This window comes from Choloepus didactylus, chromosome 2, assembly GCF_015220235.1.
Source record: "Choloepus didactylus isolate mChoDid1 chromosome 2, mChoDid1.pri, whole genome shotgun sequence".
NCBI lineage: Eukaryota > Metazoa > Chordata > Mammalia > Pilosa > Megalonychidae > Choloepus > Choloepus didactylus.
This window is the reverse complement of record NC_051308.1, coordinates 218,095,242-218,157,318: the sequence shown is the minus strand read 5'-3', so window position 1 is coordinate 218,157,318 and position 62,077 is coordinate 218,095,242. Positions and strand designations below refer to the sequence as shown.

Below are 62,077 nucleotides of genomic sequence, written 5' to 3'. Positions count from 1 at the left end.
GGAGGCTGAGGCTGGACACCCAGATTTGGGGGAGAGGCAACCAGAGTTGTTGAGGGTGTTGGGAAGGACAACATACGCAACATGATGCCCACACGCTTCCCTGGCAGGCACAACCACACTCCTCCCCAGTAGAACCGCACGCTGACACACACATCGGGAGGACATAGCTCTCACTTGAACATACACAATCTCACGCTGGCAGTAAAGCAATCCCTGCCGAGTGAGGTGGGGGGGCTTTCATATCACTGCCAAGCCTGGCACAACTCTGACCTTGAAGGGTCCCAGGTGCAGGGGGAGCCCTGTGGATGGGGGGAAAGAGAAGTGTTGTGGTTGCGGAGAGGCTCCCCCAGAGTGCATTGCTGAGCAAGTGTTCTGTGTGCCAGAGTGGGAGTGAGTGGGGCTGAGCTCCGGTACACGTGTGGGTGGTTGTGTGCGTCAATGGGGGGGCGGGGAGTCTGTATGTGTTTGTATGGTATGCCTGTGTGGAGGTTTTTTCATGTGTCTGTCTAGGCTTTGTACATCAGGAGCCTGGGCCTGGCTCTGGGGACTCTGCTCTGTGTGTGTGTCTGTCTATGTCTTTGTAACAGGGTGTGTGGCAGTTTCGTGCATTTTTTTCTGTTTGTATGTGTGGTGTAGAATGCATACATGTGTCTAGAGCTGGGGTTTGTACATCTACTCAGTGTCTGGGTGAGTGTGAGGTGTATTTACAGGGCAGCGTTTGTGTGGTGTGTATCTGCAACCAGAATGCACGATGTTTTCCTGTGTTCAGTGTGTGCTTGAGCCTGCATGTGTACATATGTGTGTGTGTATGTAGGGGGACAATGTTCAGACCTGTGTGTATCTGCACCTTTGTGTGGAATGCGACTCAGGGGGCACAGTATTTTTGCAGGCCTGTGTGTGACTGTATGTGTGTGTCAGTGTTTGGGACGTGTCTGGGCTAGTGTGTGGTGTGTGTTCCTCTGTGTGTTTGGGGTCCTGGCAGGCTTCCAAATTCCAAGAGGGTCTCCATGTGATGCTATTTGGTGTATGTCTGTATCTGGTTGTGGGCCTGGTGTCTGGATATGTGTGCCTAGGTAAGTGGTGTGGAGCTGTGAGTGATCTGTATCTCCAGATCTGGGTGTGTATCATCAGGATTCTTATCTTTGGGGTCTTTTTGATAATCCTTCCCAGGAAGCTGTCTCCCAAGGTCCGAGACCTTGGCCTTCCCCCAGCCCTCACCTTCCACCCCCTTTATCCCTAACCAGCTCTGCGCCTGCCTTCCTTGGGGTCTCCCGCGTGAGGGAATCCAGAGATGGTGGACCACCCGGCCAAAGTCACACAGCCGGGAGAGGCAGGGGCTCCTGCTCCTACCGTGTCCCTTCCCTCAACCCCCCACCCCTCACAAACGGCCCCATCGCTGAGGCCACCCGCGCGCCCCACGCGCTGCCTGGGTCTCCCATGAAATCCATGAAATGAATTTTAATTTCCGCTCGGGGCGGGCGGCCGTAATGAGCTCCAGCCGGCGACGATGGCTGGGGTGCGGGGCCGCAGGGCCACCGCGCGGCGGAAGGGAGCACGGATTTGAATTTCAAAGGCAGCCGGGGCGCAAGTGCATCGGTGTGTGCGGCGCTTGTGTGGCCGCGAATGCGCGCCTGCGTGTGTGGCCGTGTGTCTGAGTGAACGTGTTTTGAGATTGACTGTGCGGCTGTGTGTGAGCCCTTGTGGGATGCGAGCGTGTCAGTGAGCTTGAGTGTTCATAGGTCTGTCACCGTGTGAACGTCCGCGAGAGTGTGTGCGCGCGCGCGTAGACGAGCGTTTGCGTCTGTGAGTGTGTATCTGTGTGGGCGTGTATTTGCAGGACCGAGCCTGCATGAGCGTGTCTGTGTCTTCGAGTGTCCGTGTTCCAGCCCCTGAGTGTGTCTGCGAGTGTCCGTCGTGCGTTTGTGTGCTTGGGTGCCTGTGTCATTGTGTCACTGCACGTGCTTGCGTCCAGGAGTGTTGGTGTGTCTGTGCGGGTGTGTCGCTGTCGGAATGACCGTGCATAAGCGTGCGGGTTGGGGCACAGCGCATGGGGAATTGGTTGAACCGGGTCTGCACCCCCTGCTACCGCCCGCGCCGAGAGGGCGCAGAGTGACGGCCCCTCTTCTCAGGGACCCCGGGCCAAGCCCGCCGCCAGCCCTAGGCCCACACAGCCCGCAGCCGCCACCAACGACCACGCGATCGCTCGCATCGCCCTGCTGGCTCGCCGACCCGCGGGCTCTCAGTGGGTTCCTGGGAAGCAATGGCCGGAGAGGATGGGCAGTTAGCCCGCGGGGCGGTGCGGCGCGACGCGGGTTTCACGCTCAAGCTTTGCTGAGGGCGTGGGGGCCGCTCATCCGTCTTGGGTAATGGGCCTGCGCGGCTGTGGGATCTTCGCCGTCCTGTGGCTGCGCTGGACTCAAGCTTGAGCACAGGAAGGACCACCGAGTCCCGAGGAGGAGCCCACAGAACAAGCACACCTGCAGGCTCATGCACACAGGTGCCCTAACTCAGGCACAGCCTAGCACACCTCACATACACAGGTGTCTGGGATAGTTCCCTGGCTCCAGGCTCAGGGGGCAGGCCCACTGGCACACACGCAGGAGTGTGCACGCACTAACCCAGAGACACAGGTGAGTTTGTGTGCACACCTCACACTCACTTGAACAAGTCCCACCCACCCCTGGATTTTGGACCCTGGGGGATGAAGAGGTTCGAGGCTCAGGGTACCAGAGAATAGGGGAGGCCTTGAGTCACTAGATGTCCCCTCTACTCTGGCCCTAAGGACCCAGAGATGGAAGGTGGATTTGAGGAGTGAGGATTGGAGAAAGGGACTGGTTGGCAGCTCCTTCCTTCCTTCATTCAACAAGTATTTATTGGGAGCTTACTAAAAACTATGGGGCACTGAGGGAAAAAATCAATCTCAGACCTCAAGGAACTTCTAGAACCTGACCACATAACTGCTGTGCCTATGTGGAGTTCACATTAGAGTGGGGGAGGCAGACACAAATGTAAACATATGAAATGTCTGTGTTGCTAAGTGCAAAAAGAAAAACAGTGTGGGATAAGGGAGCAGTGATGGAGGGGCATAGGAGGCTGGTGTATGTCCGGTGGTCAGGAAGGGGGTCTCTGAGAAGGTGACAGCTGAGCAGAGACCTGAAGGAGGAGAGAGAGATTTGGAGGAAGAGCTGTCCAATAGGGGAAACTGCCAGTGCAAAGGCTCTGAAGGGGAGGGAGCCGTTTACTCAGATGGGGGAAAACTTGTGGGAAGTCGATGAGTTCTATTTTGGACATGTTGCACCGAGGTGCCTTCAGGACAACCAGGGACAGTGCCCAGGAAACAGGAGAGATTTGAGCAAAGATAGAGATTATGGAGAAATGAACCCTGGGAACTGATGCAGTAGAGGAGATTAAGCATGGACTGTGGGGAGGGGAATGGGGAGCAACCTGAGGCATGGGAGTCAATTCCAGAAAGACTGGCAGCTAGGGAAGGGGGAAGCATGTAACCCAAATGGCACCCCCAGAATGGTCCTGGTACCTGCTGTTCCTCTTCCCAACTGAGCCCACAGCCTCTTCTTGCTTGCCAAACTACCTGCTGCCTGGGAGAGAAAGGGAGGACAGGCTAGTTTATTGATGGGGACCCCTCTCTGGGGGGCCTCCTCCATTCTGGCCAAGCACCAACCTGTCCACCGTGAGTGTTTCTTTCCTCTAATTTGAGGCTGGATCCTCAAGTAACTCTGCAGCCCCCCTCAGCTGTTATCAGCCTTGGAGATTCGGGCTGGACTGAGAGGCTGGAGGTCTGGGTCACAGACCTCCTAGGTGACCTCTGAGTCTCAGTTTCCCTTGAGTTGGAATTGGAGGGACAGCATCTAAGGAGGACCTTCCAGCCCTAACGTGCTCAGACTTTCTGGGCCTCTTTCACCACTTTTTGGATGGGTTCAGTGGTGTGCTGATAACTGTTCAAAACTGGCTCTTGGAGGGTGGGGGTGGGGTGGCATGTATCTCAGATTTTTAGCGTTTGCCAATTTCCATGGTGTAACTCCTCCCACGATGGCCAATTTAAGCTACCAATGTGAAGTCAACTGGCTGGCAGAATTCCTAAAAATTTAACAATCGGCTCTCACAAACTGGCATGAGTCGGCTTTAGCACACTCACCAGACCCTTTCCAGAGAGATGGGAAGAGGCAGAAAGCCTGGGACGCGGGACAGAGTAGGAGTGGAAGGCTGCCTGTAGGTTGGAGAAAAGCCAAGTTTCTTAGCCTCCCCATCTTCCCTCATGGCACCCATGACATTCCGTAGGGAGAGGCTCTCTGAGCTTCTTGTCCACCCCTGTTTCTCCTCCAGCTCCAGCCATTTGACATCCTTTCTAGACCTTCTACTCACTCCTTTATTTGGAAACAGGAAGACAGGTAGCCATGGGCCATGCCATCCTGACTCACAGCCAGACCACGGCTATGGTCACTGGTGGACAGACAACCTGGGTGTCTGGCTCAGCTCTGCCACCAGCTCCCAGGGGGTCCTCCCCCTCTCTGTCCTCAGTTTTCCCAGGTGTTAGAGGACAAGTGCTGGCTTCTCCAAAGGACCCTTTCAGCTGTGAGATTCTGCAATTTCTCTCATTCCCTGTCTCAGCTCTGATGGCAGCTCCGGGTCTCCTCTTGCAGACACATTTCCCCAGCCTCGGAGCCCCCTCCCTGCTCTTGCGGCCCCCTACCGCCTCTGGCTCCCCAGGCTCCCCGATAAGGGGCCCAACTAATTACATTAGGATTTCATGCCAATTAGCAAACAATTACATGGGCAAATTGGTGCCTAATTTGGAGCAATAACAACAGCTCCACTGGCCGAGGAGGGATGGCTGCAGATAAGGCTGCTCACCCCAGCCAAGCCACATCACGGCCCCCCGCGGCTGGAAGCTGGGCTTTCTGCCCTGACCTGGGCCAAAGTCTGCAGTGCTCCTTTAAGGATCTTTAAGCACCTGTTTATGCCGATTATATGGTCCACCCAGGCCTTTGCCAAGGGTGTAGGGGGAGGAGAGAGAGGGTGGAAGGGAGGGGCAGAGGGGAGCTGAGGCAGACAGGGCTGGCTTCGCTGGGGAGCTGGGGAGGATTGGGGAGGCAGGGAGGAGGGAAGAGGGCATGGAGAGAGAGTAATTAACAGGAACAAAGGCCTGGATACTGGAAAGGGTCAAGAGTTTAGGGCTGGTGGAGAAACCAGCTGGGCAGATGGTGTAGGGAACTGAGGCTACAGAGGTAAGTAGAGCTAGATTGGGAGTGCCGGTCCAGAGAAGTTAAACATTCTCCTGGAGGCCTTGGGAGCCACTGGAGGCTCAGGGCTGGGAAAGGGGATGGTGCTGAGACTCATCTTGAGCTCCTTCCCACCTACAGCCTGCATGGGGTCCCACTGATCTCCCCTCTTAGTATCTCGGAAACCCTCTGCTCTTGTTCAGGACCACTGAGACCTCAGCAGTAGCTGCCAGTCATGCCCCACCCCACCCCCCTTCCCTTTCCATATGTTCCCCAAGTGATCACTCTAAAGCACAAACCCAACCATATTCCTCTTCTGCTTAAACCCTCAATGGCTCCCCAGAGCTCTCAGGATAAAGTTCAAACTCCTTATCTTAGCATTCAATACCCTTCACCAGTTGGCCCCTACTGACCTTGCCAGCTTTCCCTGTCTTCCCGCCTCCATACCCACCCCATGAACTAGACACCATTTCCTGATCGTGCAAGGCTCTCTCGTGCCTCTGAGCCTTTGACCATGCTGTTCCTGTCTGGATTGCTCTCCCAACACTCCTTCCATGTCACTGAATGCACCCTTCCAAGCCCCTTGTTCTGCTTCCCAGTTTCCTCCAGGAAGCCCCAGTTCTTCTGGGCTCTCTTTGTAGCCTGTACTCACTCTGTAGCTAACTCTTTGTATTAGGGTCTGCCTTCCCCACCTGGACATGGAGCTGCTCATGGGCAGTACTTGGGCCTCATTTAGCTAGTAACACTTTCATCTAGCACTGGCAGTGAATGAATACAGAAGATGAAGGGAGAAATATTTTATCCTGGTAACAGTGGGGAAACTGAGGCATGGAACCACAGAAATATTCATGAATCTGGGGGATGCTTCACTTCTAAAGGAAAGTTGGGTCAGCTTTCAGCCCTCTGCTCATCAGAGCCAATCTCTGTCCCAATCCCCTCCACCTTTTGCTCCTGAGCACCCTTATGAAGCCTGGAGTACTTCACTTCAACCACTCCTGCCCAGGAGATTTCACCCCTGCTTTCAACAAACAGGGTAAAGAAACCTCCTGAGGCTACAGAGTCCAAAAAGGTCAAGTTTGCTATCAAGGCAGCAACAAAACTGCAGGACAGCCGAAACTGCAGCAGGAAGGACTGTAGGCAGACTCAGGGAGGAACCTCCTGACCATCAGGATTTAACCCCCAAAGTGATCCTTAAAGGAATGACCAATGGGGAATGATAAGGGGGCTTGGCCTATCCAAGGGAGGCCGAACAGAGGTCAGGGATGGGATGTAGTCCTTCCTGGAGGCAGGGGGATGACCTGGCTGACTTTCCTGGGAACTTGGTTCCCACTAGGGGGGGTGCCACTCTGTTGCAGGGCCCATCACTCATGTTAATTACCAAGAAAAAGCCGATTTCTCCTCATTTCCAGACTCCAAACGACAGTGTCATTAGGCTGGTAATGTGCAGAGAAATTGTGCGTGTCTGTCTTGGAACATGTCTTGAGCCAGAATGGGCAAGGATGCCCCTGGCAGGGGGTTGTCTCTGAGATGCTCCCTGTGGCAGAGAGCCAATCACAGAAAGAGATGCTGTGCCACCAGGGCAGAGGTGTTCTCCCTCTCTGTTTGGCAGGCACCAATGGTGGTGATTAAACCATACTACGCAATGATGTGGGTAGTAGCCCAGAACACACGGACCCTGCCAGATATGAATGGAGCCAGGGGTTCCCCTCTCAGGTTAACCCAAGGCCATGAACCCCATTGTCTCAGATGAACGTGAACTCAGACTTGCCACAGCCCTTCCCAATCTTGCCTGAACCCGTTGCTATGAGCTCCCTGCCCACCTCTGGTCAAAGAGGTCTCTGGCAGGGAGGAGTTGGCCATTCCCATAAATCCTTTCCTTCCCTCGGCAAAGCCAACTCCTGGACTGCAAACTGGGTAAAGAAACCTCCTGAAGCTAAAGCCTCCCAGCCCTCAAACAGTAGCCCCCGGCACTGCTCACAGCCCTCTACTGCATCTTCACGCTCTTCTTTATGTTTACTCCTCACTCAAACCCACTTAACATTTGAGGAAACTGAGGCCCAGAGAGAAGTGATTAGCCCAAGTGCAAATCTCAGAGCTAAACTTGACCCCAGGTCTGCCCAATGCCTGTGCTCAGACTTAAGAGTTTCAATTCCATCCAACCAGGATTCTAGAACATGTACTATGTCCCAGCTCTTGACTCAGGAAATCAGTCACAAAGAGGCCTTACCCTCAAGAGCTCAAGTGGAGGAGAGGCAGGATGTAAAAATATAATTAGAGCTCAGTGTGATCTGTGCATGACACAAAGGAGAAACAAAAGGTTTATTCTCACCAGTAATCAAAGAAATGCAAATTAAAACAATATGATGCGGTTTTTATCTATTGAAATTAATACAGTTTTTTTTTCTTTAAGACAGCACCACTGTTGGTGAGAACTGGAATATGGAGCACTCTCTGATTCGAATGATGGAAGGTAAATGAGAACAACTTTTCTGGAAAGCCAATGGGCAGTGGTGTCAAGAGCTTTAAAAACAGACCCTTAGGTCCCATTAATCTACTTTTAGGAAGTCAATCCAAGAAATTACCAAAGATATTTTTTAAACACCTATGTACAAGGATGTTTATTGCTGTTATCTAAAACTCTGCAAAATCACAATCAACATAAATGTCTAGCAATAGAGGGTTGGTTAAATTATGATATATCCATATATAAGAATATTTTGCAACAATTAAAAGTCAGTTCTTGGAGATTTTCAATAATCTGGGAAAATACTCATCATAAAATGATTTGTGAAACAAAGAAGGAACTAAACTGTACATAAAGGATGGTCTTAATTTTGCAAAAACATTTAACGTGTTTAAAGAAAGTCTGGAAGGAAATAAAATGAGTTATTTGAGAGGGTCATAGGTGATTTTTGTTTCAATTTGTACTTTTTTGTTTTTCCTAAATCTACAAATTTTCTGGAAAAAAAAAAGAGTCCTTAGATATAAATGCAATAAGGATGGAGGGAGGTTAGTCTAGGATCTTATGGGAATTCATAGGGGGGGCTCCCAACCCAGCATGGGGGAGTCAGGGAAGACTTCCTGGTGGAGGTGATACCTGGGCTGAGTTTCTCAGAATGAGTTAGTTACCCAGTGCAGGAGGGTTGGTGTTCTAGTCACAGGGAACATATGTACAAAGGCACAGAAGCAAGAGAGATCCTGACTTGTGGAAATGCTGGGCGGCGTGGGTGGCTGGTGAAGTGGCAACAGGTAGGACATAGGCAAGGAGCATGAACCAAACCGGGGAAGCCTGAGAGCAGTTGAGCATTAATGGGTTCTAGGCAGTGGGGTGGGGTGGGGAGAGGGAAAACCATATCCAAGTCATGTTTTAAAAGAAAGATCACTGTGGCCACAGAGTGGAGAGGGGATGGGACATGGGAAATGGAGCGGGGCAAGATGTGGAGCCTAGAAACCTGGAGAGCCACTAGGACGCTGCTGCATCATGTGGGTGAGACAGGGGCTTGGCCTGGGCTGGGAGGTGACGGCAGAGGAGGAGATGGAGGGGTGGGGGTTGTGCAGCTGGAGCTGTGATTGAGAGATTTGACAAGCCTTGGTGACTAATTGGAGAGGGTAGGCAGGGGTGGGGGAGGGGGAGGTTCTGCCTCTGAGCCACTATAAGCACATGCTTTCACACACATGCACGCACACACATGCATGCACACACTCAGACAATTAGATTGCAGTTTCTGGGGTACCTTTCTCCCCCATTTGCCCCAAACGGGCAGATACGGGGCTTATTTGACATTGGTTGCAGACTCTGGAAGAAGTTGACCTTGGCCCCATCACCATACCTGGGCTGACCTGTTGGCTCATCCCGGGCACCTCGGCACCTGCTGGAAAGTGGGGACAGGCAGGGTGCAGGGAAAGCTACAGAGAGGTGAGGGCCATGGTGGGGGGGTGTACATAGGCAGGCCACTTCTGGGTCCCTCCCTCAGGACATAGACACATAAGGCCACACACAGACAATGTCACACACATGGGCATGGATCCACACAGATCCAGCACGGTCAGGTCACTGACGGAGACGAAACCAAGAGACACAGCCTGACAGAGGCCCTGCCACCCGCAGTCACACACCCACCGTCAGACAGCCTCAGATAGCCGGCCCCAGACTGGGTCTCACACACGGGCCTTTGTGCTCAGCTGGAGGCCCCAAGGTCCTCCGGCTGCTCCACCCCCAGCCCCAGGCCCCCCCTTCCTCCCAGGAGGACAGGACAGAGGGCTGGCAGAGGGACCAGCAGCCAAATGGGGCAGACGGGAGGGAGGCCGCCGAGAAGGGGTTGCCAAGGCAACAGGCTCCTGCAGAACCAACCAGAGGCTTCAATTCTCAGCTCTTATTTTTAGAAGTTGGGCCTGGGCTGGTTGGGTCGGCCAGTGGGCCAGGCGCCCCAGGGGTAGTGCCCACAGGCCCAGCCACCAGCCTCCACCCTCTTGAGGGGTGCTGGTGGGCACGGCCCTGGCCCAGGCTTCTTCCACAAACCCCAGGGCCATGTTTGGGGGAGGATCCTCTACTCTCTTCTCTCTTCTCACAGACCCAAGGTCCTTCTACCAGAAGTGCCCTCCACCCTCCCGGCCCCCCACACCCCAGGATGGGGACACAGCGTGCACAGCCTGCAGCCTTTTGATGTTTGTGGCTTAATTTATGGAGATGGGGGCAGTGGGAAGGGGCTTGCCTAGATTTGTGGGATGGTGTGTGTGAGGCTTGTGTGCAATTGTGTATGAATGAGTGGGTGTGTGTGTGCATCTCATGGGGTACTCTCACCCTCAACTCTGTGTGCATGTGGGTGCTTGGGGGGGTTCCCCCTTCTACAGGGGCCAAACAGCAGCTGCCCTCTCTCAGCCCCACTCACCACCCCACCTCTGACCTCCACCCTTGCCTGAATCTCTTAAAAGTAGGGGGAAAGGCAGAGATTTCAAGCTGGAAGGGTAGTGGAGGACCTGGCCCTTATTGTCCCTCCTTGTCCAGAACCTTCCTGTCTGAGCAGGTAGCTTCTGAGAGGGGCTGGTGGCAAGGGTGGAAGGACCAGACAGACCCAGGTGGACAGACAGACTGGGTAAGGGGGGAGACCCGGGAGGCTTAAGCTGACTTTAGGTGACTTCTCCAGCTGCTGAGGATTTCTCTGTTAATCTGGGACTGCTTGTTTGCATTTAATTTGCCTATATTTGCATAACGAGGGTCTGGCTGGCACAAGAGTTTGAAATTCCTGGCCTGGGTAATTGTATGCAAAGAGGCTGAGTTGGAATCCTGGGGCCAGGGAAACAGAGGCAAGGGGGCTGGTTGTGTTGACGTTGATGGTCCTCATCAATCTCAGGAGCTTCTACTTCTTCCCCAGAGAGGTGAACGGGAATGGGGTGGCACGGGTAACTTCATCATTGAGAGCCCCCTGCAGCCAGCAGGGAGCTGCTAGGGCCTGAATTTGGTAAGGGCAGAGCTGGCAGTGGGAGGGGGGTAGTGAAACTCAGCATCCTCTGCCCCTCCTCACCTCCCTAAGTCCCCATCAGTCTGGTAAAGAGCAGACTCTCCAGATAGAGTGCTTGGGTTCACATCCTAAATACACCTACTAGCTCCAGTACCCTCAGACCTGGGCAACCGGGGCCCCTGCCCTGGGCCCCCACCTTAGATGGCCCCACTCTGGCCCTCTTTCGCACGAGGTGAAGAATTTGAAGGTCCACGGGGTTGGGCCCACGTGGAGTTCCAGCCCCTTTTTAGAGCACAGCCCAGGAACCCAGGACCCAGGAGTCCCCTGCACAGCACCTCACCAGTTGCCAGGACCCGTGGGACCTCTTTCCCATGTCCGTCCTCCTCAGGCCCAAGGGATGGCCGTAGGGCAGCTATTTGGCAGGAATGTGGACCAGCAGGGACTTGAGTATGCGGGCAGACACATGTGACCCTTCATGGGGCAGGACAGAGTCCTGGGCAGGAAGAGAAAGTGGATGGAGGCATGCCATTTGTATTCTTGTCCCAGGCTGTTCAAATGTTTGGGGTGGCCCTGACAAGCTGTTTGACCTTGGACAAGTTACTTAACCTCTCTGTGCCCCCAAATGAAATTAATAATATATTATACCTGCCTCATAAAGCTTGTTCTGAGGATGAACTGAGTTTATTTATGTAAAGACTTAGTGCCTGGCACAGAGTAAGAGCATGTGTTAGTCCTTATTATGTCATCTATCATCCCGGGATTTGGCCTTTTTCCCTCCAGTTGCAGAAGCAGCACCTTCTCTTTCACTTCAAGAGAGTGGGGAAGAAGTGGAAGAAGTGGGGACATCTTCACTTTACTTCCCTTTCCCTTCTCCATTGGTGCCCAGACTCTCTTCCTTTCCTCCCCAGCTACAGCACCCCCAGGCCAAAACGCCAGTCGGGCAACCAGGCCATTCGACCTAATGTAGTGGTTTAATATCCTCATTGTTTGAATGAATGAAGGAGTGAATGAATGAATGAAAAACAAAAATTGAATGAATAAAAGTTAAATAGAACCTGGTTGACTGGCAGAAGGACAGACCAACAGGAAGACATTTTGGCCTTGGGCGCCTCAGATCTGTTTCCCTGTACACCATACTGTTTACTGTCTATTTTCATTGATGGTGAGAAACCGAGATGCAGTGAGGGGCCTGGCCAGGACCTCCTCAAGCTCAACCCTGGCTCTGGGGAGCAGCTCATGACTCACGTCTGTGGAAGGGGTGCCTGTGCCTGCACCTGTGGGCATTGGGGACAGTGCCTGTCTGTGTCCGGGTCCTTTTGTGTCCTGTGGCTGGCTGAACATGGGTGGGTGTTTCCGTGTGAATCTGTGCCTCTCTGTGGTTCAGAGCCTCCTCCCTGCCCAACCTTGAGAGGCCCTGGGGCAGGCCCCATCTGGGCCTGGGGTGGGGGTGTTGGTGAGCCTCATTACCTGCTTATTTACATCCCTGCTCTCCCCCTGGCAGAGGCAGGCCTCCCTTGGTCACAGCCTGTCAGCCGGAGGGTTAGCTGTTGATGGAGAGCTCTCCTGGGGCCCCCCGTAGCCTTCGCCATCTGGCCAGGCTGGTGCTCAGAGGAAGGCAGGCCTTGCCTCAGGACTTCTCTCTGGACCCTCAAGCTTGGCACTAGGCTCATGGCTGAGAGTGGAGGGTGTGAGGGCATGTGGGAGTGCAGGTGTTTGTGCACACGTGACTTTGTGTGTGCAAGTTGGGGTGGAGGGAGTCCATGAGTTGGTGGATAGGTCCAGGTGTCGTTGCAAATAGCTTTTAATGCATTTGCATTTGTGGCTGTTGTGTCTGCATGACAGTGTCTTGGTGCTTTGGGGTCTCTGTGTATGATGGTGTAATTCCCACACCATGGGCTAAGTGCATAGGTCTTGGGTCTGGGGGTTTTCTACAGGCAGCTCCAGGCTGGATGCAAGGGCTTGGACCCAGTGGGAACTGGAGTTGTGGCTTTGTGCCCTTTCTCAGTGAATTCTTGGTTTGACTTTCAATCAGGAGAAATTAACCTCCAGGTCCATTTCTTTCAAAACTATTCTCATTTCTCTCCTCCTACCAGCATAAGGCACAATGGTTCTGAGCACCACAAGAAGAGTGGAAGTCCCTGAGAGGGAAACTAAGTCAGCCTGAGAGGATCTCCGACTGTCCTCGAACCCTGTCCCCTGGAGGTGAACCTTGGTTTCAGGCATCATCAAATTCCCAGGCTCCCCAGGAAGCATCACATAGAAACTCCCTTCACCTGCCCCAGCACACTCAGGACAGTCACACAGCCACCAAAAGACACATGTAAAGCCACTCTGATGTATAGTCACACACTCACCCAGACATGGGCACAACCACAGCCTCGCACATGGGCCCAATACTCACATGTGTAGTCACAGATCTGCCAGATGCTAGCACGCATATACAGAAAAACACTCATACAGCCACACAGCCATACAGCTGTGCCAGACTAACATACCCATAAATTGGTGAAATAGTCATATGTATACACACTCTTGCAAGGACACACGTACTTAGTCCCATAGGGATGCAGACATGCTTGCATATATGCACACGCTCATTCTGTCCTTCTGTGCCCTCTCCCACCCTCATTCTAGTTCTCTCCATCCCATGCCCTGATGCAGCCCTCACCCAAATGGAAGGCCCTTTGCAAGGTGGGCCTCAAAGGAGAGCAGAGGCCCATATGCTTCTGCGACCCTGTGATTGCATAGCTGTGTGTCTCTACATGTCTAAGTTTGTCTATCTGTGTGTTGTTGTGCGCCTGCTATCTGCGTGCCTCTAGCTCTGTATATAATGGGGAGTGTCTCTCTGTGACATCGTGTGGGTAGTTTTCTGTGTTCCTGTATTTCTGGAAGGACCTCCGTGTGTCTGAGGGTACCCATCTGTGTGAATGTGAGTGTGTGTCAACAGGGAACTTGTGTATCTCTGTGATGGCATTTGTGAGCCAACTCTCTGAGTGTGTCTGTAGATGGATGCCTATGTGCACATTTGTATATCTATGCAGTCCCATGTGTGTATGGCTCTGTGGTCCAGGATCCACAGGCCGGCCCGGCTGGCTCCCCTCCCAGCAGAGGCTGTGGCCTGGGGCGGGTTTGGGCGGGACTGGACTGAATCCCTCAGCCATTGACAGTCGTATTTACAGAGCTCTGAGTAGGACATAATTGCTTCTATTAATCTTTCTCTGGTTGTTAATTGCTCACTTATCGGGTTGTGTATTATGCCAACTGTTGCTCTTAATTCGCCTCCATAGCTGCAGGTGTTTGCTGCCTTATTAACTGTTAATCGGCACGGCTAGGGATGGAGAGACTTAATTGGCCCACAGAGTGGGACACAGGCGGGCCAGCCGGGCACTGCTAGGGTCTCAGTCTGTCCCTGGAGCCCTCACCTGTGGAGGACAAGTGGTTAGCAGGGAAGGGGCTGGCCCACCGCCATCCTCTGGTAGACAACAGTCCTACATGCAGTGGTCAGAGTCACAATCCAGGGTATCTCCTCCATGCAATCCTACCTCTCAAGTCAATTGACCAATCAGAATCCAGCTCCTATACTGCCTCCCCATCACAAACAACCTTCCTCTACCCAGGATAGGAGCCAACCTCGTTTATTTTTATTTTCTGCACTGAACTGAGACCTAAGAGACCAGCACAGTGGAACCAGTTTTCCCCCTTTAACACCACCTGTCTTCCCTTTGATCTCAGCAGCCAAGGCTGTTAAGGTTACAGAAACGCTGGGATGGTAGGATAAGAAGCAGCAGCCAGAGCAGGAAGGACTGAAGTTAGAGCCAGGAAGGATACCTGGAGCAGTCAGGGTCCAAACAAAAACAAGAACTTCCAGGAGGAGATCTGCTGCCCCATCCCAGCCATCTTCAAGGGGTCTCTTGCAGCCTCTGTTTGCACAGCCCCAAGAATAGAGAACTTAGTCCCTCCACAGCACTGCTACTCAGCTGTGAGAAGGTTCCCTGTTCTGAGCTGTCTTTGCCCTTCAGTCACAGCAGAGGAGTCTCCATTGTCCATAATGGGGAAACGGAGGCCCAGAAAGGGCAAGGGAGTGGCCCCAGGGCTCCCCAGTCCTCTCTGGTAAAGGCTCAGACATCTGGATCTCCAAGCAAAGTTTCTGCCCTCAGCCTCCTGCCAAATCTCTGCTCTGTTCCAGATATCTCAGCCCTGGTGGCTATTTCCTCAGTCATGACCTCCTCAGCTTTGGTCCTTAGCCTCCCAACTTCAGTTGCAGCTGCTGCAGCCACCCCAGACTCCATCGCCTTGGGGACAGGAATGCAATGTTTCTGGAAACAAGCAGCTCCCTGAGGGAGACAAGTTTGTATGTATGTTAGGAGGAGGGATGTCTGCACCTCCAGCCTTCAAGCGGGACAACCAGGCAAACCAGTCCTCATTCTTTGCCTTGAATCCAGTCTGCCCTGACATCTGGAAGTTCTTCCTGGTATCTAGCTGCCATCTCTTGAGCTGCAAAGTAAGTTGATTCTGCTTTGATTGGGTCCTGAGAGGAGCTGGGCTCTTTAGGGGAAGAGAGGAAGCTACCATTATGCACCTATTACATGCCAGAACCAGCGATAAGTGTATATAAAAACAGCATCTCATTGAACCGTCACACAATGTGATGAGTTAGGGATTAGTATTTCTATTTACAGAGAAGGAAACTCAGGCACAGAAATGCAAACTAAACTTGCCCAAGGCCATACAACCAGGAAAGGGCAGAATTGGGATTCCAACCAGGCCTAGCATTGCCTGAGAAGGGTGGTTGTCTGTGGGCACGGATACCTGGACGGATTTCATGCTAATGGTTCAATAAAAGGAGGTGGGATCATGGCACCAGTGGTCACTATTACTGCTCACTTACCCACCCCAAATCAGGGAACTACGAGAAGCAAAACACTCACGCATGCGCAGCCCACCTTCCCATCCGGCTGGATGAAGGAAGCAAAACGAACCAACCAGAGATAGTTGCCCCAAGAAGTTCGGGCCCCGCCCCTATGTTAATGACATGTAGATATATGTAAATATGTGCACGCAACCGTTCAAACCTTTGGGAGCAACGGGGTGACACGAGAGCGGTTGCTGTGGAAACCCAAACGCGAGCCCCCCTCCCCGCTCCTCACAAACAGGTGCATGGACACGAGCAAAAAGACCCAGGGTTCATCACTCCAGTGCCGGGAGAATCACGGAGTCGCTGAGGGTGTGAACCGGAAGGACCCTCAGAGACCGCGTCCTGCTGTCCAGAGAAACGGAGGTCCGGAAACAGTCAAAGAGACAGCAGTGTCGCGATCTCTGCCCGCCTAGGGGCCTTCCACTAAAACCGAGGGGAGTAGGTGGCTGGCCCTTCGGGACCCTGCGACTTCCATTCGGGCCTAGCAACGCGAGCCCCTCCCGACGTTGCTTAGCAACATCCCTCGAGCCTAGCTGTCGCGGCCACGCCCCCTAGCAACAGCCTGCTTAACTCACGCTCCCGGTCTCAGCTAAAGGGAGAAAGGCAGGGACTCGTGGACTAGGGCCAAAAGGGGGTGGGGTGCGGATCATGTTGCCCAGCCCGCAGCCTCGAGGCAGGGTGCAGGATTTCGGAGTCCACTTATTGCCCTCTCCGCGGGGCGGGGTGTTAGCTGCGTTATCACCCCATTTACAGAGGGGAAAACTGAAGCTCCAAAAGCCCAGAGTACAGAGCTTGTTCTTCCCTAAATTCCCAGGAAATAAGCCATCCCCGACGTAGCGATCTCTCCCGTCTCCGTCGGAGGAAGCCCTGGGCTTAGGCGGACGGGCGTGTACAGCCCTTTCCCCCGCCCTAGCTGCGTTTGGAAAACGACCCAAATTGCCGACTCAGAATTGAAGCCGCAGGTTTGCATAGTAATTTGCGTCATTTGCATATGGCACGGAGGCTGTAGCACTCCCACGCCCCTCAGAGCCGGAAAAGTTCCCGCAGGGTCCCCGCACCCCTCCCCCGGTTCACCTGTCCAGTCCCTCTCCTTACCTCCCATCCGCATCCCACCCGCACCCCCCACCGCCAAGCCCCTGCCACTAAATTCCCGCACCTCGCCCCGCCCCCAGGTCGGTCTCTTGTCCCGCCAGCCCCGGCCTCCATCCCAAGGCCGAGGGCCCCCCCTGCTGTCGGCCGCAAGTAGGGCAGCCGCAGAGCTCCTGGGGCAGAGAGGGACCCCTCCCCGCCCCGCCCCCTGCCCATCGCCCCACCCTCCTCAGTCCCGCTGTGTCCACACAGACATGGGATCAGACACATTCACAGGCTAATGCGCACACAGAGACCCTCGCAGATGCACACAGGCACAGAGACACAGGAGGTATGGGCTACCCCCAACTATTCAAAGGGAAAAAATCTTGGTAATAGAAAAATTTTTAAACCACTGCAATTTGCTCTCCTTTTTCTCTCGCAATCTCTAAGTGGCTGTACTCCTTCAGCAGCCTCTGTACATTTCTATCTCCCCACTCCAGTCCTGCCTTCTCTGCCATCACCCCTTCTTCCTCCTACTTCAAAATCCTTGCAACAGCTGAACTCTGGGGCCCAGGACCTCAGACAATCGGCTCACAAGGCTGCCCCACTCCACCCCAGCACTTAAGCCGTGGCACATCTGTGCCCAGAAACTCACAGACACGCCAATCGGGTCTGGGGTCTCTCCTGACCAGTTAGCAGATGCAGCCCCAACTTTGCCAAACTCTTTATTGAACCAAAAATCAATACCAAACAGACTACAGAACAGGAAACAAACAGGGCAGGTGGGCTGAGCTGACCCCTCCCTTCTTCCACCCCTGCCTCTCTCTCTGGAAGTGCTCAAGGTTCAGCACCACAGGGGAGATAAAAACCCCTCATCTGTTAAGTGACCAGGGTCAAGCCCCTCTGGAGAGGGGGCACTCAGAGCCAGCCCCATCTGGCAGACCCAAAGAAGAGTCAGGGGCTCGGACCAGGGGGCTCTGGAGCTGCAGGGGGCTGGCAGAGGAGGCCAAGTATTCCAGGGGGTGCAGGGGGCTGGGAAGCAGCTGCAGAGGGCAAGTGCAAGAGCTCCTGGCCTGGGGGCCACAATGAGGCTTGGAGCTGGTGGCTCATGGTCACCAAGGATTCAAGGTGCTGGAGCAGGGCTTGGTGGGGACAGGAGGTCCTGTGGAGGTGCCGGCCAGGGCCTTGGCCAGCTGGTGCTGCCGAAGAGGGTGGCCGGGACCGGGACCAGCCCGGCTCTGAGGGCCACTGCCCTTGCCCAGGGCCCTGCCAGACCTCAGGCTCTCCCCACCCTCTCCCCCTGCCTCTGGGGGACCTCTGCCAACCACAAGTCCATCTTGGAGTCAGGCTGCTTTTGCCCTGGCTCCCCTGCAGGGAACCCCCTGGTGGAGGGGAGTCCTGCAGGGCCACATCCTGCCTCCTGGACTCCGGGTGGTAGCATCTCATCTCCACTTTCCTGTTGAAGGAGACCATCTTGCGAACCTTCCCCAACCAGGAGCTGGACCCTGCTGTGTCTGGTAGACCCGCTTTGGGAAGCAGCACAGCCAGCAACAAGCTTGAGTGAGTGACCTCCAGGCCTAGGAAGACAGGGAGGGAGAGAGAGCAGGAGACACCAAGAGCCTAGCGGGGAGAGCAGTTATATTATAGAGAAGCTATATTTTGGCTGTAGCAGGAGGGCTGGAGGTTAGATGCTAAGAAGAACTTCCCAGCATTGAGGGCTATAAGATGCTGGAAGGGAGAAGGAAGGTGAATGTGTCCCAGAAGATCTGGTCTCGGCATGGAAAAGGGTTCCTCTGCCTGAAGGTGGGGCCTGGATGGTTTGACCTCAAGACATTTACGGATCCGAACTCTACCTCATCGTCCTCAGGCCAGGCAGTTCAGAAAGGCCAAGTGCTTTGCTGAGGGGATGGGTATAGTCCACCCCTTGAGCTCCCCACCCCCTCAGCTGCTTTCTGGAGCTGTGACCTGGCTGGGGTCCATGCACAAAGGCCATGCGTGGCCTAGCATGGCTGTGGTGAAAACACCCCTCCCTCCTGTCTCGGCTGATGCTTTCAGTCCATGCTTTGAGGGTCCTGCTGTGTCTATCTCACAAGTTTCTATTCACGGTGCCTAACCGGAGAGGCAACTGAGTGTGGCAGTTGGAAGCCCAAGTTTCTGCAGATGTGAAGCCTGGCTCTGCTACTGACCTAGCTGTGTGACCTTGGACAAGTCACTGACCCTCTCCCTACCTCATCTGAGAAATGAAGAAACTAACAATGACTCCTACTCAATGGAGTCATTCTGAAGACTAAACGAATTAATAAAAGTAACGCTTTTAGAACAATGCCCGGCACATATCCAAGTATGAGCTCTTCTTGTTACCGCTATCATCACATTTGCCTGTCTCGGGAGTTTCCTTCTGAGAAGTGTCAGCCTCTGTTGACAGTGCCCAGGCTGGTCACCACGTCTGGGGAAGCAGGGACTGGGACAGCATCAGGACACTCACCTGGGCCCCCAAGAGGGCGCAGTCTGGCGGGCAGGGGCTGGAAGGCCGGCAGGGGCAGCAGGACCACCCCAACGTGTTCCACAGCGGCCAGGCTGTGACGCTGCTTATTGTTGAGGTAGGAGTAGAGCAGGCGGCAGTTCTGGGTGTCCCGAGCCCCCTGGGGGCACAGCCTGACCACACTGACGTCCTGAGGCCACAGGAAGGAGAGCAGCTCTAGGAGCAGCCATCCTTTGCTCCTGTAAGCACCCCTGGACTCATCTAAACCTCCAAGGACCCTGTGAGGACACATGGCCCCCTTGGACAGCAGAGGAAACAGGACTTGCCTAGGGTCACGCAGTGAATCAGCAGGCACACTGGGAACTAGACCCAGCTATCCCAATACCCAGGAGGAGGGTGGGGATGCAGGTGAGGTGCTAGGAGAAAAAGTGGTGCCCAAGGGGACTCAGTTACCTTGGCCTCAGCTGGGCAGATGCTGGCCAACAGTTCCCAGACAGTGTTGGGGGAGATGCAGCCGGCTGAGCGGATCACCTCAGGCAGGGTCTGGAGGCGAGGAGGATGGCCAGTCAGCTCCCCCAGCTTCCCACCCACTTAGAGGGGGACTCCATGCCAGTCCTCAGGGGGCCAAAGCTTGCAGCAAGGAGGATGGGCTGGCAGGAATCAGGACCCTCGGTGGCTACCGGGAGCCCAAACTGCCTCGGGGGGCTGACAGCCTGTCCAGGTCTAGGACTCCCACCCTCCAACACTTTATCTGATCATTCAATCTCTCAACGACCACTCCTAAAACCACCTCCCTGGGCCAGGGCCAGGGAGGTGCCGGTCTCCTCTGCTGGATACGTCTCACTTTCTGCCCTGCGTCACAGGGAGTCATCTCTGCAGGAGTGGGATTGGGGGTCTCATTTGCCCCCATGCTCAGCACAGAGCCTGGCACAGGTCGGTGCCAATGACTTGTTTAGAAGAAATGAGTGACTGAGTAAATGAATGAAGGAAGGAATGGGAGCGTGACCAGGCTGGTCAGTGTGTGAAGGAGTCCCTAGAAAGCAGGACAGGAGTACCTGGATGAGCTGACAGTTGTGCCCTGAGACCAGCTGGGCCTTGACCCGGAACCGCTTGATGGAGAACATGTCTAGAGCCCCCTCCCAGGGTGGCTGGCTGGGCAGGGCCTTTGTGGGCCCAGCCAGAGTCTGGGGCCTAGAGGGAGGAACCGAAGGACAAGGCCAGTAGAGCAGGTCACCAGGATCGCTCCCCTAGCTGCTGCTCCTTTCTTTTCAGAGCAGGTCCTGTGTCCCCACTGCTGGAGACTGGAATGAAGACCACAGTGCTGGCTGAACCCACAGGCTGGCTCAGCATGGGCGGGGCATGGGGGGTGGGGGGAGCCAGAAAGCTGGGGTGATAAGTTCCATTGCACAGGTGGAGATATGGAGGCGACCTTCGAGGGAAGTAGGACTTGCCCAAGGCCATACGCAAAGAATAGCCCATGCTGTGTCTGCTGCCCCAGCTGGTCCAACCCCCCACCCCCACCCCCAGCCAAGATGCCCACCTCCCTGCCCCCAGCCACACCTGTCCTGGGGCTCCGTGGGTGGCTTCTCCCTGTTTGGGGGCATCGTTGGAGAGAACTCAGGGGCTGGGCTTGGGGATCCCTGGAAGACATTGTCCCCTTGCTTCCTGGCATGTTTGAAGGAGCCTGGCTGCTCACTCAAGGGCTCCCAGTCTGCAAACAGCAGAGGCAGGAGCTGAAATCGGCAGGCGGCCAGGCTGAAGCCAGACCAGGGCTCTAGAACCAGGACCTGAACCAGGTTCTTTCTGAGGTGCTCTGGGGCCTAGGCACCCCACCCTGCCACCTTCTCCCCAGGCCACTAATCCCTATTGCTGCTGAATCCCACGCTCAGCTCCAACCTGCCCACCACCCCTGCACCCCACCTCTGCATCCCCTTCCCACCCGTGCAGATCTGGCAGTCAGGGTCCAGGAAGTGGTGCTCATGCTGCTCCGTGGTGTCCTCCGAGGCAGCAGGCAGGGCCAGGGGGCTGCAGTCTAGGGACACTGTGGGGCCCTGGGAGAGACAGAAGGAGGGCTGGGGAGGGAGCTGGGGGACTTGGGGGCCCTCCATGGGAAGGGAGCCTCAGGGGCATGGCTTATTTCATTTTTCCAAATAATACGTTCTTTCGTTTTCAAAATACTGTGAACTCATTAAAAAAAAACCTTAGAAAATAGAGAAAAAGAATTTTTTTTTTTAAATCACCCCTCGTCCCACCACTCAGAGATAACTGCTGATCTTCTGGGTATTTCTTTCTAATAGTTCTTCTTACAGGGCTTTTGGGTCCTTTCACTAAAATAGCTAGGATCAAATATTCATCTTCATATTTCATTTTGTTCATTACAGCAGAGGCATTTGTCATGTCATTACGTAGTCTTTGTCAACACTGCACTTTTGAGGTGGACTGGAGGTGACGCCCTGCTTCTGTTGCTAGACAGCCGGGTTGTTTCCAGTGTCTCCCTGTTCTAAACAGCATTGCGGAGATCTTTGTGCAGAAAGATTTTTCTTAAACTTTGAGTTATTTCCTTAGGACAAGTTCTCAGAATCAGGAAGAATGAACATTTTTAAGGCTCAAAGTTCATTGCCAAATCACTTTTTCTCCTCACAACAGCAATAGCTCTAAACACAAAACAACACACACACATCCACCGTGCGCATTGTAAAAAATTCAAACCATAGTGAATAAGGACAAGAGCAAGCATTGCTCTGGGAACAATATCCTAAATTTGAAATTAGATTGAAAGTCTAATCTGCTTACAAACCATCTCCACAGGGGTACCAAAATGCAGGCTTTGGGGTCAGACAGCCTGGGTTCAAATCTCAGTGTCACGATCTGCAAACTGTGTGCCCTCGGGCTAAGGGCTTCAGGTTCCTTATCCATACCACGGGCACAGTCATAGAACCTACCAGCAAGGCCGCAGTGAGGTCTGAACATGGCACTGTTTGTAAAAGGAGCATAGAGCAGGTGTTCAAAAAAAGAGCAGAGGTTATCATGTGTTCTTTTCTCCTCCCCTACTCTTCCACCTTCTGTCTCTCTCCTCTCTCCTGGGGCTCAGGACTTTTCTCCAGGTCTACCTGGCTTCTCCCCTTACACTTATATGTATAGGCATTGAGTCAAGGAATATGGTTCAAGGGACCTGCCCTCCACCCCCATCCCAGACACGCTGATGCGACAGGGGGACCCATGGAGCATCTAACCAGAACCTGAGATGAGCTGAGTGGCCTTCCTCCGGGAGTGGCTGTTCTGATTGGCTGCAGGAAGCGAAGCCAGCGGGGGGTGGGGGGTGGGAGAGGGGGTAGGGACAAGGGAGCAGGGCAGCAGGAGGAGGTGAGGATGGATCCCACCGGCCACAAGAGACCTACTCTTGGTGGCTGCCCTGGGGCGCTGGGTGGTTCCCTGCTTGGAGCATCCTCAGCCCTTCCACTGAATAGAGTAGGTCTCTGTTCACAAAAATATCTCTGCCTTGTTCAGCGTATCTATCCCGATTCCCAAACAGAGGTCCAGACAGAGTGGCTGAGATTGGGGGTGACCGGTGTTAGGGCTGATGACCACTCCCATGGGGTGCCTTGGGGGTCAGGCAAAGAGGAAGGGACCAGCGTGGAGGAGGCACTGACAGGCTGGTGGCCCTGACTCGCGCCTTGCTCATCTGGACCCTCTGCGATCACACCCTTCTCCCCTCTTTACCAGGGAAATGCTGGGCCTCAACATGGTCAGGTGACTTGCCCCAGGCCACACAGGCCTCACCAGGTGCCAGGTGCCAGGCTCCCACTCACCCCCAGGTCCTCCAAGGTCAGTATCTGGTCAGTGTCCCTCTGGATCTCAACCTCGCCCTTGTGGGTCAGTTTGGTGGACGGGAAGGGGCTGCACAGCTCCCGCTGCTGCTGCTCAATGATCTCCAGGCTCTGGCAGGGTGGAGTGGCTCAAGCTCAGCTGAGTTGGGTCCTCCCTGGCCCCCAAGAGCCCAACTGCTCACCCTCTTCCTTTGTGGCCCCTGTCCTTCCATGCCAGCCCCTTCCCTTCCCTTCCACCACACTTTTGCTTCTGCCACCCCCCTCACCTGGAATGCCTTCCTCTCTCGGCCCTACCTCTCCATATTCCACTCTTTCACTCTTCAAGTCAAGCCTTGCCTCCTCCAGGAAGCCTTCTTGGACTTCACCTTCATCTACAAGTTAATTCTGCCTCTGACCGAACCTACCTTCTGCCCTGGGAAAAGGTGTGGTGTAGTATAAAGAGGCTCTGGAGTCCCAGCCAGGCCTCTTATAGGGACCCACAAGGCAGCGTGGTAGCAGGCCAGCCCCTCCACTGTCTAAACCCCGGGAACACACAGGCTGACAGCATTATATCAATATGCAGAGTGCTCAGCCTGGGGCCTGCTCCTAGGAGACGCACATTGTGATTCATCTTGTTGATCAATGTCACCCCTGTCCAAAATGTCCCTCCTTTTCTAACAACTGCTAGAGGACACGAGTCCTATCCTCTCTGACAGGGCTGGCTCCATGGGCGTGTGATCTGTACACTCACACAAGACCCCACACTTGCTTTAATGCTCTGCTGTCGCCATCCTGCAATTCTTAATTTTTGAACAAGGGGCCTGTGGTTTCATTTTGCACTGGCCCTCACAAATGCAGCCAGTGCTGCCCCCTGGCCCCCCAGGGTGCCTGGTTGAAAAGTCAGCCTAGAGTGGACAGATTCACCTAATGAATCAGCCCAGTGTCTTCCAGAACAGGGGCCTTAGCGCCCCACCCCATACCCACTGGCCACGGTCCCTAGATCTTTCCCTCCCTCTCTCACTCAGCCACCCACAACCATTAGGCAGGCATTCCCCAAAGCCCACCTGGTACCCACACCTGGCCTGCCCCTGAGTTCCCAGGCAGGGAGAGGCCCATGGACACAAGGCGTATGGGCTGTCACTGTGACATGCGGGGAACATGGAGCCACTCACCCCTGGGAAGACTGCTAACCTTTCCTAGGGTTCTGAGCCAGGGATAGGAGGAGGGGCACCTCGGGGTGAACACACTCTGCCCCTCACAGACAGCTGGTGACAACCCTGCACTCTGGACTCCCACCATCATTCCCAGTCATCCCCCGTGCCCACCACCACACACAGCCCAGCTCCACGGAAACCAACTGGAAGACGCTGCCTCTCCTCCCAGCTCTCCACCCACAATCCCTTCCATTTCTGCCCCAACTCCTGTTTTTCTGGTGGGACGGTTCTCTCTGCCTCTCTCCCCATCTGCCTTCTCTTTCTTTCTGTTTCCTTACTTCCGTGTTTCTCTTTGTCTTGTCCTTCCTCTGTCTCTCCCTGCCCCATCCTCAGGCCCCCGCCCCCGCAGCCCATCTCCCTCTCGCCCTGTCCCCAGCTGCTCACCCTCTTCTCCTCCTGGTCCCGCCAGCGGGCCAGCTCTTGAGGCGCCAGCTGGATGGAGCTCATTCGCACCAGGCTGTGTGGGGTGACGTCTCCACGCACCACTTTGAGGAAGAGATCCTGCAGGGGCAGGGTGGCAGGGCTACACCAACCTGCTCCGAGAGCCCCCACCCCGACCTCCTGCCCAGCATCCAGTGCCCTGCAGTGCCCGAGGGAGGGGCTGGCCCGGCTCGAAGCCCCCCTCACCGGGTTCCTGGGGTTGCGCAGGTTGAACACCAGGCTGCGGTATTTGGCCTTGTAGCGGCAGGTGATGCCTTGCGTCAGGTGGAAAAGGGCGGCCTCGATGCCAGCAGCGATGCCCTCCACTTCCTCCTCAGTCGGCGCCAGGTGTGGGAGCACCTGGAGTCTGCAGGGAGCAAGGGGGGGCCACAGAGACCGGGCCTGAGGTCAGCCAGGCACTCAGTCCAAAGGGAGAGGAGGGTCGGAGCATTCTGGGCCAACTCTGCTTTCTGTTCTGAGCATTTTCCTTTTGTGAGCCCGTTTATCCTCACCCCCATTGGTGACGAAAGGCTATTATCATTCTGTTTCCAGATGGTAAGACTGAGGCTCAGAGGAGATAAGGGGCTTGCCCAAGGCTACATGGTTAGTGGCAACATCAAGATTTGAATCCAAATCTTTCTGACTCCTCCAACTATGTCCATCCCTGAGCCAAATGAACAAGGGAGGAAGCCTGGAGGGAAAAACACCAGTCAGGGAAGGGGACAGAGCCCTGGCCCGGAGGTCAGGAGACCCAGGCTGAAACTCCAAACCTGCCACTGACTTGCTGTGTGGCCTCTGCAAAATCCTGCCCTCTCCAGGCCTTGCTCTCACCATCAGAAAATGAGAGCGCTGGGCTCAGATCTCTGAGACGCTCCCAGCACAGTGTCTCATTGTGTCAAAGAGCATTTGCCGTGGGTGACATCCATGAGGACCTGAGCAGACGCTGAGAGCTGCAGGGACTTAATATGACTGCATGACCCTGGAGCAGAGACCCAGGTTCAGGTTTCAGCTCCCCACTGGCTTGTTGTGCGGGGACGTGACATTGTCATACACACAGCAGCCCTTAGGGCAGGGCACGGCGTGGCATCCTTTGACCACCGAGACCTTGGACCCCAGGAACCCTGGGAGGGGGTGGAACATGGAGGAATCTCCAGGGTCATGGATGTCAGGGAAGTGGGGAGCATGGCCTTACCGCATCTGCAGCACCTCCTGCAAGGCTTGGGCCACAGTGTCCCGCACCCCAATATTCAGGGGCAGCTTTTCCTGCTGGAGCTGAGGCTGAGCTACAGGAAGAGAGAGTTATAGATCCCAGCAGGTGCTGAGGAGCCTGGGAAGGGGGCAAACTCAATAATGAGGGGCTCAAGCAGGTAGGGGAGCGGTCTCAGGCAGCCACAGCCCCCGACCCCTTTGGGGGAAAGAGTCCCAGCAGGGGCTGGGGTCAGGGGCTGGGTGCGAGCCCTCCCCAGTAGTCCCTGCAAGACAGGAGGCAGCTGAGGGGGCACCCTCCATGGCCCCTCACCTGCGTCTTCCTCCTGCCCCCCTTGTTCACCAGGCCCCTCCTCCTCAGCATCCTCTGGGCTGCACTGTGGAAGCGGGGCCTGAGGGGAAGGGGGTGAGGAGCTGAGGCTGCGTCTCCTGGCCCCAGGGGACACTGCCTCACAGGTCACCCCTTCACCCCCACACACTTCCTGACCCTGGCCCAAGTGGAGGAAGCCGTGGGGCCAGGCAGAACCACTCACCCCTTGATGCTTGGCACCGACCTCCTGAATGTGAATCCCCTCCTGCAATAGAGAGAGGAAGCGGAGAAGAAGAAAGTAGGGTCCTCAAGGGGCAGGCTGCTCGTGCAGTGGAGGGCATCAGAGGCCGCCAGAGCCCCAGCCTGAAGGAGGCGGTGGAGGGCCTCGGGGGCGGCAGGGAGATGGTCAGCCAGGAACGAAGGATGAAGGCCGGCTGGTCCCTCTCCAAATGAGCTGGAGGCCCCGCCCCTCCTTCACGCCACTCAAGCTCCAGAACTCAGTGGCTCAGGAGAAAGAGCACACAGGCCCCAGGGCCCGGGCAGATTCGGGGCCCGACCCTGCCTCTGGCTGTTCCGTCCTGAGATCACAGCACCTCTCTGACCTCAGTGGACCAGGTGTGACAGTGCCTCCCGCAGCAGGACTGAGTGACATCGCATACATAAAGAACCCCGTTCTGTACCTGGTACCCAGCAGGGTCCCGGGCCCTGGGCCTTTTGTTTCTCCTGGGCCTCCGGACAGGTGAGGCTGAGCTGATCTCCATCAAGTTCTCCAGGGCCTCCAGCTCTGGAAGCTGTGGGCCCCCTGCCTGGCTGTGGGTGATGGCCCCCAGGAGCTGTATCACTGCCCCGGAACCAAGCTGCAGGCGGAAAAGTGCACCAGAGATTGCTCAATGTCACCCTCTACACTGGACCGTTAGCCCCATGAGGGCAGGGACCGTGTCTGCTTTGGCCCCACTGAATTCCCAATGCCCAGCAAAGGCCTGCTACATAGTAGCGTCCCACAAAAGTCTGCTGATTGCTAGTCTTCTCTGAAGGAAAAGGGCCTGATTTCATTTCCATATTACCTTCCTCTCTCACTCCCAGCCCTGTGCAGAGTTAAAAGAATCCTGTGCAGGGACCCTGCATCTGATCGGGGGGACATGCCCCGTTTTGGCTCTACCGCCTTGTCAAAGCTCCATCACACCCCTTTTCAAGGATCACTGACTCGCTCTTTGCCTCTCCTCTGAAGAAGCCACGTGGCGACCCATCCATGAACCTCCGTGAGGCTGCCAATCGCTCCTGCTATTGTCCCGAGAGAAAGCCCTCATGACCACTTCAAGGTGTAGAGTGGGTTTTGGTCTTCCAGTGAGCTTCAGAATCCATGCTGCTGCCTCTTTTGCTATGGAAGCTCAGAAAAGAGGGGACATCTGGGAAGGAAAGTAGCTTTCCAGGTGAAAGGGTAGTTGTAACAAAATTTCCCCTTCTCACTTATGCCCTTTCTTGACTTCATCAGACTCTTATCCTGTTTTAAGTGTGGTTTGATTCTTTATATTGATTGCAAACCATATGGAATTGTTTTGGAAACAAGTGGGTCGGAAAACTAATTTTTGAATTAATTATTATGAAATGGTCAGGTTCCAAGGTTTGTGGGAAACTGGAAGTCTGAGATTCAATATCATGGAGGGGGGGTGGATATTAGGACACGCTGGAGGAGGTCAGTGGGGCTGGGATTGCATGTACTGTGGAGGACCCCTCCACCCTCTCAGCTCCGGGGAAAGGGAGGAAAACGGGCAATAATAAAAAGTAAAAACCTACATAGCACACACGCTTCACCCCACAGGGCATCTCCACTTCCTCCTTGAAGAGAAAGAGCATGAAGAAATTAGAATCCAAAGGACCTGGTGACCCCACAGAAGGGAATCCACAGCAAGAAGACTCTCACACAAGGAAAAAAGATTTATGTTCAGTGTTCACTGGGTCAGCATTTCTAACAAAAAAGCTGGGTACAAGCCAATGTCTATCAAAGGGGGAATGGTCAGTAAACGATGACACATCATACTACGGATTCCGTGTGACCATTAAAAAAGGAAAGACAGGGGGCGGGGCAAGATGGCGGACTGGTGAGCTGTATGTTTTAGTTACTCCTCCAGGAAAGTAGGTAGAAAGCCAGGAACTGCGTGGACTGGACACCACAGAGCAATCTGACTTTGGGCATACTTCATACAACACTCATGAAAACGTGGAACTGCTGAGATCAGCGAAATCTGTAAGTTTTTGCGGCCAGGGGACCCGCGCCCCTCCCTGCCAGGCTCAGTCCCGTTGGAGGAGGGGCTGTCAGCTCCGGGAAGGAGAAGGGAGAACTGCAGTGACAGCCCTTATCGGAAACTCATTCTACTGATCCAAACTCCAACCATAGATAGACGGAGACCAGACACCAGAGAATCTGAGAGCTGCCAGCCCAGCAGAGAGGAGACAGGCATAGAAAAAAAACAACACGAAAAACTCCAAAATAAAAGCGGAGGATTTTTGGAGTTCTGGTGAACATAGAAAGGGGAAGGGCAGAGCTCAGGCCCGAGCTCAGGCCCTGAGGCGCATATGCAAATCCCGAAGAAAAGCTGATCTCTCTGCCCTGTGGACCTTTCCTTAGTGGCCCTGGTTGCTTTGTCTCTTAGCATTTCAATAACCCATTAGATCTCTGAGAAGGGCCCTTTTTTTTTTTTAATCCTTTTTTCTTTTTCTAAAACAATTACTCTAAGAAGCCCAATACAGAAAGCTTCAAAGACTTGCAATTTGGGCAGGTCAAGTCAAGAGCAGAACTAAGAGAGCTCTGAGACAAAACGCAATAATCCAGTGGCTGAGAAAATTCACTAAACACCACAACTTCCCAAGAAAAGGGGGGTGTCCGCTCATAGCCATCATCCTGGTGGACAGGAAACACTCCTGCCCATCGCCAGCCCCATAGCCCAGAACTGCCCCAGACAACCCAGTGTGACGGAAGTGCTTCAAATAACAGGCACACACCACAAAACTGGGCGTGGACATTAGCCTTCCCTGCAACCTCAGCTGATTGTCCCAGAGTTGGGAAGGTGGAGCAGTGTGAATTAACAAAGCCCCATTCAGTCATCATTTCAGCAGACTGGGAGCCTCCCTACACAGTCCAGCAGCCCAGAACTGCCCTGGGGGAACGGCACTCACCTGTGACATAGCACAGTCATCCCTCAACAGAGGACCCGGGGTGCACGGCCTGGAAGAGGGGCCCACTTGCAAGTCTCAGGAGCCATACGCCAATACCAAGGACTTGTGGGTCAGTGGCAGAGACAAACTGTGGCAGGACTGAACTGAAGGATTAGACTATTGCAGCAGCTTTAAAACTCTAGGATCATCAGGGAGATTTGATTGTTAGGGCCACCCCCCCCTCCCCGACTGCCCAGAAACACGCCCCATATACAGGGCAGGCAACACAAACTACACACGCAAGCTTGGTACACCAATTGGACCCCACAAGACTCACTCCCCCACTCACCAAAAAGGCTAAGCAGGGGAGAACTGGCTTGTGGAGAACAGGTGGCTCGTGGACGCCACCTGCTGGTTAGTTAGAGAAAGTGTACTCCATGAAGCTGTAGATCTGATAAATTAGAGATAAGGACTTCAATTGGTCTACAAATCCTAAAAGAACCCTATCAAGTTCAGCAAATGCCACGAGGCCAAAAACAACAGAAAATTATAAAGCATATGAAAAAACCAGACGATATGGATAACCCAAGCCCAAGCACCCAAATCAAAAGATCAGAAGGGACACAGCACCTAGAGCAGCTACTCAAAGAACTAAAGATGAACAATGAGACCATAGTACGGGAGACAAAGGAAATCAAGAAGACCCTAGAAGAGCATAAAGAAGACATTGCAAGACTAAGTAAAAAAATGGATGATCTTATGGAAATTAAAGAAACTGCTGACCAAATTAAAAAGATTCCGGACACTCATAGTACAAGACTAGAAGAAGCTGAACAATGAATCAGTGACCTGGAAGATGACAGAATGGAAAATGAAAGCATAAAAGAAAGAATGGGGAAAAAAAATTGAAAAAATCGAAATGGACATCAGGGATATGATAGATAATATGAAACGTCCAAATATAAGACTCATTGGTGTCCCAGAAGGGGAAGAAAAGGGTAAAGGTCTAGGAAGAGTATTCAAAGAAATTGTTGGGGAAAACTTCCCAAATCTTCTAAACAACATAAATACACAAATCATAAATGCTCAGCGAACTCCAAATAGAATAAATCCAAATAAACCCACTCCGAGACATATACTCATCACACTGTCAAACACAGAAGAGAAGGAGCAAGTTCTGAAAGCAGCAAGAGAAAAGCAATTCACCACATACAAAGGAAACAGCATAAGACTAAGTAGTGACTACTCAGCAGCCACCATGGAGGCGAGAAGGCAGTGGCACGATATATTTAAAATTCTGAGTGAGAAAAATTTCCAGCCAAGAATACTTTATCCAGCAAAGCTCTCCTTCAAATTTGAGGGAGAGCTTAAATTTTTCACAGACAAACAAATGCTGAGAGAATTTGCTAACAAGAGATCTGCCCTACTGGAGATACTAAAGGGAGCCCTACAGACAGAGAAACAAAGAAAGGACAGAGAGACTTGGAGAAAGGTTCAGTACTAAAGAGATTCGGTACGGGTACAATAAAGGATATTAATAGACAGAGGGGAAAAATATGACAAACATAAACCAAAGGATAAGATGGCTGATTCAAGAAATGCCTTCACGGTTATAACGTTGAATGTAAATGGATTAAACTCCCCAATTAAAAGATATAGATTCGCAGAATGGATCAAAAAAAATGAACCATCAATATGTTGCATACAAGAGACTCATCTTAGACACAGGGACACAAAGAAACTGAAAGTGAAAGGATGGAAAAAAATATTTCATGCAAGCTACAGCCAAAAGAAAGCAGGTGTAGCAATATTAATCTCAGATAAAATAGACTTTAAATGCAGGGATGTTTTGAGAGACAAAGAAGGCCACTACATACTAATAAAAGGGGCAATTCAACAATAAGAAATAACAATCATAAATGTCTATGCACCCAATCAAGGTGCCACAAAATACATGAGAGAAACACTGGCAAAACTAAAGGAAGCAATTGATGTTTCCACAATAATTGTGGGAGACTTCAACACATCACTCTCTCCTATAGATAGATCAACCAGACAGAAGACCAATAAGGAAACTGAAAACCTAAACAATCTGATAAATGAATTAGATTTAACAGACATATACAGGACATTACATCCCAAATCACCAGGATACACATACTTTTCTAGTGCTCACGGAACTTTCTCCAGAATAGATCATATGCTGGGACATAAAACAAGCCTCAATAAATTTGAAAAGATTGAAATTATTCAAAGCACATTCTCTGACCACAATGGAATACAATTAGAAGTCAATAACCATCAGAGACTTAGAAAATTCACAAATACCTGGAGGTTAAACAACACACTCCTAAACAATCAGTGGGTTAAAGAAGAAATAGCAAGAGAAATTGCTAAATATATAGAGACGAATGAAAATGAGACACAACATACCAAAACCTATGGGATGCAGCAAAAGCAGTGCTAAGGGGGAAATTTATAGCACTAAACGCATATATTAAAAAGGAAGAAAGAGCCAAAATCAAAGAACTAATGGATCAACTGAAGAAGCTAGAAAATGAACAGCAAACCAATCCTAAACCAAGTAGAAGAAAAGAAATAACAAGGATTAAAGCAGAAATAAATGACATAGAGAACAAAAAAACAATAGAGAGGATAAATATCACCAAAAGTTGGTTCTTTGAGAAGATCAACAAGATTGACAAGCCCCTAGCTAGACTGACAAAATCAAAAAGAGAGAAGACCCATATAAACAAAATAATGAATGAAAAAGGTGACATAACTGCGGATCCTGAAGAAATTAAAAAAATTATAAGAAGATATTATGAACAACTGTATGGCAACAAACTGGATAATGTAGAGGAAATGGACAATTTCCTGGAAACATATGAACAACCTAGACTGACCAGAGAAGAAATAGAAGACCTCAACCAACCCATCACAAGCAAAGAGATCCAATCAGTCATCAAAAATCTTCCCACAAATAAATGCCCAGGGCCAGATGGCTTCACAGGGGAATTCTACCAAACTTTCCAGAAAGAACTGACACCAATCTTACTCAAACTCTTTCAAAACATTGAAGAAAAGGGAACACTACCTAACTCATTTTATGAAGCTAACATCAATCTAATACCAAAACCAGGCAAAGATGCTACAAAAAAGGAAAACTACCGGCCAATCTCCCTAATGAATATAGATGCAAAAATCCTCAACAAAATACTTGCAAATCGAATCCAAAGACACATTAAAAAAATCATACACCATGACCAAGTGGGGTTCATTCCAGGCATGCAAGGATGGTTCAACATAAGAAAAACAATCAATGTATTACAACACATTAAAAACTCGAAAGGGAAAGATCAATTGATCATCTCAATAGATGCTGAAAAAGCATTTGACAAAATCCAACATCCGTTTTTGATAAAAACACTTCAAAAGGTAGGAATTGAAGGAAACTTCCTCAACATGATAAAGAGCATATATGAAAAACCCACAGCCAGCATAGTACTCAACGGTGAGAGACTGAAAGCCTTCCCTCTAAGATCAGGAACAAGACAAGGATGCCCGCTGTCACCACTGTTATTCAACATTGTGCTGGAAGTGCTAGCCAGGGCAATCCGGCAAGACAAAGAAATAAAAGGCATCCAAATTGGAAAAGAAGAAGTAAAACTGTCATTGTTTGCAGATGATATGATCTTATATCTAGAAAACCCTGAGAAATCGATGATACACCTACTAGAGCTAATAAACAAATTTAGCAAAGTAGCGGGATACAAGATTAATGCACAGAAGTCATGTTTCTATATGCTAGAAATGAACAAACTGAAGAGACACTCAAGAAAAAGATACCATTTTCAATAGCAACTAAAAAAATCAAGTACCTAGGAATAAACTTAACCAAAGATGTAAAAGATGTATACAAAGAAAACTACATAACTCTACTAAAAGAAATAGAAGGGGACCTTAAAAGATGGAAAAATATTCCATGTTCATGGATAGGAAGGCTAAATGTCATTAAGATGTCAATTCCACCCAAACTCATCTACAGATTCAATGCAATCCCAATCAAAATTCCAACAACCTACTTTGCAGACTTGGAAAAGCTAGTTATCAAATTTATTTGGAAAGGGAATATGCCTTGAATTGCTAAAGACACTCTAAAAAAGAAAAACGAAGTGGGAGGACTTACACTCCCTGACTTTGAAGTTTATTATAAAGCCACAGTTGCCAAAACAGCATGGTACTGGCACAAAGATAGACATATAGATCAATGGAATCGAATTGAGAATTCGGAGATAGACACTCAGATCTATGGCCGACTGATCTTTGATAAGGCCCCCAAAGTCACTGAACTGAGTCATAATGGTCTTTTCAACAAATGGGGCTGGGAGAGTTGGATATCCATATCCAAAAGAATGAAAGAGGACCCCTACCTCACCCCCTACACAAAAATTAACTCAAAATGGACCAAAGATCTCAATATAAAAGAAAGGACCATAAAACTCCTAGAAGATAATGTAGGAAAACATTTTCAAGACCTTGTATTAGGCGGCCACTTCCTAGACTTTACACCCAAAGCACAAGCAACAAAAGACAAAATAGATAAATGGGAACTCCTCAAGCTTAGAAGTTTCTGCACCTCAAAGGAATTTCTCAAAAAGGTAAAGAGGCAGCCAATTCAATGGGAAAAAATTTTTGGAAACCATGTATCTGACAAAAGACTGATATCTTGCATATACAAAGAAATCCTACAACTCAATGACAATAGTACAGTCGGCCCAATTATAAAATGGGCAAAAGATATGAAAAGACAGTTCTCTGAAGAGGAAATACAAATGGCCAAGAAACACATGAAAAAATGTTCAGCTTCACTAGCTATTAGAGAGATGCAAATTAAGACCACAATGAGATACCATCTAACACCGGTTAGAATGGCTGCCATTAAATAAACAGGAAACTACAAATGCTGGAGGGGATGTGGAGAAATTGGAACTCTTATTCATTGTTGGTGGGACTGTATAATGGTTCAGCCACTCTGGAAGTCAGTCTGGCAGTTCTTTAGAACACTAGATAAAGAGTTACCATTCGATCCAGCGATTGCACTTCTCGGTATATACCCGGAAGATCGGAAAGCAGTGACACGAACAGATATCTGCACGCCAATGTTCATAGCAGCATTATTCACAATTGCCAAGAGATGGAAACAACCCAAATGTCCTTCAACAGATGAGTGGATAAATAAAATGTGGTATATACACACGATGGAATACTACGCGGCACTAAGAAGGAACGATCTTGTGAAACATATGACAACATGGATGAACCTTGAAGACATAATGCTGAGCGAAATAAACCAGGCACAAAAAGAGAAATATTATATGCTACCACTATTGTGAACTTTGATAAATGTAAAACAAATGGTTTATAATGTAGAATGTAGGGGAACTAGCAATAGAGAGCAATTAAGGAAGGGGGAACAATAATCCAAGAAGAACAGATAAGCTATTTAACGTTCTGGGGATGCCCAGGAATGACTATGGTCTGTTAATTTCTGATGGATATAGTAGGAACAAGTTCACAGAAATGTTGCTATATTACGTAACTTTCTTGGGGTAAAGTAGGAACATGTTGGAAGTTAAGCAGTTATCTTAGGTTAGTTGTCTTTTTCTTACTCCCTTGTTATGGTCTCTTTGAAATGTTCTTTTATTGTATGTTTGTTTTCTTTTTAACTTTTTTTTCATACAGTTGATTTAAAAAAGAAGGGAAAGTTAAAAAAAAAAAAAGAAAAACAAGGAAAAAAAAAAAGATGTAGTGCCCCCTTGAGGAGCCTGTGGAGAATGCAGGGGTATTGGCCTACCCCACCTCGATGGTTGCTAACATGACCACAGACATAGGGGACTGGTGGTTTGATGGGTTGAGCCCTCTACCACAGGTTTTACCCTTGGGAAGACGGTTGCTGCAAAGGAGAGGCTAGGCCTCCCTATGGTTGTGCCTAAGAGCCTCTTCCCGAATGCCTCTCTGTTGCTCAGATGTGGCCCTCTCTCTCTGGCTAAGCCAACTTGAAAGGTGAAATCACTGCCCTCCCCCCTACGTGGGATCAGACACCCAGGGGAGTGAATCTCCCTGGCAACGTGGAATATGACTCCCAGGGAGGAATGTAGACCCGGCATCGTGGGACGGAGAACATCTTCTTGACCAAAAGGGGGATGTGAAAGGAAATGAAATAAGCTTCAGTGGCAGAGAGATTCCAAAAGGAGCCGAGAGGTCACTCTGGTGGGCACTCTTACGCACACTTTAGACAACCCTTTTTAGGTTCTAAAGAATTGGGGTAGCTGGTGGTGGATACCTGAAACTATCAAACTACAACCCAGAACCCATGAATCTCGAAGACAGTTGTATAAAAATGCAGCTTATGAGGGGTGACAATGGGATTGGGAAAGCCATAAGGACCACACTCCACTTTGTCTAGTTTATGGATGGATGAGTAGAAAAATAGGGGAAGGAAACAAACAGACAAAGGTACCCAGTGTTCTTTTTTACTTCAATTGCTCTTTTTCACTCTAATTATTATTCTTGTTATTTTTGTGTGTGTGCTAATGAAGGTGTCAGGGATTGATTTAGGTGATGAATGTACAACTATGTAATGGTACTGTAAACAATCGAAAGTACGATTTGTTTTGTATGACTGCGTGGTATGTGAATATATCTCAATAAAATGAAGATAAAAAAAAAAAGGAAAGACAGTAAAAACAAACAAACAAACAAAAAAACTACCATTCACAAGGTGGCAGACCAAAGATGATTCATAAGGTCACAGAATAATACCATGAGATATGTACTATTTCTATTCCCATTTTACAGATGAGGAAACTGAGGCTCAGAGAAAAGTCCCATAGCTACTAAGTGGCAGAGTTAGCATTAGAACCTAGTTCTGTGTGACTCCAAAGCCCAGGAACTTAACTGGTGGGCTATACTGGGAGATGGCCCTGAGAACACGGCCGATGTGGCAAGATTTGTGGTAAGATGTCATCGTGCATTATTAGGAGAAAAGGAGGAAAAAATAGGTTACAGAATAGTATCTGCTGCATAAGTCCATTTATGTAAATACATATTTGTAGATGCATAATGGAGGTTATCTCTGGGGAATAAAATTCCAGGGGGACGTCTGCTTTCCACTTGTAGACACTTCAATATTTATGCTCTTCAAAATGAACATGTATTTCTTTTATAACCAGAAACATATTTTTATTTTAAAACAAATCAGAACAGTGTATAGTGTGCTATCACTTGCGTTAAACAGCAAGAAAAAAATTTTTAATTTGTATTTGCTTGAATATGCAAAAATAAACTCTGGAAATATTCACAGGAACCTAACAATGAAGGCTGCATATGGACAGTGGACTGGATGGCCAGGAAGTAAACCCTTCACTTTAAAAAATTTGAACCATGGGAATGAATTACTGTTCAAAAAAGCAAATGGAGATGGAAGGAAAAAAAGAAAAGAGGGGACATCTGGGAAGGAAAGTAGCAGGAAAGTTATTAAGAATAGCCCTTCACAGTTTAAAACCTTTTGGCTGGCCCCTGTCTCAGGGTCCTTCTACCAGCGTTATGAGGTTCCAAACAATGGGCAGTGGAATTGAACCAGCAAAGACTTTAGATACTGGACTTATCAGACCAGAGTATAAAATATGTATGTATAATACATTTAAATAAATAAGAGAAGGAGTTGAACACATAAGTGAAGAGCAAAAAAACATTTTTAAAAATTAGGACCAAGCAGATTTTCTTGATAACTAAATATGATCTCTGGAGATGAAAAGTATAACAATAATTAAAATTAAAAACTCAATAGACAGGTTTAACAGCATATTAGACACAGCTGAAATGAATTTGTGAACTGGAAGCTAGATTTAAAGATATTAACCAGAATATCTGCAGCTTAGAGAATCAAAGAGACACAAAGAATAGAGTGAGAAAGACTAATTAATCTAACTAAAGTTCCAGAAGAAGAGAGGAGAGCAAATGAGGCAAAGGCAGTATTTGATGATATAATAGCTAAGAATTTTCCAGAATTGATGAAAAGCACCAATTCACAGCTTGAAAGAACCTGATGAATTCCAAAAAGGATAAACAAAAATAAATCCACATCTAGACATATCATAGTGAAATTCTCAACACCAATGATAGCAAGATCTTAAAAGCAGCGAGAGAAAATAATAATAACAGGTAACACTTTAAAAGCATTTAAAAGATGCTACCATAGTTCTGAATGTTTTACATATTAGTTCATTTAATCCTCACCCCAAACTTATGAAATAGATACTGGTACTACTATTGCCCCCATTTTACAGAAGAGGAAATGGAGGCATGTAGAGGTGCAGAGAGGTTGACTAGCTTTCCCACTGTCACACAGCTACTAGACCAATGAGCTGGGACTCAAATCCAGCAGCCTGATTCCAAGGGCCACACCTGTAACAACTACATTAAATGCTTCTCACTAAAAGACATTTTACCCACAAAAGGATGGCAATTAGACTAACAGCTACTTCCTCGATGGTAATATTGAAAGGCAAAAGACAGTAAAATATTTTCAGTGTGTGTAAAGAAAATAACTATCAATTGTAGACAAAATATTTTTTTAAGAATGACGATGAAATAAAGATATTGTAGAAAAAAACAAGAGAGTTTTTGTTTTTCTTGAGAATTTTATTTCTCTCAATAAACAGGATGAACTTGAGGCAGAAGAAAGGAAAAATGATCCCAGGTAGAAAAGCTGAGATGAACAGAGTAACATGGGGTATTAAATCTAACAAAACATGTCATTAAATCTAAACAAAAATTGATAATACTAAACTATAATAACAATGTACAATTTGTGGAATTAAAAAGACAGGACCAATTTACTGGATAACAACAGCACATAAATTGGGAAGGTGCATTGTTGGAATGAAAGCGTTTCAAGATCCTTGTATTACTTGGGAGGAGGATAAAGATAGTAACTACCTTTACACTCTGATAAGTTAGATATTCATGTTAAAATTTCTAAGATAACCACCAAAAGAATACAAATAGGGTATATGAAAATTCTAAACTACTAGAGAGATAAAAAGGGATAAGAAAAAGGAATCAGTTTAAAAGGAGCAAATAAAAGGGAGAAAGTATAGAAAAGCAGGACACATGCACAGCACAAAATAAAGATGATGAGAATAAATCCAAATAAATCAGTAATTACAACAACTGTAAGTGGACTAATGCTTCAGTTAATATGAAAATTATCAGAGCTTTAAAGAAATGAAATCCAATTATATTCATAAGACCCATTTCTAAAATATAATGACACAGAAAGGTTACCAATAAAAAGGTGGAATAATACGTGAACAGGCAAATGCCAACCAAAAAAAAGCTTGCATAGCTATATTAATATCAGATAAGACAGACTTTAAGGCAAAATACAATTAGAGGAAAGATCTCACTACATTACGGTAAACAGTTTCACTAAGAGCCATTAACAACTACAACAACTCTAAACTTATATGTACCTACTAACATAATCTCAAAATATAGAAAGCAACAATGGTCAGAATGACAAGAAAAAAGACAAATTCACCATTATAGTAAGAACGTTTTTATTGTATTTCCCTCACTCTTTGATAAATCATTTTGACAAAATAATTAGTAAGGATAAAGAAGATTTGATGAAATCTATTAGCAAGCTTAATCTTTTACAGATATAAAACACTGCTTCTAACAACTGCAGAATGCACACTCTTTTCAAGTAATGTGTAACATGTGAAAATTGAATACACCTGAGCTGGAAAGAAAATTTCAACAAATCTCAAAAGATTTGTGTCTTTTAGATCAGCACTGATCGATAGAAATAAAATGTGAACCATACGTGTACTTTTAAATTTTGTACTAGGAAAAAAGGTAAAAGAAACAACTGAAATTAATTTTATATTTATTCACCTCAACATAAACAAAACATTATCATTTCAACATGTAATCAATATAAAAAATTATTAAGATATTTTATGCTCTTTTTTTGTAGTAAGTCTTTGAAATCTGGTGTGTATTTTATGCTTATAGTACATTTAAATCTGGATTAGCCAAATTTCAGGTGTTTAATAGACACATCCGGCTAGTGGCTACCATACCGGACAGCTCAAAGACCACATTCTCAGACAACAACACAATTAAGTTAGAAAGCAGTAACAAAAAATAAGAAACACTTATGTTTGGAAATTAAGAAATCCTCCTAAATAGCACATGAGCCAAAGAAAAACTGTAACAAAATGTAATAAAAATTATAGAATACTTAGAATATTAGAATTGAATGATGATAAAAGACTATATAAAAACCTGTGGATGCAGCTAAAATGATCATTAAAGGTTCATTTATAGCTTATATTATTTTATTAGAAAGAAAAAAGCAGAAAATTAATGAACCAAGCACCATTCTTAAGACATTATAAAGTAACAGAATAAATTGAAAGAAAGATGAAGGAAGGAAATAAAGAACAAAACATAAAGACATGAAAATAAACAAGAAAGCCAAAAATTGATTCTTTGAAAAAACAAGACTGACTATTCTCTGACAAGACTGCTTAAGGAAAAGAGGGAAGGTATAACTCAACAATATTTGAAATGAATAATTATGAATGTACAGACATTTAAAGATAATTAGACACTATTGTGAAAAACTTCATGTCAATTTGACAATAAATTTGAAAACTCAGATGAAATGATACATTTCTAGAAAAAATAACTTACTAAAATTGACTCAAGAAAAAAACTGAATAAATCTATAACTGTTTAAGACAAACTGAATCAGTAGATTATAATTTTCCCCAAGGAAACATCTTCCCTAAAGAAAACACCAGCCCATACTTTTTTTACCAGTGATCCTACCAAAAGCTCACAGATCAAATAATTCCAATCTCATACAAATTATCACAGAGAATAAAAAAAGAGAAAATACTCTGCAGTTCATTCTTTGAGGGTAGCAAAATCTTGATACCATAACCTCACAATGACAGTATGATTACAAATCATTTCAGGCCAGTTCACTCATCAATATATACATAAAAAAATTCTAAACCAAACGAATTCAGGAAATATTTTTAAAATATTAAAACCTCACCAAGTTGGGTTTATTTCAGGAATGCAAGATTGACTTACCATTAAAAATATCAGCTAATAACATTCACTACTTTAATAAATTAGAGAATGATAATCATATGATTATCTCAATAAATGCAGAAAATGGGTTTGATAACATATAATGTGCATTCAGAATAATTAGCAAAACAGGAATAGAAGGACGCATCCTTAACCCGGTAAAAGAGTATCTACATAAAAACACAGCAAACATGCTTACGGTGAAATGACATTTCTTTTAAAATCCAGAACAAGACATGAGTTCATGCTATTATCACTTCTGCCCAGCATTATACCAAAGGTTTAGCTAGCACAGTAAGGGTGGGGAGGTGTAAGACTTGGAAAGGAAGGAACAAAGCCCTCATTATTGTGTATGATATGATTGTCTATAGAGAAAACAAACAAAAGCCTTTAGATAAATGATATGAATTAATAAAAAGAGTTCAGCAAGATTTCTGGATACAAAATCAATAAACAAAAATCAATTGCATTTCTATACACCAGCAATTAGAAAACGTAACTTTTAAAAGTTACGACTTTATATAATAGCTTAAAAAACATAAAATATAAAATATACAAACATAAAACAGTACAAACAGACATTATGTGCCTCTGATGGAAAGAACACACCACAACATGTGAAGTAGTTTGGGCTAAAAAATGTGAGCCCAAATCTAATCAAACCTCTGATTCAACCACCAGTTTACAGAAAATAAAGACGACAGGAATTTGTTTAACCATGCCACAGGATGCAATAAGCTACAGGACAAACAACCTAGTTTTTTTCCAAAACAGATAGCAAGCATAAACAAGCTATAAAGGGAGAATTTATAGATTCAAGGAGACTTAAAAGACATGCCAATCAATTGCAATGCATGGACTCTATCTGGATCCTGATTTTAAAAAGACAAACTATAAAAATAAATTATCAACTGTAGAAGACTATTGGAAATTTGGACATTGACTGAATACTTGATGATAGTAAAGAATTATCATCAACTTTTAGGCATGATAATGCTATTGCATTTTTTTTTTTAATTAATTCCTCTTCCATGGACTGTGGCTGGACTTACTGGCCGACTTCTAATGAACAGTGTGTGGAAAAGGGAAAATTGTACCTTTACAGTGACAAATGGCTGACAGCACCTTAACCAAGTGGTGAAGGTTAACATCACCAGTAATAATGTATCCCGTGACATCAAGTAATGAGAAAAGCATCACCTGTGTGGTTTTCTTTCCCTAAATCCATAATCCCAGTCTAATCATGAGGAAATGTCAGATGAACCTGAATTGAGGGATATTCTACAAAATACCTGATCAGTACTTTTCAACCCTGCTTTTCCGTGAAAAACAAGGACAGACTGAGAAACTGGCAGAAATTGGAGGAGCCTAAGTAGGGAAGACAACCAAATGCAAGGTGGCTATTGCATTTTAAAAAAGAGTTTTAGTTTTTAACTTTTGGAGATACAAATTAAAATATTTATGGATGAAATGATATCTGATTTTCTTCAAAATAATTTTAGAATGGGGGAGAGAGTGAATGGAAGTATGGATGATATGGTTGGGGCAAGACTAGTCCCAGGTTTCCAGTGCTAGGTCTGAGAGATGAGTATGTGGGTTTGTTCCAGGGGTTGGCGCAATTTTTTATGTAAAGAGCCAGGCAGAAAATATTTTAGGCTTGGCAGCTTTATGGGCTCTGTAGCAACCACTCAACGCTGCCATTAGAGCATAAAGTCAGCTATAGGCAATATGAAAATCGTTATGCCCGTGTTCCAATAAAACTTTATTTACAGAAACAGGTGGCCAGCCCACAGGCCATAATTTGCCAGCCCCTGCTTATGATTTGGTCTACTTTTTCATATCTTTGAAATTCTTCATAACAACAACAAAAATATATGTATATATAGTATTTAGGAATATATCTGGAAAAAGATACATATTGAAAGACATTAAAGGAGGTCCAAATAAATGGAGGAATATATTATATTCATGGATTGTAAAACTCAGTATTCTAAAGAAGTTAATTCTCCTCCAACTGATTTATAGGTTCGATATATTTCCAATCATGAAAGTAGGCTGAACACCTACTTCCCTTGCCCAGACTGTGCTCAGACAGCCCCTCCTTCTCTCCACCCCTCCCCAAAGCAGACTCAAATGCCCTCTGGGAATCCAGGATCCAGCAGGCTTCAGTCTGTATTGGGATTCTGGTTACTTGTTTTTTTTCCCCCTCTGAACTGTAAGAGGGAAAAAACTGTAACTGGGGAACTCCTGGTGGACAAACCATAATAAAGTCCCTCAAAAATCCCAGGCCTTTGGCACCTGGTTCAGGGCACTGACTGGAATTGTGCAGGCCTGGATTCACATTGGCTTCACCGCTTACTTGCTGGGTGACCCTGAGTGAGTCACTTAACTTCTCTGAATTCCAGTTTTCTTATTCAGTAAAATGAGGACACTGACGTTTAGTGTTGTTGTGAGGATTAAATGAAACAACACATGTGAAGCTCCTGGTATACAGTAAGCACTCAATAAAAAGAGCTATTCTTAGGCTGTCCATCTGCAGGGAAGACTTGCTCCTCCCCCACAACTCGGCCCCACACACCTCGTGACACTTTACAGCTGCAGACAAAGCTGTCCTCTACGTGTCTTCTGTGATCCCATCCTGCTGTCTCTGCCCCAGACGTCACTGGCCACTGCAGGGCCCAAGACAGAGATGGTGTCCCATCCTGCCATCCCTCCCCTCCAAGAGTCTCTGTTTCAAGTGAAAAGAATACAGGTCCAGCTGATTCTCCCCATTTAATAGAGGAGGAAACCAAGGTTGAGAGAAGAGACATCTCTTGTCTAGGGTCACCCGGTCATAAGAGGCAGAGCCTGATCTGGAACCTGTCGGTCTTCCACTGCCATGGGCCAGGCTACCCTGAGGGGAAGGTGCTGGGGTCTTAAAAAAGGCTCCAGGTCAGCCGGTCACTACACCCACACTTGCCCACATTTGCTCATTCCCCACTTGGCTCCGTCCCCAATCACCCGCCCTTCCCTGTCACAGCCTGGCCTCAGTTCTTCTCCCGCAGCTGGCACCTGTTACCATGGCAACAGGCTGTTTGGGAAGCTGTGGGATGATGGCTGTGCTGTAGAATCAAGGACGGGGCTGGAGGAGAGTGCGGCCGTGAGCTGCTACCAGCCAAGCCAAGCAGGAACCCGGTTCCACCATCAGGCTCAGGCAGAACCCCTCAAGTTCTGCAGACCCAGGAAACCCATTTCTGCGTATCTGGTTCAAATAAATAATCAGAAATGGGGATAAGCTGGATGCCTAAGGATGTTCACCCCTGCATTCCTGACAGCAGGACAAAATGGTGTGATACAGATTTGAGTATTTCCCTTGTACCAGTCACTGTGCTAAATGCCAGACACGTCACCTCATTTCTCCTCACCACCACCCAGAGAGATGAGTACTTTTCATACCCCCATTCTGCAGGTGAGGATATTACACTCTCAACGGTAGTGCCACTGGCCTAGGTCACTCAGAGAGTGGCAAAGCCAGGACAGACTGCCAGTCCGTCAGCCTGAGCTACAGCAGTCGGAAATGAGAAAAGGAAGTCACAGCCCATCCTCTGGTCCTTTTGGTGCTCTACGGCTGGGAAAAATACGTCTATGACAGCTGTGACGCAGGGTTCAGGGAAAGCACAGGCTCGGACGAACAATATGTACAGACTTGGAAAGATACACAAATACTATAGAGCCTAAAATATAAATAAAATGCATTCCCAGAACAATAAGGGATCATATGAGCCTATTTATATATAAAAAAGGCTTGATGTACAGATGTTCGTATGTTTACATCAGTTCATAAAAAGAGAAGTGGAAGGGCCCTAACCACTAACAGGGGTTATCTCCGGAGGAAGAGCAAGCTTAGGGCAGGGGTGGCATAGGGACTTCCTCATTCTGTGCTAACAATTTCGTGTGAAAAAATTTAAAGTGCCCAAAAAAAGCAGTTATAAAATTAGATACATATGATCCCATTTCTAGTGCATATACATAGGAAAAGGATGTATACCAAAAGGTCACCAAGAGGTAGCTCTGGATGTGGCATTATGGGGGATTTTTATCTTCTTTTTTATTTTCTGTGAAAAAAATATATTCCCTTTTATTTAAAAAAAAAATCAATGTTTTTGAGTGATGTTTACAAAGACAATGTAATAACATTTCAATGCAATTATAGTACCAAAGGGTGGTAAATTGTACAGGCTATTCCAGCTCTACTACTTATTTGCTGTTTGACCTTGAACGAGTCATTTCACTTCTCTGAGCCTCAGTGTTCACATCAGTAAAACGAGTATGTAGCAACAGTATTGATCTCATAAGGTTGTAACAAGGACTGAAGACAATGCACGTGGTACAGTACCCAGCACATATTCAGAAAGCTACATGCTATTTCCACTGTAATAATAACATGGAAGCTTCACCACCAGCCAGTGCAGCAAGCTGTCAAGACAGGCTGCCTGGTTTGTATCCTGGCTCTGTCATTTACCAGTTGTGTGATGTTGGGCCCATTACCTTACCTCTCTGGGCTTCATGTAAGGATTAAATCAAAAGTGCCCAGAAAATTATACATATTCAATAAATGTGGCAAAAATTCAACTATGTGAGAAATATACACTAAAAACAAGTAGAGCCATCTTCTTCCTTTGGTGTATAAATGTTAGCTATGATTATTAATAAAATAATAATTATTATAAGTAAAGAACAGCAGAAGGAGAAACAATGGATATAGGGAATATGGCTGGTACTAACTCCACAGCTGTGTAAACTAGGAGAAGTTTGTTAACCTCCCTGAGGCTCAGTTTTCCCTCTGGAATATGGGGCTAACGCCTATCTTATAGCGCTCACATTAATACTACAGGAAAAGCAAATTTCACATGAATTAAGCACTTTACCTTGTGCCTTATGCTGTGCTAGACAGACTATCTTACACATAATCCCATTTAATCCTTAAAACAACTCAATCAGGTTTGCATCAGCATTCCCTTTTCGTAGATGGGGAAATGTAGAGGTTTAAATAGCATCCCAAAGCCATTCAGCAAGGAAGTGGGCAGAGGTAACATTTGAATCCAGGACCCACCGACTCTAAAAGATAATGAGCCCCTCACAGGAGTTCAGAAAATGTAGTTTATTTTCTCCTTCCTGACCTTGATCGGTTTCTGTGTACTCATCTACAAAATGGGCATGAGGGACAATGCTCATTAAAAGCCCATCCATCTTAGCTCTGTTAAGTTGCACTGCCAAGAAATGGACTGGCCCATCCTATCCAAACTTCTCAGGCTCAGCTTACCAGTTTAGGGCAGTCTCCTGAGCTGGACTCCTCTGACCGGTCCTGGCTGGAGTTGCCTGAGCTTCTGTCTGTGCCTCGTGCCTGGGCATCGGGCGCTGGGCCCCTCCTCAACTTCTTTGTCCATTTAGATATTCCCCTGAAAGGGCCTGAGCGGGCCTTGCTGGCTACAGGCTCCGGGGGGCAGCTGAGGCTGGCCAAGGGCTCTAGGGAGCTGGCCTGGGTGTCCGAAGCCGCAGGGGGTCCCGGTCCCCACCTGCCCCTGGACACTGGCTGAGCCTCGACCCCCAGCTCCTCCTGGCTGTGTGAACGGGCAAGGCCACGGTCACTGCCAGCCCCTAGGGTGTTCTCAGCTTCTGGCTGCTCTGCAGAAGCCTCTCCACACACTCCCCAGCATGGCGCAGGGCTCTGTGGAGGATCCCGTGGGGCCAGACAGACAGACTCCCCTGCACTGGGCAGGAGGAGCCTGACAGGGCCTCGGGGGCTGCCTGGCCAGGCCCCATTCCCCACAGTGGGCAGGGCACTGGTCACCCAACTTCCACTTGGATCTCCAGGCCCAGAGCAAGTGGGAGAGAGAGGACTGTGGGGGCCTCCCAAGGACTCCATGTTAGCGTCTTCGGGGGGTCCTCCCACAGACTGGGGGCTGTCCCCACCAGGGCTCTGACCACCAATCCCCTCCCCACCCTCAGAAAGGGCCCCACACATCCTGCTTTTCTTTCTTGGCTCTGCAGTGGCTGAGTCTGGAGAGGACAGCAGGCCCTTTTCAGGGGGCTCCCCCTTGCTGAGGGTGGGGCTTCTTCCATCACACCCTAGAGAACTCATCCCTTCTTCTCTGGCTTCTCTGGGCCTGGGGCCGCCGGCCTCGTCCACCCCTGCCGGCCTCTCCCTGCCAACTAGAGCTCTCTCTGGGAGACTCACAGACACGCTACAAAGATTCCTGGACCAGCTTTCAGCTAAGATGTCCTGCAGAGAAATCTGGAGTCTTTTGGAGGAAACCCGGAGGTGGAGCCTGGGGTCAGGAATTGCATCCTGGCTCTGGCTCACAGCTGGCAGCTCCAGGACCCCCAAATGGGCCTCGGTGCCAGAGCCCTGAGCCCCCTGGCTGGCCCCTGCAGCACCCTCAGCCTGGGAGCTGGTGCCCTGATGGGCCTCTTCCCTGAGGACCCTCTTCTTGCTTCTAGTCCAAATTTGGGCCCCTGGGCTAGGCTCTGGCAGGTCCACCATCATGCCTGTCACCGAGCTGGCTCCTTCCATGTCCTGCTGGAAAAGTGCACAGCTGCAAAGGATACCTAGAGCACTGTCTTCTGCGCTGGAGCCCCCTGTGGCCCTTTCTTGGGACATGTCTGTTCACTGACAGGAGCTAAAAGCAGAACCCTGTGTGCAGACAGAGGCAGAAGAAACCTCACTGAGGGTCTGACCTGCCAGCCCCCTCGGGACACACCAGGCCACTGGGACGTGGGGGGCCGCCTCCCTGCCAGGCCATACCCCAGGCCCTGCTGGCTCTTGAGGCCTGGGGGCCACAGGCAGACAACACCCAGTGACGTAAGCACCCCAGCAGGACCCGGCCAACACCCAGGGGTGAGGGACCAGAGCGCTGCCTCCAAAACAGGTTGAGCTACAGCCACCTTTAAAGTCTTCCCATCGCTGAGAGTTCCCACTCTGAAAGGAGAAAACAGAATAACAGGTACCATTTATCGATGACTTACTTAGGTGCATTATTTCATTTCATGCTGCAACCCCAGGTGAGGAGACAGATTCAGAGACATTAAGAGACTTGCCCAAGGACACACAGGTAAGAAGTGGAGACGCCCAGCTTCTTCCCTCAACTTCAAGTCGAGCTCTAAACCACTCTGTACCCAGCAGGCACCGAATGGGGCTAATTCCCTTCCTCCCTCCCCTGCCCCTCTCACCGGGGTCCTGTTCCGATGGACATCCCACCCAGGTTCCGAGGCCTGGCGGGGACAACCAGCCCACCCCACCCCACCCCACCGGGCCCCTACCCGCACAGCCACTCTCACCCGGGGTCCCCTGGCTCCCCTTCCCCGGGTTCCACCCCCACGCTGGGAAGGGGCTGGGATCACGTGACGCGTGGAGCCGGCGGCGAGAGAGGGGCGGAGCCCCTGGTGATGCGTAAAGGGCGGATCCCCGCGTGCTGGCCTCCCGGCAGGGGGCGCGCGCTCCCTCCCGAGGGCTTCCCGGAGGAGGTGCCAGTCTCCCGGGCTCTGAATGGAATCCGGAGCAGGAGTAGGAGCGGTAAAGAAAGATGGTTAGTTGGCTCGGGGCGAAGGGCCTTAAATTCCTGTCGAGAGTTTAAACTTGCTCCTAGGGCGACAGAGAGTTATTGAAAGTGCTTGAGTCCCTAGGGGAATGTTAAAATCAGATGTAGACTTTTTGCCTGATTATTTATTATTATTTTAATTATTATTACCGCAAATATAATTTGTGTAGAAGGTGCGTATTCAACCCAAATAGAAGGGCTCGAAATAAAAAAGTTTAAAACTTCCTCTCACTGCCCAACCCCTCAACCCCTGGGGTTTGCATAATATTCTTAAACATCTGTTTTTTTTCTTTACATTGTACCTCTTGACTCTCCTTTGTGTGATGTGAATAACATCCCTTGTTCTCTTCCCCTTCCCACTTCTGTCTTCCTCCTACTAAACTTTTACTCTTGGATCATCAAAGTTTATAGCAACTGCATTTTATCCTGCAAGAATCAGTTTGCCTGTAGGTTGATTCTTAATATTGAAAATCAAGTGACATTTATAACATTACGATTATGTAAATACTTCCCCTATAGAACCAGGGATTTGATAGGCCTCAGTAGAGGGAGCTGGAATTCTCCCTCACCCCACCTGGCCTCCTGAGGGAGCACCTTAGAAGCTTCTCCGCCAAATGGAAGGCGGAATTCATTCAAATGGAACACCTCACTGCGGTTAGAAGGATCTCAAAGACATAATGTTAATTTTTTTTTTTTTTTTTTTAAAGCAAGATAATGTTAGTAATAAGAGAAACTGGGTGCGGGGTATGTGGGAACTCTGCACTATCTTCCACAATTTTCCTGTAAATCTAAAACTGTTCTAAAAAGTAAAGTTTTATAACAAAACAAAAAAAGCTGCAGTGTAATCCAGATAGAGTGTTGTCATGATCTGGCTGTCAGGGATGCAAAGGAGGTAAGAGTTGAGATTGGATGTCACCAGTGATGACAATCACTGCACTAAGGAAAGAATATTTTAGAAGTGAAAAGACCTCCCAGTGGGGCATGTTTGGGTCATGACGGCAGAGACCAGACCAGGCCTCCGGGAGACCAAGTGAGCTGAGCCATATTGGTCCATCTGGATGATCGAAGGCGGGCAACAACGGACACGGAGGTGTTTTTAGCATCACGTGCTGCTGGGGATAAAAGGATAGTGATGGCCAATACTCACAAAGTGCTACTGTGAGCCGAGGACCAGCCTGAATGTGTGACCTTTGTGAAGTCCTTTAATCCTCACACCGAGTCTGAGGTGAGTTCTGTTGTTATCCCTGTTTTATAGATGAGGAAGTAGGCACAGAGAGGGTAAGTGACGTGCCCAAGGTTAGTAAATGGTAGAGTCGGTTTTGGAACCCAGCCAGTGTCTCTGATCAGTCTCTGTCCCCTGATATTCTAATATGTCTCACTGTCCTAAAAAATAAATAAAGGTTTTGCCCAGGTATTGGCCCAAGGCCATTTACTGAATATTTGTGGTTTATCTCAATGATTCATGACAACCCTGTGATATAAACCTAGTTCCCGTTAAATACATGGATTTGTTTCTTGACTTTCTGTACTGTTCCATTAATCAATTAGTCTATTCCTGACCAGTAGACCATTTTCTTAATTCTATAACTTTACAATACATCTTGATATCTTGGGGGCAGGCCTCACCACCCAACTTGGTTCCTATTTTTCAAATTTTTTTTTAGCTATCCGTATACCTTTATTCTTCCATATAAACTCTAGAACCATTTTGTCAAGTTCCTGAAGAATTCTATTGGGATTTACTTTAGAATTTTGTTGAATTTACACATTAGATGTATAATTGAATATTTATAATATAGTGTCTTCACATCCATAGATGTGATATATCTCTCTCCATTCTTTCATGACTTCAATTTCAACACCACATCCATTTTCATTTTAGTTCCAGCTTTTTAAAAATTTTCATAGACATAAAAAATATTCGTTAGTGTTTTTAGTCAATACTTATTTAAGTTTATCACCAGGATCTACCTTCTTTTGTGCTTTGAGTTGCTTCTTGCATCAAACTCCTTCTGTGGAAGAGGTGAAACTAGAGAGTGACTAGATGGGAGGTTGTATCTGTGATTCAGTGTGAGGAGTTTCTTCAGCAAATATTTATTGGACAGTTCCTATAGGTCAGGACCTTTCATGTATTATCTCATTTAATCTTCGCATCAACGCTATAAGATATGATTATTATTTGCTTTTTTCGGGGGAGAAAAGCTGTGGTTCAAGTGGGCAAAGTGGCTTGCCTGGGACCATGCCCCGGGAAAGCAGTGGAGCTGGTGTTCAAATTCAAGTCCGGCTCAACCCGCAGTCCCTGCTTCAGACCATGTTCCCCTGAGGTCAGGAATCAGCCTGGGCCTGGCTCGTTTGCCATTTTATTCACAGTACCTAACCCTACGTACGATGCAGGACCTGCACTGCAGTGATATTTGGACTTAAAAGGAAGAAGACACACCACACACACACACACACACACACGCACGCACACACACATACACGTACACAAGCAGCCAGAGGTAGGAAGATAACAATGGAACATCATGGAAGCCAAAGAAAGAGTATTTTTTTTTAAATAAACTTATTCTTTGAATAATTTTAGCTTTACAAAATCTTGCAAATGTAATACAGGAAGTTCCCCACTCAGTTTCCCCCACGCTGTCATCTTGTATTATCATGGTACGTTTGTCACAACTAAGAAAATAATGTCAGTGCCTTACTATTTTTTATGCAATTTTATTGAGATATATTCACATACCATCAAATCATCTAAAGTGTGCAATCGTTTGTTCACAGTATCATATAGTTGTGCATTTATTACCACAATCAATCTTTTGAACATTTTCATTACTCCAAGAAATAAAGATAAAAATAAGAATAAAAATAAAAGGAGAAAAGAACATCCAAAACATCTCATACTGCCCCCCCCCATTATCCATTTACTTTTTGTCCCCCTTTTTTCTATTCATCTGTCCATACACTGGATAAAGGAGTATGAGCAACAAGATTTTCACAGTCACACAGTCATCCTGTATGAGCTATATAGTTATACGATTGTCTTCAAGAATCAAGGATACTGGGTCCGTGCCTTACCATTAAGTTTACTCCAGACTCTGGATTGCACCCGTTTTCCCTTCATGTCCTCCTTCTCTTCCAGGTTCTAATGCAGCGTGCTACCCCACATTGACCTGTCATGTCTGAAGTCTCCTCTGGTCTGTGACAGTTTCTGAGGAGCAACAGCTGGCTGTTTTGTAGAATGCCCCTCTACTTATGTTTGTCTGATATTTCTCTCCCCACTAAACTGGGGTTCTGGGTTTTTGAAAACAATATCCCCCAGGTGGCGTCTTCTCATCACATCATGTCAGGGGGTACATGAAAGTGATGTGACGTTGGTGACAATCTGCCAAGTTTCTCCATTGTAAAGTCATTGTATTTAGAGTTGTAAGACAGGTGATGTTTTCAAAGAATATTTAATGCCTGGCAAAAGGGTCATAATGTGATGTTAAGCACAGGAAAAAGAATGGAAGAAAAGACACCAATATTTTAACAGTGGCTCAAAGTTGCTCCTTTTTTTCTCTTTTGCTTTTCTGTGTTTTGTCACTGTTCTACAATGAATGTACACAGTGCTTGAAATTAAAAAAATTTTTTAACTGTATATGCTTTGTCCCCCATTTTGCAAAGTACACATACAGATGTGTATTCATAGGAAAAATTTTCTAAGGACATTTGCTAAATGTTGACAGCTAGGGGTGATCTCTAAGTGCCAATTTTTATTTTCTCATTTTGAGTTTCATATGTTTTTTTCATTTTTTTTAACAATAATTTTTTTTGTTGGAGCTCAGTGCATAGAATTACAGTTAGCATAATCATTGGGCATATATTGCACATTTTCATCATTAATTCCCATGCGCCCTTCCCTAAATTGTTTCTGTGTTCATTTTAATAATATAAAAATATCCATGAGATCGATGCCTATTATGAAAACTAAACCACTTACAAGGACTTCCATCTGCCAATATAGTCCTCCCACTTTCATCTGCCCAAAGTGACCCCTCACTTGAATCCTATTTTCACTGTTCTCTTTTATTACATCTTTATTTCCCAAAAATATTTTTTTCCTATATTCAGTTTTTATTAAAAGCTAACCACATTGAATGCAATACTTTGGAATTCGCTTTTATCACTGAACATTATGTTGCTAAATTTCATCCATATTATTGCATTTGACCACATTATGTTCATTAGAACTGTATAATATTCCATTGCATGTTATTCCAGAATATTTGTGTCTGTTCCCCCAACAGTGGACATTCAGATTATTTCCAGATTTTGTACTAATAGAAACATTCCCGTAGGCATCTCCTCATGTACATGGTAAGCGTTTCTCTTGAATGTGGAGCTAGGAATGCAATTTCTGAGTCACAGTTGTCTTCATTTGGGTTCCCTCAAAGCAGACCCTGAGACAGACTTAGGTGCAGGTAGTTTATTTGGGAAGTAATTCCAGGAGGCAGGAATGAGAGAGCAGGGAGAATGAATCAAGAAAGAAGGAGAAAATAAAATAGGGGTGCATTGTTGAAGTCACTTTGACTCCCAGAATGGTGGGCTGGGATGGTCAAAGAGGCATTTTATCTGCAGGCTCCTGGGTCCCTGTGCTCAAGGGCTGCTCCTGGGCTGTTAACCTCCCCATACCTCCAGGCCATGCCTACGCGTGACTGAGGCTGCTCCCCGCAGTGAAGCAGACTCCCTCCCACAGGCAGAAAGCAGACAGATGTGCATCTCGTGCTGAGCTCAGGGAGACCCGCCAGGATGAGTCTGAGTTTGGGTGGAACCGCATCAGCAGCTTCAGCCGGAGGTGGGCAGAAGGGCCGTGAGGCTGGCACCAGGGGCGACAGCCAGATAGGATGGGAAATGCTCAGCTTTACAAATCAATGCCGAACTGTGCTCGCAAGTGATCGTGCTGCTTTACACTCCCACTGGCGGCATCCGAGAAATCCAGCTGATTCACATCCTCTCTAACCTGGTATCTTCAGGCATCTTAATGACCATTTTCTGACTCTCAGTAGTTTCTCCCTTCCTTCCTTCCTTCTTTTTTTTCTTTTCTTTATTATTATTATTATTATTTTTGGCAATAAGCATGTACTTTTTTACATAAGTACAATAAGCACGTTCTTTTTTTGTACATATTTCTTTTAAATAGAAAGAAATTTCTATTCAGAAATAGTAGTGTGTGTGTGTGTGTGTGTGTGTGTGTGTGTGTGTATTTAATCAAGGAGAAAGAAATTAACAGTGTCAATTTCTGCTGAGGGTCCCAGAAGTATAAAGATATAAAGACCAGGAAGGAGCCATACATGGTGAGGCCCTGGTTTGGTGACTTTGGGGAACATGTGTCTAGCAGGGTGGGAGAAAAGGTGGGGACAGGGATTATTCAGTCCTCAGAGGGATAAGGAGGGATAAGGGGTGGGGAGAACAAGGATGCCACAGAAGGAAACCAAGCAAGAGGTTTAGTAGCAAAGGAAGGAGAGAATGGCAAGGTCAAGTGGAAGGTTTTTCCAGAAGAGAGAGAACTGAGTCTATAAGCAAATGAGAAGGAGCCTGAGCAAGGGGCTGCCTCCGTGCTAAAAACAAAGAGGGCATCACCGTTCTCTCCTCTTGCAGAAAGAGCACTGGCTTTGGAGCCAGAGTGTGGGTTCAAACCCCTGGACTGCCACAAGGAGCTGTAAGAGGGAGATGGCATGCCCAGCAAAGTGGCTGAGGACCCAGGTGCACCCAGGCTACTGGGCGCTCCCCATTTTGTGGTTCTTTCCCTCCCTTCCTCCTCCAAGAGAGTCTGCGAGCTGAGGCCCAGTCTAGATTTGGAAGCTGGGAAGTTGTACAGGGGGGGCACTTGGCTGAGTAGACTGCAGGGCCTTGGGTTTCCAAGAGTCTAAGGTAGGTGAGGTGAGAGCAGGGGCCAAGAACCCAGCTGGGAGAACCAAAGGGGTTCCCGAGAATCAGGGGTGATAGAGGTGGCAGTGGAGGAGGCTGAGATGCTACTGGCATGGCAGAGGAATTGCCCCTGATGAGGAGCTTAAAACTGGCCTGGTGGGGGGTGGGGGTGGAGGTAGATGCCCAGGGCTGAACACCAGCAGAGGGAGTGGACGTGGAGTCCTGGTAAAGGGCCTCGTCCTGCCCTGCCCAAGGGGAGCCAAAAGGGCAGCTCCACCTCTAGCCTGCCCAGTCGCTTTCCCACCAGTTCCTCCTCCTTTGTCCCCATCGTGTTGGGCTGGTGTCCAACCCCTGAGTCCTCCCAGCCAGAACCCTGGTGGTCTGCCTCGCCTCGGCTCTCTTGCCAGCCATCGGGCGCATGACCCGGCCTCTCTGCTTTGCCCTGGCAGCTCCCTGGTCCAGGAGGCCTCCCTGCGGCCCCAGGCGGCTCTCATCTGGCCTGTCCCCCAGGAGCGCGGGATCCCCTGCAGTCGGATTACACAGCTGGGCGATTCGCTGTGCTGTTCCCCTCTGGCTGCTGCCCTGGCTTCCTCATGGGTGTGACTGGGCAGAAGTTCTCAGTTTTGCCTCCCTGAGATGGAGTTTAATAGACTTCTCAAGCTGCAGGAAGGGAGTTCATTTTCCGCAGAGGCCTTTGTGCATATTCTTCAACCTCTCCTTACAAGCCATGGAAACCAAGGGAAGTAGGGGGCTGTCCCAGACCACAGCTGGCCCACCGCCCTGACCAGCCAGGAGAACCACACTTCCGGGGGGCACCTCCTCCACTGCCCACCAGCAGTAGGCACTGCTGCTTGTGCACTGTGTACCCTGAGTCCCAGCACCCTTCTAGCTGAAGGACCCCCTTGCTGCCCACAGCAACACCCATCCCAGCCTGGACGTGCCGCTGCTCACAGTCGGCCCAGCTCCCGGGTTCTCGCTTGGCTGAAGGACTCGTCCATGGTGATTGTCCTCCTGAACTGGAAAACCAGAGGTAGACCTCGGGACCCCGGGCAAGAGGCTCCAGAACACAGGGCATGCAGTTCCAGGTCCCAAGGCTCAGTCCCTGCCCACAGATGGACAGAACTACATCTCAGGGCTGCTAGGAGCTGCTGTCCCTCCGACCCCCAGCCTCCTCCAGGGACCTCCTCGGGTCACCATTGCTCCTGGGCACCCAGCGTCATGCCTGTGGCCACTGGCCACTGCTAGCCCTTGTAGCTCCAGACCTCTTTCAAGCTGGCTGGGCCCTGTGCTCTGACGGAGCCCTCCTGAGATGCCACTGAACGTGGCTACACCTCTAAGTCCTGGGCCACAGCGGAAGTGACATGAGTCCCTGTGCCTCTCAGCTCCTAGAAGCTGGAGGGAGATGGCCAAATGCCCCAGGTTCCTGGTCCCCATCTCCTGGGGATGTGGACAGAGGCAGCCCAGAGCAAACAGAAGCTGCAGCTCCTGCAGGAGGCTGTGCTTGGGCTTGTGAGGAGTGGGCCTTCTGCAAGGCTGCTGACAGACACCCCAAATCAACACAACTCACCACTGCTGCTGCTGACCCTGCTCAGCCGGCTGAGCTGTAGGTCAGGTTTCTCCACTGTAAAGTTACTCTCCTTTTCTCCCCTCTCCGCACTGTACTGTGGAAGGAAGTCACTGTGCACAGCCCTCACTCAGGCAGTGGGGAGCGATGCTCCACCAGCAGCTGCATAAATTATTTGGAATTCTGCTCAGGAGCTTCGTCTCTTTTTGGTCATTTATTTATATCATTTATTCAATCATTTATTTATATCAGTATGGATTCATGGATATTTATTTTATACTTCAGGTAATAATCCAATATTACTTTATTTTATTACTCAAATTGTTCCAGTTTTTGGCCAATGGGAACTCTTTCAGTTGGCTCCCGTGTTTCTTTGGCATACTCCCCATTACTCTGTGTGTGTGTGTGTGTGTGTGTGTGTGTGTGTGCATGAGCACTTCCTTACTTTCTGGCACTACAGGTTGTTCCAGGCTCATCTTGTACATTTCCTGCCCCGTTGGAGACCTTGGACCTCACTGATGGCAGATGTTAGATGCAGTTGCGAGTCAGGCTGACCCCTCCTTTATTCACCCCTGCTGCTGGCTATTGGTCTCTGAACCCTGAACCCTGGGGGGGCCTCAGAGCTGCTGGACATGCTGAACTCTAGACCCTGCCCTGTCCTCTCTCCCCCAGGCACTGCCCTGAAAAAACAGTGCCACCTCCCCCCGCCTCAACCCTGTTGCGTCTGTCTGCCAGTTCCGGCCCCAGAAAAGCTTTGTAAACTTTGTGGTGTAACTGCTATCCGCAGTGTGTGTGAACAAACTTACTTAAAGGACAAAACAAAACCAAAAATCTGCCTCTTTATTATCTTTGAAACCTGCTTTGTCTTCTCCATTCCTGGAGCTCGGATAAATGTGAGTGGCTCCCTTGCCCCTTTGCCTGAGACTGTTTTTATTACACACCTTCCCAACTGGCCTGGGCAGCTTCAGGGTCTCAGGAAATCAACCAGACTCTGATCCCAGTCATTGTAATCCTGGGCAGTCTCTTGATCTCTCAAAGCCTGTTTCCTCATCTGTAAAAGAGGGAGAATAATATCCTCCAAATAGCTACCATTTATTGAGCACCTATTACGTGTGCTAGTGACAATCTATGAAAAGCATCTAATATGATGCCCAACACATATCGGTGCTGGACACCTGGAAGCTATTACCACTATGAGTAGTAGGAACCGTGGCTTGTCTCCCTCCCCCAAACCACTCCCCCTCAAATCCACCTTCTACACTCATTCCAGAGGTCAGGGAGAATTGGGTCACTCTTCTGCTCGTGATCCATCCAGAATCCAGAATTCACACCCCCCTGGGATTCAAGACTTCTCACGATCTTGCCCCAACCGTGCCCCTGGCTCATCTCCCTCCTCTCCCCCAATTCCACCAGACCGGTCTCTGTTCCCAAACAAGCCTTGCCTTTCCACGCCCCCTTGCCCTTGCTTGTGCTGATGCCTCTGACAGCAGCACCTTGTATCCCCCCTCCCTCTAGGGACCCCAAGGTCTGGGCTCCTGTCTTCATGAAACATTCCCCAGTCAAACTGTGGGAGCCAGTGGTTCCTTCCTCCTTACGGCACCTCCCGAGGATGGCGACGGTTGGCTGATGTGTCCGCCCTGCCAGGCCTCCCTGCCAGGCCAGGCTGCCCACTGCTCAGGGTCATGTTGGAGCTGCGGTCAGGAGGACAGGCACGGACCTGGTGTCCCACAGACCTGGGTCTGATCTGCTCCCGGGCCCGCTCTGCAGCTTTTCAGCTGTGAGTCCTTAGCCAACTTCCCCAACCTCTTTGAGCTCCTTTTCCCTATTAATAAAGCAGTGATAATACCAGGAGTTACTTCATAGGACTGTTAGGAAGATTTAAATAGATAATCCATGTGAAGTGCTTTGCATAAAACCCTGCACACAGGAAGTACTTAATAAATGGTCCCTTTCCCTCTTCTTAGCGACATCAGGCAGCTCGGAGTTACCTGCTTGGCCAGTCTCCATCTAGTGACGGATTCAAGTCTAAAAGAGCTGCAGCCTTGGGCAGCAGATCCTCCCTGTGCCAGGAATGGGAGCCCTTGGTATTCTGGATGGGGAAGGAGTCTGCTTCTCCCTCCAGGACCCTGTCAGAGAAATGCAAATCTTGGTGCCTCCAGCCTTTCTCCCCAGTGGTTTTCAGGGCGGTGCACAGAGGCTGGAGCAGCCGGTGCCCACAAGCTCTCCGAGCAGAGCACGCTGCTTCTCACCCCATTCATAGGCCAGGTGACTGAGGCTAGCTACTTTCCCTCTCTGAAGATTATTACTCCCTAGCCTGGGAAACTGACGATGTTAATAACATGGTTAGTAATAACAAGCAGCCTACAGGAGCAGAGGCTTCGAAGCCCGTGATCAGCTCTGGGATTCAGCCTCAGTTCCCCTATCTGTGAAATAGGCACAGTCACTCTGGCCTTTTGAGGCTGTGGTGGAGACCCAGCAAGGTCGTGGGCAGCAGCCACTGACTGCAGTGATGCCTGAAGGGAACGTGGATTACCTAATGGTCCATCTCCTGGACTAAGGGTACAGCGAGCAGAGACAGAAATTTGTTTTAGCTGTTTGTAGCTATTGATCCACCAGCCTTGGAAAATTCAAAGAAATGCATTCAACAGAACTGTACCTGGCATCTTAAGCTGCTAACAGGCTGGGGCTGCCGGTGGATAAACCACTTTGCCTGTGCAATCGACTTTCCAGCCATCAGCTCAGTGCTCTTGGTGAGTTGTTCTGTCTCCCAGGACAAGGTGTTGATTTAATTAAAACAGAACCTGAGTGGCAGGCAGGAACTCCTTTTCTTTTGTGCAGCTAGTCTTCATGGTAATGTCAAAGGGCACAAATCTGGCTTCTAGGGGCACGGAGTCAGCCTCCTTCATGGGGACATGTGGGACTTGGCAGGCCTAAGACCTTAGGGCCACACTCCAGGGATTGTTTCTCCTCCTTCCCTCTTTCTGAAACAAGCCCAGTCAGACTCCAACCTCCCCCCCACCCACCGCCAGCTCCTCACTCATATCTGATCCTGAGAAGGACGCAGAATTGCATGGCAATGACGGAAACAAAAATCCACAGTCACTCCTCACATCTTCAAGGGAGATGGATCGTGCAACAGTCACAGCAAGAGATCACGAACCTTGGAGCCAGGGCATCTTGTACAAAGTCTCTTTTCCCATGCCCACAGGTAGAGGAAATGTGTGATCTTCTGCCCAGGCTGAGCTTGAAAGGAGGAAGACTGGATGATCGTCGGAAGGTGCCAGCAAGCTCTCCAGGACTGATCCCACCGCAGGCTGTGGTGTCTATCCAGCAGCATTCAGGGTGAGGGCTCTGGGTTCTCACTCTCCTAGGTTTGGGTCACAGCTCTGCTACTGGGTGGCCCCGCGCCAGTCTCCTAACCTCCCAAACCCTTGGTTCCCTTGCTGAGTATATTCGTCAGTATTCTTGCTTGCAGATATCAGAGTCCACCCTGGCTGGTTTAGGTAGAAAGGGAATTTACTTAAGGGATGTTAAAAGCTCCTAGGAGATGGAGACTGGATGAAGGGTGGGGTGGGATGGTGGGGATGGTTTGGGTGTTCTTTTTTACTTTTATTTTTTATTCTTATTCTGGTTCTTTCTGGTGTGGGGAAGATGTTTGGGAGTGGATTGGGGTGGTGCATGCATGACTACGTGATGGTGCTGTGAACAGTTGGTTGTGCCTCATGGATGATTGTGTGGCATGTCAATGTGTCTCAATAAAACTAAATTTTAAAAAATAAATAAAAATAAATTGGGGTGATGAACGCACAGCTATGTGGTGGTGCTATGAACAATTGGTTGTACATTTTGGATGATTGTGTGGTGTGTGAATATATCTCAATAAAATTGAATTAAAAAACAAAAAGCTCCCAGGAGCGTCTCCCAGAAGCACACTGCAGAGTTGGATTGATGGGGAGCTGCTGCTGCTGTCACTGCCTCGGCCACCACTCCGACCGCAGATGGATGCCCCGCACGCAGCTGTTCCCACACATATGTCACCTCTCAGTCAGTATCTCAGGTGGAGCCTGGGTCATGCACCTGCACTCTAGCTGCAAGGGGGCTGGCTTTTTCTTTGGAAAGGAGAGACTCATAAATAAGAAACAAGCAAAATGTAAAACGGGTTTTTTTTTTTTTAATTGTTAAGCAGTGATGAATGACAAATTTTCAGTGTATCTTCACTCTTGTCTGTTTCTCCCAACTTGGAGGTAAATTCCATGCCAGCAGGTACAATTTGAATGTAAACTCCAAGCAGGCAGGTATCCTGAGTGTCTTGTTCATAACATATCCCCAGCACTTAATAAGGAGCCTGCAAGTATGTACATAAAATGTAGACAACAATAGAACCACCTGTACTTTGAGGCTACTCACCAGCTTACAGTCTCCCACAGGGCTCTGCCTTCTTATACCTCCGTAACTTTGGAAACGATGATCCCTCTTTAGGGAATGCTGATGAAGTTGTCTTCATCTTTCAGGTCTCAGATTTGAACTCCCCTTCTCCCGGAGGTCTTTCTTGATGTACAGTCCACCCCTATCACCACCATTGTCACCACCGTGGCCACCTGCTCTGGGAAGGTGGTTTAGTACCATAGTTGGAAGGCAGACCCTGCAGTCCACCTGCCTAATTTTGACCACTGGCTTCGGCTCTTGATGGCTGTTGGAGTTTAGGGAAATCATGTAATCATTCTGATGCTCATCCTAATCTATAAAATGTGGGTAATAATAGTACCTAAGTCACAGGGTTGTCGTGAGATTTAAATGAGGTAATGCATGCAAATTCTTAGAATGGGGCTTGGCTGAGGGAGCTAGTGCAGTAAACTGCTGGTGCAGTGACTGTTGGTCTAGCATTTAGCAGGACGACATCGTGATTGTTCTCATAACTGTCGCCCCAACTTAACTAAGTCCTCTGGATATCAGGAAGTAAGGTGTCCTTTATCCCCTGGCACCTGGTATAGAGAGCAGGTGTTCACACCATGTTTGTTGGATAAATGATTAACTCAACTGAAGAAGTCTCAAATGCAAAGATTGAAAGATAAAGCATTTAAAGTTTGTGTATGAAAAGAAGAACTAAAATTAAAATGGCATCCTGGAGTGGGGGAAAATGGCAAATGGTTAATATCTACATTAGGTAAAGATCTCAGGCACATCAATAAAAATTATCTGAGTTGCTAAGAGATATCTGGGCAAAGGTCATGAACAGGCAATTCAAGTGAGGAAACAGAAACAGTATGAAAACATGGAAGAATATTCAACTTTCAGTAAAAGAAGTAGAAATGAGAGAAACAATATATCACCTTCCATCTACTGGTTTCAAAAATTAAAATAACATCCAATGCAAATGAAGTTGCAGTAAGACTAGTATGTTCATACATGATTGGCAGGAATATATTACTGTAAAAGTTTTAGAAAGCAGTTTAGCCATTAGGAATCAAAATTCTTAATGATTATACACTTATACCAGCAATCTCATTCTTAGAAATTAGTCACAGGGAAATAGACTTTTCAAAAGAATCATAGAAGGAAAAAAAAACTATATGTGGGAGATGTTAAATACAGAATTATTTACAACACTGAAAAATGTCCAATGGCAGAGGAATGGTTACATAAATAATGATACATTGATTCAGTATGGCATGGTGATTCACCATTAAATAATTACAAAAACTTTGAAGCAAGTACTTGTGATGTAGTAAGTTTACAAGCAGACTGCAAAATTAAATTTAAAGCATGATAACAAGTATGCAAAATGTTCATCTGGACTTGATGAAAGCTTAGCAGAAAAAAATAGGAAAAGGAAAACAGTTGCTTTGGTAGAAAAGAGACACACTACTGAGTGTCCACCATATGCTGGGCATTAATGCCAAGGGCTTTCACACACATTATCTCACTTAATTCCGCCAATTCTCCCCAAAGCCCTAAGAGCAGGTGCTATTCCCACTTTACAGATAACGCAACTGAGGCATAGAGAGGGGCGGAAACCTGCCCCAGGTGGCCCAGGCAGTAGTTGGCAGAGAGGGAAGCCAAGCCCCTTGTGCTGTACTCCAAGTCCAGTGTTCTTTCCAACACATCAGATTGTAAGATGGGTGGGGTCCAGCATGGCTTTTCTTTCTTTTTAAACATTACTTTTAGTGCTGTTTAAATGTCATTTGCGCAATAAAAATGCAATTAAAAGAAAAACCTAAGCCTGCGTCGGGAAGGCAGTTTAGCCCCTGTTCTTCTAGAAAGCTCTGTGGACCAGAGCCCCACCCTGCCATTGGCCAACGCCCTTGGTTTGTCTAAACAATACCAGGAAACCAGCCTGCTGCTCCCGAAGGGCTGTGTCTTCCCTCCCCTGCTCAGGGACACCCTCCTTTCATCTCAGGACAATCTAGCAATTCTGGGTACCTGGGCAATGAGGGTCTCAGCTATGGCTGGTACTTCAAAAAGCCAAATGGAAATGTGCTTCCACCCTGGAGGAGGCTGTGGAAGTGCCCAGCATCGTTCCTTGGGTGGAATTAGAACATGGCATGAAAGACCACACGGTGCTCTGACTGCACACCCGG

The 62,077-nt window shown here is 48.4% G+C and overlaps 2 protein-coding genes across 2 annotated transcripts; both read right to left on the bottom strand.

Annotated features, from left to right (window-relative positions):
- Nucleotides 1-17,403: 17,403 nt before the first annotated feature.
- On the bottom strand, nucleotides 17,404-40,726 carry LOC119527648 (SPOC domain-containing protein 1-like). Its single transcript, XM_037827881.1, has 14 exons — nucleotides 40,651-40,726; nucleotides 27,915-27,956; nucleotides 26,801-26,977; nucleotides 26,124-26,385; nucleotides 25,797-25,887; nucleotides 24,812-24,971; nucleotides 24,569-24,685; nucleotides 22,974-23,102; nucleotides 21,104-21,215; nucleotides 20,725-20,875; nucleotides 20,220-20,355; nucleotides 19,618-19,707; nucleotides 19,168-19,354; nucleotides 17,404-18,259 (listed from the first exon to the last, which is right to left on the bottom strand). Exons 2-14 carry the CDS (start codon nucleotides 27,942-27,944, stop codon nucleotides 17,637-17,639), a joined length of 2,265 nt encoding a protein of 754 aa, XP_037683809.1. The 5' UTR covers nucleotides 27,945-27,956; nucleotides 40,651-40,726; the 3' UTR covers nucleotides 17,404-17,636.
- Nucleotides 40,727-45,744: 5,018 nt separating this feature from the next.
- On the bottom strand, nucleotides 45,745-46,983 carry LOC119514342 (SPOC domain-containing protein 1-like). Its single transcript, XM_037810057.1, has one exon. The coding sequence runs from the start codon at nucleotides 46,975-46,977 to the stop codon at nucleotides 45,745-45,747; it is 1,233 nt and encodes a 410-aa protein (XP_037665985.1). The 5' UTR covers nucleotides 46,978-46,983.
- Nucleotides 46,984-62,077: the final 15,094 nt, after the last annotated feature.

What these genes read in the sequence shown, in the direction of transcription:
- LOC119527648 (XM_037827881.1), bottom strand. Translation starts at nt 27,944, where the DNA reads ATGCCCTGTGGGGTGAAGCGTGTGTGCTAT. An exon ending in CAGGAGGTGCTGCAGATGCG is followed by an intron (nt 24,972 to 25,796) that starts GTAAGGCCATGC and finishes TGCTCCCTGCAG; the next exon opens with ACTCCAGGTGCTCCCACACC. An exon ending in GGGACCAGGAGGAGAAGAGG is followed by an intron (nt 23,103 to 24,568) that starts GTGAGCAGCTGG and finishes CCACCCTGCCAG; the next exon opens with AGCCTGGAGATCATTGAGCA.
- LOC119514342 (XM_037810057.1), bottom strand. Translation starts at nt 46,977, where the DNA reads ATGATGGTGGACCTGCCAGAGCCTAGCCCAGGGGCCCAAATTTGGACT.